We start from the raw sequence: 72,089 nt of genomic DNA on the forward strand, positions 1-72,089 counted from the left end.
AGCTACTACAGTGAGGAATGCCCTGTAAGTATGCTGATGACTCAACACGGCAGCTACTACAGTGAGGAATGCCCTGTAAGTATGCTGATGACTCAACACGGCAGCTACTACAGAGAGGAATGCCCTGTAAGTATGCTGATGACTCAACACGTCAGCTACTACAGTGAGGAATGCCCTGTAAGTATGCTGATGACTCAACACTCAACACGTCAGCTACTACAGTGAGGAATACCCTGTAAGTATGCTGATGACTCAACACTCAACACGGCAGCTACTACAGTGAGGAAGGCCCTGTAAGTATGCTGATGACTCAACACTATACACGTCAGCTACTACAGAGAGGAATGCCCTGTAGGTATGCTGATGACTCAACACGGCAGCTACTACAGTGAGGAATGCCCTGTAAGTATGCTGATGACTCAACACGGCAGCTACTACAGTGAGGAATGCCCTGTAAGTATGCTGATGACTCAACACTATACACGGCAGCTACTACAGTGAGGAATGCCCTGTAAGTATGCTGATGACTCAACACTATACACGGCAGCTACTACAGAGAGGAATGCCCTGTAAGTATGCTGATGACTCAACACGGCAGCTACTACAGAGAGGAATGCCCTGTAAGTATGCTGATGACTCAACACTATACACGGCAGCTACTACAGTGAGGAATGCCCTGTAAGTATGCTGATGACTCAACACGGCAGCTACTACAGTGAGGAATGCCCTGTAAGTATGCTGATGACTCAACACGTCAGCTACTACAGTGAGGAATGCCCTGTAAGTATGCTGATGACTCAACACGGCAGCTACTACAGAGAGGAATGCCCTGTAAGTATGCTGATGACTCAACACTATACACGTCAGCTACTACAGAGAGGAATGCCCTGTAAGTATGCTGATGACTCAACACGTCAGCTACTACAGTGAGGAATGCCCTGTAAGTATGCTGATGACTCAACACTATACACGGCAGCTACTACAGTGAGGAATGCCCTGTAAGTATGCTGATGACTCAACACGGCAGCTACTACAGTGAGGAATGCCCTGTAAGTATGCTGATGACTCAACACGGCAGCTACTACAGTGAGGAATGCCCTGTAAGTATGCTGATGACTCAACACGGCAGCTACTACAGTGAGGAATGCCCTGTAAGTATGCTGATGACTCAACACTATACACGTCAGCTACTACAGAGAGGAATGCCCTGTAAGTATGCTGATGACTCAACACGTCAGCTACTACAGAGAGGAATGCCCTGTAAGTATGCTGATGACTCAACACGGCAGCTACTACAGTGAGGAATGCCCTGTAAGTATGCTGATGACTCAACACTATACACGTCAGCTACTACAGAGAGGAATGCCCTGTAAGTATGCTGATGACTCAACACGGCAGCTACTACAGAGAGGAATGCCCTGTAAGTATGCTGATGACTCAACACGGCAGCTACTACAGTGAGGAATGCCCTGTAAGTATGCTGATGACTCAACACGGCAGCTACTACAGTGAGGAATGCCCTGTAAGTATGCTGATGACTCAACACTATACACGTCAGCTACTACAGAGAGGAATGCCCTGTAAGTATGCTGATGACTCAACACGTCAGCTACTACAGAGAGGAATGCCCTGTAAGTATGCTGATGACTCAACACGGCAGCTACTACAGTGAGGAATGCCCTGTAAGTATGCTGATGACTCAACACTATACACGTCAGCTACTACAGAGAGGAATGCCCTGTAAGTATGCTGATGACTCAACACGTCAGCTACTACAGAGAGTGAAATCACTGCAACACTTAACAAAGAGCTGTAGTCAGTTTCAGAATGGGTGACAAGAAATATTTCTGAAACTAAAAGCAATGTATTTTTGGGGGACAAATCATCACTAAACTCTAAATCTAAACTAAATATTGAAAATGAATCATGTGGAAATTGAGCAAGTTGAAGAGAGACTGAACTGCTTGGTGTAACCATAGATTGTAAAACTGTCACGGTCAAAACATAGTGATATGTTATTGACTTATAACAAGTCTAACCCTCCTGTTTCATGGGATTGTAAATGAAGGGTAATTGGGAATGTAATCGAGGTAATGAAGTAATGGCATGTTTGTATACTTTTTAAATGTGATTTCGCCAATGCGGACATACGTTGTGTTAAATAACTCAATATTGCTGTGGTATGAGAATTTCATGCTAAAATGGGGAAAGGTCTGTCCGCAATAAAGCACTGCTCTGTTTTCCTAACGGCCCTAGTTTTGTCTCAACCGGACTACTCCCCAGTCAGGTGCCACAGAGAGGTGTGAGAGGCTAATTACAGTATCCCAGAACAGGGCAACACGGCTGGCCCTTACATGTACACAGGGAGCTAACATTAATAATATGCATGTCAATCTCTCCTGGCTCACAGTAGAGGAGGAGATTGACTGTAGAGAACAGGGACAGCCAGAGGGGCTGGGGAGAGAACAGGGACAGCCAGAGGGGCTGGGGAGAGGACAGGGACAGCCAGAGGGGCTGGGGAGAGGACAGGGACAGCCAGAGGGGCTGGGGAGAGGACAGGGACAGCCAGAGGGGCTAGGGAGAGGACAGGGACACAGAGAGGGGCTGGGGAGAGAACAGGGACACCGAGAGGGGCTGGGGAGAGGACAGGGACAGCCAGAGGGGCTGGGGAGAGGACAGGGACAGCCAGAGGGGCTGGGGAGAGGACAGGGACAGCCAGGGGGGCTGGGGAGAGAACAGGGACAGCCAGAGGGGCTGGGGAGAGAACAGGGACACGCAGGGGGGCTGGGGAGAGGACAGGGACACCGAGAGGGGCTGGGGAGAGGACAGGGACAGCCAGAGGGGCTGGGGAGAGGACAGGGACAGCCAGAGGGGCTGGGGAGAGGACAGGGACAGCCAGGGGGGCTGGGGAGAGAACAGGGACAGCCAGAGGGGCTGGGGAGAGAACAGGGACACGCAGGGGGGCTGGGGAGAGGACAGGGACACCGAGAGGGGCTGGGGAGAGGACAGGGACAGCCAGAGGGGCTGGGGAGAGGACAGGGACACAGAGAGGGGCTGGGGAGAGGACAGGGACAGCCAGGGGGGCTGGGGAGAGAACAGGGACAGCCAGAGGGGCTGGGGAGAGGACAGGGACAGCCAGAGGGGCTGGGGAGAGGACAGGGACACAGAGAGGGGCTGGGGAGAGGACAGGGACAGCCAGGGGGGCTGGGGAGAGGACAGGGACACGCAGGGGGGCTGGGGAGAGAACAGGGACACATAGGGGGGCTGGGGAGAGGACAGGGACAGCCAGAGGGGCTGGGGAGAGGACAGGGACAGCCAGAGGGGCTGGGGAGAGGACAGGGACAGCCAGAGGGGCTGGGGAGAGAACAGGGATACCGAGAGGGGCTGGGGAGAGGACAGGGACAGCCAGAGGGGCTGGGGAGAGGACAGGGACAGCCAGGGGGGCTGGGAAGAGGACAGGGACACGCAGGGGGGCTGGGGAGAGGACAGGGACAGCCAGAGGGGCTGGGGAGAGAACAGGGACACCGACAGGGGCTGGGGAGAGGACAGGGACACGCAGGGGGGCTGGGGAGAGGACAGGGACAGCCAGAGGGGCTGGGGAGAGGACAGGGACAGCCAGGGGGGCTGGGGAGAGGACAGGGACAGCCAGAGGGGCTGGGGAGAGAACAGGGACACGCAGGGGGGCTGGGGAGAGGACAGGGACAGCCAGAGGGGCTGGGGAGAGGACAGGGACACGCAGGGGGGCTGGGGAGAGGACAGGGACACGCAGGGGGGCTGGGGAGAGGACAGGGACAGCCAGAGGGGCTGGGGAGAGGACAGGGACAGCCAGAGGGGCTGGGGAGAGGACAGGGACACGCAGGGGGGCTGGGGAGAGGACAGGGACACCCAGGGGGGCTGGGGAGAGGACAGGGACACGCAGGGGGGCTGGGGAGAGGACAGGGACAGCCAGGGGGGCTGGGGAGAGAACAGGGACAGCCAGAGGGGCTGGGGAGAGGACAGGGACACGCGGGGGGCTGGGGAGAGAACAGGGACAGCCAGAGGGGCTGGGGAGAGAACAGGGACAGCCAGAGGGGCTGGGGAGAGAACAGGGACACCGAGAGGGGCTGGGGAGAGAACAGGGACACCGAGAGGGGCTGGGGAGAGAACAGGGACACCGAGAGGGGCTGGGGAGAGAACAGGGACACCGAGAGGGGCTGGGGAGAGAACAGGGACACCGACAGGGGCTGGGGAGAGAATATTTATCTATTAATATTTAAAAAATGTTAACTGCTCAGTCGACCACTTTCCAAGTCAAATCTGCTCTCACTCAGTGTTGTATGGTCTGATAAAAAATACCCCCAGATAAAAAATACCCCAGTTTTCTGATGTTGTGGCTATTGTCATCAGCTCTAAGAAAAACACCTCCCCAAACTCAACAAGCGCAGAATAATGCCTGGGTGGAGGCGGTTGGGTCCACCTAAACTCATGTCATCCAAAATTGCAAGCTCTGATAGTTACAAAAAATGTGGAATACAAGTAGTCCGTTGTCTGCCCTACATACACAAACCAACAAGACGTGGGGATCTGAATGCATCTTAGAAATATAGAACCGTATACACACAGATACAATACTGTGAAATATCAACTCTGAATATTCATGATAGCTGTTCTATAGACAGCTTTCCATGTTAAATGTGCCCTCATTCAGTGCTGTACGGTCCTGCCTGACAAAATGCATCCAGTTACACCTTTTTTGATGTTGTGATCGGCTCTAAGGCAAGTGGGCTCAGACACTGAAAACTGTATGTTCTTCAGGTCAAAGGTTCCTCTCTGGATTGTACTGTATATATTCAGCTCCTACTCTTGCGATTACTTTAGGGCATGTGACAAATGTAAAAAAAAAAGTCCTTCAGGTTTAACCAGACTTTTTTTTTTTTCTCTCATTGAATCGTTTTTAATAACTTGAATTCAAAATTCAGATATGATCGGCTATGACCACTACAAAATTCAGATATGATCGCCTATGACCACTACAAAATTCAGATATGATCGCCTATGACCACTACAAAATTCAGATATGATCGCCTATGACCACTACAAAATTCAGATATGATCGCCTATGACCACTAGGGGACAATGCATTTCAATGTACCGCAGTCTTGACTACGTACCAGCTAGACGGCGCTCACCTTACTGCTGTCCCCGACCCACTCAGCAACAATGGGTTTCTCTGCTGTGTTCCTTTCCTCCATGTTCTCAGTACATGGGACTTCGAGTCCCACTTCTCATCAATGTGACGGGTCGTTGCAGTGATGTATGACAGCGTGTTCATAGACGTCCAACAATCTGTTGTTAACGCCACGTATGGTGTTTGAGAGATCGCGCTTTGTACTTGCAGAGCAATCATGCTACAATTTCTCCATCTGGGCCATCACAGTCTTTTTGACGTGGCGTCTTGTTGTCTTCTGGTTCTAAGATATGCCATCAGGGTATTGAAGCCGACATCCATCCGTTGACGCGTAACAACTGCAGTCAGCTCTGTGGCTTTTCTATTTTACCGGGCAAGCCAGTTAATAAAGGTCTTACTGACATCGGCTACGGAGAGCGTGATCACACAGTCGTCCTGAACAGCTGATGCTCTCATGCATACTTCAGTGTTGCTTGCCTCGAAGCGAGCATAGAAGTAATTTAGCTCGTATGGTAGGATCGTGTCACTGGGCAGCTCTCGTCTGTGCTTCCCTTTGTAGTCTGTAATAGTTTGCAAACCCTGCCACATCCGACGAGCGTCGGAGCCGTTGTAGTACGAGTCAATCTTAGTCCTGTATTGACGCTTTGCCTGTTTGATGGTTCGTCGGAGGGCATAGCAGGATTTCTTATAAGCTTCCGGGTTAGAGTCCCGCACCTTGAAAGCGTAGCTCTACCCTTTAGCTCAGTGCGAATGTTGCCTGTAATCCATGGCTTCTGGTTGGAGTATGTACGTACGGTCACTGTGGGGACGAAGTCATCGATGCACTTATTGATGTAGCCAGTGACTGAGGTGGTGTACTCCTCAATGCCATTAGATGAATCCCTGAACATGTTCCAGTCTGTGCTAACCAAAACAGTCCTGTAGTTTAGCATCTGCTTCATCTGACCACTTCTTTATTAGCTCGAGTCACTGGTACTTCCTGCTTTAGTTTTTGCTTGTAAGCAGGAATCAGGAGGATAGAATTAAACAGGTCAACATTCACAAGGTCGCAGGGCCAGATGGATAACCAGGACGTGTACTCCGAGCATGCGCGGACCAAATGGCATGTGTCTTCACTGACATTTTCAACCTGTCCCTGATTGAGTCTATAATACCTACATGTTTCAAGCAGACCACCATAGTCCCCGTGCCCAAGAACACTAAGGCATCCTGCCTAAATGACTACAGACCCGTAGCACTCACGTCTGTAGCCATGAAGTGCATTGAAAGGCTGGTAAATGGCTCATATCAACACCATCATGCCAGAAACCCTAGACCCACTCCAATTTGCATACCGCCCCAACAGATCCACAGATGATGCAATCTCTATTGCACTCCACACTGCCCTTTCCCACCTGGACAAAAATAACACCTATGTGAGAATGCTGTTCATTGACTACAGTTCAGCGTTCAACACCATAGTGCCCTCAAAGCTCATCACTAAGCTAAGGACCCTGGGACTAAACACCTCCCTCTGCTACTGGATCCTGGACTTCCTGATGGGCCGCCCCCAGGTGGTAAAGGTAGGTATCAACACATCCTCAACATGGGGGCCCCTCAGGGGTGCATGCTCAGTCTCCTCTTGTACTTCCTGTTCACTCATAACTGCACGGCCAGACAACACCATCATTAAGTTTGCCAATGACACAACAGACAACGATGAGACAATCTAAAGGGAGGAGGTCAGAGACCTGTCCGTGTGTTGCCAGGACAACAACCTCTCCCTCAACGTGATCGAGACAAAGGAGATGATTGTGGACTACAGGAAAAGGGAGCACGCCCCCATTCTCATCGACAGGGCTGTAGTGGAGCAGATTGGTGTCCACATCACCAACAAACTATCATGGTCCAAACACACCAAGACAGTCGTGAAGAGGGCACGACAAAACCTTTTCCCCCTCAGGAGACTAAAAAGATTTGGCATAGGTCCCCAGATCCACAAAACGTTCTACAGCTGCACCATCAAGAGCATCCTGACTGATTGCATCACCACCTGGTATGACAACTGCTCGGCCTCTGACTACAAGGCACTTCAGAGGGTTGTGCGTACAGCCCAGTACATCACTGGGGCCAAGCTTCCTGCCATTCAGGACCTCTATACCAGGCGGTGTCAGAGGAAGGCCCTAAAAATTGTCAGACTCCAGCCACCCTAGTCATAAAGTGTTCTCTCTGCTACCGCACAGCAAGCAGTACCGGAGTGCCAAGTCTAGGTCCAAGAGGCTTCTTAACAGCTTCTACCCCCAAGCCATAAGACCCCTGAATAGCTAATCAAATGGCTATGTTTACTTAATGTTTACTTATCTATTTTTTACTGAACACTTTGTAAACATTGTAAGTAAGCATTTCACTGTAAGGTCTACTACACCTGTTGTATTCAGCATTTCAATGTAAGGTCTACTACATCTGTTGTATTCAGCATTTACTGTGAGGTCTACTACACCTGTTGTATTCAGCATTTCACTGTGAGGTCTACTACACCTGTTGTATTCAGCATTTCACTGTGAGGTCTACTACACCTGTTGTAGTCAGCATTTCACTGTAAGGTCTACTACACCTGTTGTATTCAGCATTTCACTGTAAGGTCTACTACACCTGTTGTATTCAGCATTTCACTGTAAGGTCTACTACACCTGTTGTATTCAGCATTTCACTGTGAGGTCTACTACACCTGTTGTATTCAACATTTCACTGTGAGGTCTACTACACCTGTTGTAGTCAGCATTTCACTGTAAGGTCTACTACACCTGTTGTATTCAGCATTTCACTGTAAGGTCTACCTACACCTGTTGTATTCATCATTTCACTGTGAGGTCTACTACACCTGTTGTATTCAGCATTTCACTGTAAGGTCTACTACACCTGTTGTATTCAGCATTTCACTGTAAGGTCTACTACACCTGTTGTATTCAGCATTTCACTGTAAGGTCTACTACACCTGTTGTATTCAGCATTTCACTGTAAGGTCTACTACACCTGTTGTATTCAGCATTTCACTGTAAGGTCTACTACACCTGTTGTATTCAGCATTTCGCTGTGAGGTCTACTACACCTGTTGTATTCAGCATTTCACTGTAAGGTCTACACCTGTTGTATTCAGCATTTCACTGTAAGGTCTACTACACCTGTTGTATTCAACATTTCACTGTAAGGTCGTCTACACCTGTTGTATTCAGCATTTCACTGTAAGGTCTACTACACCTGTTGTATTCAACATTTCACTGTAAGGTCGTCTACACCTGTTGTATTCAGCATTTCACTGTAAGGTCTACTACACCTGTTGTATTCAGCATTTCACTGTAAGGTCTACTACACCTGTTGTATTCAGCATTTCACTGTGAGGTCTACTACACCTGTTGTATTCAGCATTTCACTGTAAGGTCTACTACACCTGTTGTATTCAGCATTTCACTGTAAGGTCTACTACACCTGTTGTATTCAGCATTTCACTGTAAGGTCTACTACACCTGTTGTATTCAGCATTTCACTGTAAGGTCTACTACACCTGTTATATTCAGCATTTCACTGTAAGGTCTACTACACCTGTTGTAGTCAGCATTTCACTGTAAGGTCTACTACACCTGTTGTAGTCAGCATTTCACTGTAAGGTCTACTACACCTGTTGTATTCAGCATTTCACTGTAAGGTCTACTACACCTGTTGTATTCAGCATTTCACTGTGAGGTCTACTACACCTGTTGTATTCAGCATTTCACTGTGAGGTCTACTACACCTGTTGTATTCAGCATTTCACTGTAAGGTCTACTACACCTGTTTTAGTCAGCATTTCACTGTAAGGTCTACTACACCTGTTGTATTCAGCATTTCACTGTAAGGTCTACTACACCTGTTGTATTCAGCATTTCACTGTAAGGTCTACTACACCTGTTGTATTCAGCATTTCACTGTGAGGTCTACTACACCTGTTGTATTCAGCATTTCAATGTAAGGTCTACTACATCTGTTGTATTCAGCATTTACTGTGAGGTCTACTACACCTGTTGTATTCAGCATTTCACTGTGAGGTCTACTACACCTGTTGTATTCAGCATTTCACTGTGAGGTCTACTACACCTGTTGTAGTCAGCATTTCACTGTAAGGTCTACTACACCTGTTGTATTCAGCATTTCACTGTGAGGTCTACTACACCTGTTGTATTCAGCATTTCACTGTGAGGTCTACTACACCTGTTGTAGTCAGCATTTCACTGTAAGGTCTACTACACCTGTTGTATTCAGCATTTCACTGTAAGGTCTACTACACCTGTTGTATTCAGCATTTCACTGTAAGGTCTACTACACCTGTTGTATTCAGCATTTCACTGTGAGGTCTACTACACCTGTTGTAGTCAGCATTTCACTGTAAGGTCTACTACACCTGTTGTATTCAGCATTTCACTGTAAGGTCTACCTACACCTGTTGTATTCATCATTTCACTGTGAGGTCTACTACACCTGTTGTATTCAGCATTTCACTGTAAGGTCTACTACACCTGTTGTATTCAGCATTTCACTGTAAGGTCTACTACACCTGTTGTATTCAGCATTTCACTCTAAGGTCTACTACACCTGTTGTATTCAGCATTTCACTGTAAGGTCTACTACACCTGTTGTATTCAGCATTTCACTGTAAGGTCTACTACACCTGTTGTATTCAGCATTTCACTGTAAGGTCTACTACACCTGTTGTATTCAGTATTTCACTGTGAGGTCTACTACACCTGTTGTATTCAGCATTTCGCTGTGAGGTCTACTACACCTGTTGTATTCAGCATTTCACTGTAAGGTCTACACCTGTTGTATTCAGCATTTCACTGTAAGGTCTACTACACCTGTTGTATTCAACATTTCACTGTAAGGTCGTCTACACCTGTTGTATTCAGCATTTCACTGTAAGGTCTACTACACCTGTTGTATTCAACATTTCACTGTAAGGTCGTCTACACCTGTTGTATTCAGCATTTCACTGTAAGGTCTACTACACCTGTTGTATTCAGCATTTCACTGTAAGGTCTACTACACCTGTTGTATTCAGCATTTCACTGTGAGGTCTACTACACCTGTTGTATTCAGCATTTCACTGTAAGGTCTACTACACCTGTTGTATTCAGCATTTCACTGTAAGGTCTACTACAGCTGTTGTATTCAGCATTTCACTGTAAGGTCTACTACACCTGTTGTATTCAGCATTTCACTGTAAGGTCTACTACACCTGTTATATTCAGCATTTCACTGTAAGGTCTACTACACCTGTTGTAGTCAGCATTTCACTGTAAGGTCTACTACACCTGTTGTAGTCAGCATTTCACTGTAAGGTCTACTACAGCTGTTGTATTCAGCATTTCACTGTAAGGTCTACTACACCTGTTGTATTCAGCATTTCACTGTGAGGTCTACTACACCTGTTGTATTCAGCATTTCACTGTGAGGTCTACTACACCTGTTGTATTCAGCATTTCACTGTGAGGTCTACTACACCTGTTGTATTCAGCATTTCACTGTAAGGTCTACTACACCTGTTTTAGTCAGCATTTCACTGTAAGGTCTACTACACCTGTTGTATTCAGCATTTCACTGTAAGGTCTACTACACCTGTTGTATTCAGCATTTCACTGTGAGGTCTACTACACCTGTTGTATTCAGCATTTCACTGTGAGGTCTACTACACCTGTTGTATTCAGCATTTCACTGTAAGGTCTACTACACCTGTTGTATTCAGCATTTCACTGTAAGGTCTACTACACCTGTTGTAGTCAGCATTTCACTGTAAGGTCTACTACACCTGTTGTATTCAGCATTTCACTGTAAGGTCTACTACACCTGTTGTATTCAGCATTTCACTGTGAGGTCTACTACACCTGTTGTATTCAGCATTTCACTGTGAGGTCTACTACACCTGTTGTATTTGGTGCATGTGACAAATAAGATTTGATTTGACTTATGGGTGGCTTAAGAGGGACTATTGATGGGCTATTGGTGTACTATTGGTAGACTATTGGTGGACTGTTGGTGGGCTATTGGTAGACTATTGGTGGGCTATTGGTAGACTATTGGTGGGCTATTGGTAGACTATTTGTGGGTTATTGGTGGACTATAGATAGACTATTGGTGGACTATTGGTGGGATATTGGTGGGCTATTGGTAGACTATTGGTAGGTTATTGGTAGACTATAGATAGACTATTGGTGGGCTATTGGTGGGCTATTGGTGGGTTATTGGTGGGTTATTGGTAGACTATTGGTGGGTTATTGGTGGGTTATTGGTGGGTTATTGGTGGGTTATTGGTGGGTTATTGGTAGACTATTGGTGGGTTATTGGTAGACTACTGGTAGACTATTGGTGGGTTATTGGTGGACTATAGATAGACTATTGGTGGACTATTGACAGACTATTGGTAGACTACTGGTAGACTATTGGTGGACTATTGACAGACTATTGGTGGACTATTGACAGACTATTGGTGGACTATTGGTGGGATATTGGTAGACTATTGGTGGGTTATTGGTAGACTATTGGTGGACTATTGGTGGGTTATTGGTAGACTATTGGTGGACTATTGGTGTGTTATTGGTGGGTTATTGGTAGACTATTGGTGGGTTATTGGTGGGTTATTGGTAGACTATTGGTGGGTTATTGGTAGACTATTGGTAGACTATTGGTGGACTATTGGTGGATTATTGGTGGACTATTGGTGGGATATTGGTGGGCTATAGGTGGACTATTGGTGGGCTATAGGTGGACTATTGGTGGACTATTGGTGGGCTATTGGTGGGCTATTGGTGGGCTATAGGTGGACTGTTGGTGGGCTATAGATAGACTATTGGTGGGATATTGGTGTGTTATTGGTGGACTATTGGTGGACTATTGGTGGGCTATTGGTGGACTGTTGGTGGGCTATAGATAGACTATTGGTGGGATATTGGTGGGCTATTGGTGGACTATTGGTGGACTATTGGTGGACTATTGGTGGACTATAGGTGGACTATTGGTGGACTATTGGTGGGCTATTGGTGGACTGTTGGTGGGCTATAGATAGACTATTGGTGGGATATTGGTGGACTATTGGTGGACTATTGGTGGGCTATTGGTGGGCTATAGGTGGACTGTTGGTGGGCTATAGATAGACTATTGGTGGGATATTGGTGTGTTATTGGTGGACTATTGGTGGACTATTGGTGGGCTATAGGTGGACTGTTGGTGGGCTATAGATAGACTATTGGTGGGATATTGGTGGGCTATTGGTGGACTATTGGTGGACTATTGGTGGACTATTGGTGGACTATAGGTGGACTATTGGTGGGCTATTGGTGGACTGTTGGTGGGCTATAGATAGACTATTGGTGGGATATTGGTGGACTATTGGTGGACTATTGGTGGACTATTGGTGGGCTATTGGTGGACTGTTGGTGGGCTATTGGTGGACTATTGGTGGGATATTGGTGGACTATTGGTGGACTATTGGTGGACTGTTGGTGGGCTATAGATAGACTATTGGTGGGCTATTGGTGGACTATAGATAGACTATTGGTGGGCTATTGGTGGGATATTGGTGGGCTATTGGTGGGCTATTGGTGGACTATTGGTGGACTATTGGTGGGCTATTGGTGGACTATTGGTGGACTATTGGTGGACTATAGGTGGACTATTGGTGGGATATTGGTGGACTATTGGTGGACTATTGGTGGACTGTTGGTGGGCTATAGATAGACTATTGGTGGGATATTGGTGGGATATTGGTGGGCTATTGGTGGGCTATTGGTGGACTATTGGTGGACTATTGGTGGACTGTTGGTGGACTGTTGGTGGGCTATAGATAGACTATTGGTGGGATATTGGTGGACTATTGGTGGGCTATTGGTGGGCTATAGATAGACTATTGGTGTGTTATTGGTGGGCTATTGGTGGACTATTGGTGGACTATAGGTGGACTGTTGGTGGGCTATAGATAGACTATTGGTGGGCTATTGGTGGGCTATTGGTGGACTATTGGTGGACTATTGGTGGACTATTGGTGGACTGTTGGTGGGCTATAGATAGACTATTGGTGGGATATTGGTGGACTATTGGTGGGCTATAGGTGGACTATTGGTGGACTATTGGTGGACTGTTGGTGGGCTATAGATAGACTATTGGTGGGCTATTGGTGGACTATAGATAGACTATTGGTGGGATATTGGTGGGCTATTGGTGGACTATTGGTGGGCTATTGGTGGACTATAGATAGACTATAGGTGGACTATTGGTGGGCTATTGGTGGGTTATTGGTGGGCTATTGGTGGGCTATTGGTGGGCTATTGGTGGGCTATTGATGGGCTATTGTTTGACTATATGAGCCAAAGCTAGAGGATGTTATACAATCAAATATAACATAAGTGACGAACTACAGGAACATGTGCCGGTCACTATAAAGACAACATAGAAACACACACAATAACATTTTGTTTTTATTATTCATTTAATATTTTGGTTGGAATTGAACACTTGCTAATACATACCATTGCACATTTCATATTTATAAATGTACATCACGGCAGATCAAATACACGCTTTTAATGACAGTCTGGTCTTGTGATTTGTGCATATTTGAGGTACACTAATGTTTTGGTCAAGTTTACATAACTTAAATTGTAAAGCTGAAGATATCAAATGATACCTCCGTTGTAAAATACACCGTTATGGACTGTAGTCGCCATAGAAATAGAATCAAATAGAACATGTTTCATACATGCCACATTCATACACATACTAATGCATTGACAGATGAGCAATAATACTAAATTATATTATTCTCTGTGAAGCACTTCATTCAACTAGACTCATAAAATTTGAAAAATAAAGAATACATTTCCAAAACCACTAAAGGCTATATTATGAAAATTGTCCTGTACAAAGAGTTTGTCTCTTCACCAGGGTTAGGGTCGATTCCATTTAAATTCCAGTCAATTCAGAAAGTAAATCAAATTACAATTTAAAAATGGTACTCATTGTAAAGCATTTTGAAGAGTATTGGAATATAAATGTCTGCGTACAATCTCTGAATGGACTGGAATTGAATCGACCCGGCTCTCTACTGCCCCAACGAGTGTCTCGAAACCAGTTCCATGCCATGATTCTGATTTTGGAGATGCACAAGTCCGTAACTTCTCAGTCACTGCATATGGAAAGGTGAATCCACTGCAGTCACTGCATATGGAAAGTTGAATCCACTGCAGTCACTGCATATGGAAAGTTGAATCCACTGCAGTCACTGCATATGGAAAGGTGAATCCACTGCAGTCACTGCATATGGAAAGGTGAATCACTGCAGTCACTGCATATGGAAAGCTGAATCCACTGCAGTCACTGCATATGGAAAGGTGAATCCACTGCAGTCACTGCATATGGAAAGGTGAATCCACTGCAGTCACTGCATATGAAAAGTTTAATCCACTGCAGTCACTGCATATGGAAAGGTGTGTCCACTGCAGTCACTGCATATGGAAAGGTGTGTCCACTGCAGTCACTGCATATGAAAAGGTGAATCCACTGCAGTCACTGCATATGGAAAGGTGTGTCCACTGCAGTCACTGCATATGAAAAGGTGAATCCACTGCAGTCACTGCATATGGAAAGGTGTGTCCACTGCAGTCACTGCATATGAAAAGGTGAATCCACTGCAGTCACTGCATATGGAAAGGTGTGTCCACTGCAGTCACTGCATATGGAAAGGTGAATCCACTGCAGTCACTGCATATGAAAAGTTTAATCCACTGCAGTCACTGCATATGGAAAGGTGTGTCCACTGCAGTCACTGCATATGGAAAGTTGAATCCACTGCAGTCACTGCATATGAACATATTGACATTTGACACATATTTAGAGGTGCATTTTTACTCAATAAGAAGGTACGTAATACGTGGTTGTTGATAATGTACATATGACGTATAAATACGAACAGTCAAAAAGTATCAAACTATCTACCGTTTTATGTATTGTTTTTGAAAACCCATCTCTGTGTTATAACTGTAAGGGCTCCCACACAGAGCTAACGGAGGAGTGCCTGGTTTTGTACAGCTTCACGCCTGCACCTCTACCACTCGGACGCACCTTCCCTATTGAAACGTGTGTCGAGTCGGCTTCGTCCTTTGACTCTGCATTGCTCAGTGTGAAAGGTTCCTAACGTCTCTGGGTACATACATTGTGTCGTGGGACTATTTGGTCTACTTGTCGGCCACCACCTCAGATATATCCTCGGGCCGGACCGACTTGACTGTTGACTCCATGTTGGTGATCCTCTGTTTGATCTTGCCCTGGCTGGATGTGAACTCAGCCATGATCTTGGCCAACTTGGACGTCATGATTTCCATATTACTCTCCAGCCTGAGGATCTTCTCCTCCATGTCCTTGGGGTCGGCACCTGCGTTAGCGATTTCCTCATCGATCATGTTGTCCTTCATCAACGTAGCCTTTCCCTTCTCTTCCAGGATCTTCTTGGCTTCGGGATACTCGGTGAGAGCCTCCATAAGGTCGTCTTTCGACAGGGCAAAGAGGTCAGAGTAACCCACGCTCCTGATGTTGGCCGTTCTCCTGTTGCCAGCCTTGGAACCCTTGATGCCTAGGATACTGATATCTCCGAAGTACGCTCCGTCGCTGAGCACACACCACTGTGTGACCCCGTCTTCCGCAACCACAGCTAGCTTCCCCTCCTTGATGATGTACATCTCTCTGCCGATGTCTCCCTTCTTACAGATGTAATCTCCTGGGGAGAACACCTGAGGCTGCAGCTTCATCACCAACTCAATAAGCAGCCCAGCCTCGCATTCCTGGAAGATTTTCACTTTCTTCAGGGTATCCAGATGGACGTCGATGGCGATCTCGGCCTTCAGCTTGTCCGGCAAGTTCTTCAGCACCTCCTTCTCATCGCAGGTCTTCTTCTCCGTCCAGAGGTAGTCGAACCACTTAATGACCCTGGCCTCCAGATCCTTGGAGACCTTACGGAACTGCATGTATTGCTTGATGGAGTCGATCTTAGCCTGGAAGTCCGCACGGTTTTTGTTCATGTTGGAGATCATGGCGCCAACATTACCGACAATGGTGGCGAAAATCAGCACGCCGATGAGGAAGTCGCCGACCACGAAGAGGTACTCAAAGTCCCTGACGGGGGGCGGGGTTTCTCCGATGGTGGTCAGGGTCAGAGTCGACCAATAGAGACAGTAGATGTACTTCCTGGAAAGGCGTCCGTGCTCAGGGTGACTGATGTTGGGGTACACCCAGGTGTCGGACCCGAACCCGATGGTCTTGGAGATGGCGAAGAAGATGCAGGCGTTCCAGTGGATGATGATCAGGATGTAAAGTACCAGGTTACTGATTCTGAAAACGTTGGGGAAGCTGGTTCTGGTTTCAGTGCGGTCGAAGTACTCAAAGAGGCGGTTCATCTTTGCGAGCCGGTTCAGTCGGAGCTCGGGATTGTTGATGCCCACTTTCAGAAAAAGCAGGTCTGTAGGAATCATTGAAATGACGTCCCATTTGAACTGTTCCGTTTGTCTGTATTTGTCCAGAAGCTTTTGTTTGTCTTTCACAAGCAGCCCTTGTTCCAAATAACCTGTTAAGATAATGAAGAGAAAATGTAATTAGCGATAATCAAAAAGAAATCAAATAATCGCAAAACAAAAGTTAATTCATTTTGACTGCATGGAAGTGTCTACTGCCTCTCTTGCTTTACAAATCACAAATGATCAAAGAAACCCCTACTTGCGTTGGTTCAAATCCACACCGGTCGTCACATCCTCGCCCGCCTTCACATCCCAGCCCAGCCCGTCTTCACATCCCAGCCCCACTCGCCTTCACATCCCAGCCCCACCTGCCTTCACATCCCACCCCCACCCATCTTCACATCCTCGCCCGCCTTCACATCCCAGCCCAGCCCATCTTCACATCCCAGCCCCACCTGCCTTCACATTCCAGCCCCACCCGTCTTCACATCCCAGCCCCACCCGCCTTCACATCCCAGCCCAGCCCATCTTCACATCCCAGCCCCACCCGCCTTCACATCCCAGCCCCACCCGCCTTCACATCCCAGCCCCACCCGCCTTCACATCCCAGCCCCACTCGCCTTCACATCCCAGCCCCACCTGCCTTCACATCCCACCACCACCCATCTTCACATCCTCACCCGCCTTCACATCCCAGCCCAGCCCGTCTTCACATCCCAGCCCCACCTGCCTTCACATCCCAGCCCCACCTGCCTTCACATCCCACCCCCACCCGTCTTCACATCCTCGCCCGCCTTCACATCCCAGCCCCACCTGCCTTCACATCCCAGCCCCACCCGTCTTCACATCCCAGCCCCACTCGCCTTCACATCCCAGCCCCACCTGCCTTCACATCCCAGCCCCACTCGTCTTCACATCCTCGCCCGCCTTCACATCCCAGCCCCACCCATCTTCACATCCCAGCCCCACCCGTCTTCACATCCCAGCCCCACCCATCTTCACATCCCAGCCCCACCCGTCTTCACATCCCAGCCCCACTCGCCTTCACATCCCAGCCCCACCTGCCTTCACATCCCAGCCCCACTCGTCTTCACATCCTCACCCGCCTCCACATCCCAGCCCCACCTGCCTTCACATCCTCACCCGCCTCCACATCCCAGCCCGACTCGTCTACACATCCCAGCCCGTCTTCACATCCCAGCCCGTCTTCACATCCCAGCCCGTCTTCACATCCCAGCCCCACTCGTCTTCACATCCCAGCCCCACTCGTCTTCACATCCCAGCCCCACTCGTCTTCACATCCCAGCCCCACTCGTCTTCACATCCCAGCCCGTCTTCACATCCCAGCCCGTCTTCACATCCCAGCCCGTCTTCACATCCCAGCCCGTCTTCACATCCCAGCCCGTCTTCACATCCCAGCCCGTCTTCACATCCCAGCCCGTCTTCACATCCCAGCCCCACTCGTCTTCACATCCCAGCCCCACTCGTCTTCACATCCCAGCCCCACTCGTCTTCACATCCCAGCCCCACTCGTCTTCACATCCCAGCCCCACTCGTCTTCACATCCCAGCCCCACTCGTCTTCACATCCCAGCCCCACCCGTCTTCACATCCCAGCCCCACCCGTCTTCACATCCCAGCCCCACCCGTCTTCACATCCCAGCCCCACTCGTCTTCACATCCCAGCCCCACTCGTCTTCACATCCCAGCCCCACTCGTCTTCACATCCCAGCCCCACTCGTCTTCACATCCCAGCCCCACCCGTCTTCACATCCCAGCCCCACTCGCCTTCACATCCCAGCCCCACCCGCCTTCACATCCCAGCCCCACCCGCCTTCACATCCCAGCCCGTCTTCACATCCCAGCCCGTCTTCACATCCCAGCCCCACTCGTCTTCACATCCCAGCCCCACCCGTCTTCACATCCCAGCCCGTCTTCACATCCCAGCCCCACTCGTCTTCACATCCCAGCCCCACCCGTCTTCACATCCCAGCCCGTCTTCACATCCCAGCCCCACTCGTCTTCACATCCCAGTCCCGCCCGTCTTCACATCCCAGCCCGTCTTCACATCCCAGCCCCACTCGTCTTCACATCCCAGCCCAGCCCGTCTTCACATCCCAGCCCCACTCGTCTTCACATCCCAGCCCCACTCGTCTTCACATCCCAGCCCCACTCGTCTTCACATCCCAGCCCCACTCGTCTTCACATCCCAGCCCCACTCGTCTTCACATCCTCGCCCCACCCGTCTTCACATCCCAGTCCCACCCGTCTTCACATCCCAGCCCAGTCCGTCTTCACATCCCAGCCCCACTCGTCTTCACATCCCAGCCCCACTCGTCTTCACATCCCAGCCCCACTCGTCTTCACATCCCAGCCCCACTCGTCTTCACATCCCAGCCCCACTCGTCTTCACATCCCAGCCCCACCCGTCTTCACATCCCAGCCCGTCTTCACATCCCAGCCCCACCCGTCTTCACATCCCAGCCCGTCTTCACACTACGTTCCCTCTATCCGTCTCCCTGCTCATCCCAGTCCCGCCCGTCTTCACATCCCAGCCCGTCTTCACACTACGTTCCCTCTATCCGTCTCCCTGCTCATCCCAGCCCCAGCCCCTCTTCACACTACGTTCCCTCTATCCGTCTCCCTGCTCATCCCAGCCCGTCTTCACACTACGTTCCCTCTATCCGTCTCCCTGCTCATCCCAGCCCGTCTTCACACTACGTTCCCTCTATCCGTCTCCCTGCTCATCCCAGCCCGTCTTCACACTACGTTCCCTCTATCCGTCTCCCTGCTCATCCCAGCCCGTCTTCACACTACGTTCCCTCTATCCGTCTCCCTGCTCATCCCAGCCCGTCTTCACACTACGTTCCCTCTATCCGTCTCCCTGCTCATCCCAGCCCGTCTTCACACTACGTTCCCTCTATCCGTCTCCCTGCTCATCCCAGCCCGTCTTCACACTACGTTCCCTCTATCCGTCTCCCTGCTCATCCCAGTCCCACTCGTCTTCACATCCCAGCCCGTCTTCACACTACGTTCCCTCTATCCGTCTCCCTGCTCATCCCAGCCCGTCTTCACACTACGTTCCCTCTATCCGTCTCCCTGCTCATCCCAGCCCGTCTTCACACTACGTTCCCTCTATCCGTCTCCCTGCTCATCCCAGCCCGTCTTCACACTACGTTCCCTCTATCCGTCTCCCTGCTCATCCCAGCCCGTCTTCACACTACGTTCCCTCTATCCGTCTCCCTGCTCATCCCAGCCCGTCTTCACACTACGTTCCCTCTATCCGTCTCCCTGCTCATCCCAGCCCGTCTTCACACTACGTTCCCTCTATCCGTCTCCCTGCTCATCCCAGCCCGTCTTCACACTACGTTCCCTCTATCCGTCTCCCTGCTCATCCCAGCCCGTCTTCACACTACGTTCCCTCTATCCGTCTCCCTGCTCATCCCAGCCCGTCTTCACACTACGTTCCCTCTATCCGTCTCCCTGCTCATCCCAGCCCGTCTTCACACTACGTTCCCTCTATCCGTCTCCCTGCTCATCCCAGCCCGTCTTCACACTACGTTCCCTCTATCCGTCTCCCTGCTCATCCCGGTCAAACTGGAAAAATACCTGGTGTGTGTTTTTAGAAGAAGCACCTCACCCGTTCTAGACCTGACGAATGTGTCTACGTAGTAGACTACGTCTGAGGAGTAGTCCAGGACAATCCACAGCAATGTGTAAGTGTTCTGGAGTTCGTTAAAACATGCCCTGTGGGACGACAGAACAAACGGTCAACAACAATATACGACAAACGTTCAACAATATACGACAAACGTTCAACAAACGTTCAACAAACGTTCAACAATATACGACAAACGTTCAACAAACGTTCAACAATATACGACAAACGTTCAACAAACGTTCAACAAACGTTCAACAATATACGACAAACGTTCAACAAACGTTCAACAAACGTTCAACAATATACGACAAACGTTCGAAAAACGTTAGACAAACGTTCGACAAACGTTCGACAATATACGACAAACGTTCGACAAACGTTCAACATTATACGACAAACGTTCAACAAACGTTCAACAACAAAAAATCAAACGAACTGTACTGTATGAGAACAAACCTGGTCACTAGCATCATCAGGTTGTAGAAACACGGCGCTGCAATGATGGTGAGCCACGTGTAGTATTTGTCTGTTGACGGGTCCATGATCCAAATCTCTTTCCTGAAACATGACCGCACGGTTTTCAATCAAATCAAATCAAATGTATTTATAAAGCCCTTCTTACATCAGCTGATATCTCAAAGTGCTGTACAGAAACCCAGCCTAAACCCCCAAACAGCAAGCAATGCAGGTGTAGAAGCACGGTGGCTAGGAAAAAACTCCCTAGAAAGGCCAAAACCTAGGAAGAAACCTAAAGAGGAACCAGGCTATGAGGGGTGGCCTCAATCACAAAGGGGTTAGTATTTCATTATAATCAAGTGACAAGATTGACCACCATCTTGCATATACAATAAATTATAACGGAACAACATTTGTTAATGTCTGTTCTGACATGGTACAATCAATGGCCACCATGTTGAATGTTCCCGGTGATGAAACTCGGGAAATGGTAAAACAAAGGCTACCCTTCTCTCCTGTGTGTGTTCTCACCGACGCCCACATAGTGTTACTATCCAATCAGAGCGGAGCTATTTTTTATGTTCGTGTAGCACGTTGTCAGGCGTGCCTTATCCTTCACATCTTGGGGCAGACGACCCATCAGACTACAGTCATACTTACGGTGGCTCCTCCTTCTTCTTCTCCTCCTTCTTAGGCTCTTCCTTCTTAGGCTCCTCCTTCTTAGGCTCCTCCTTCTTAGGCTCCTCCTTCTTAGGCTCTTCCTTCTTAGGCTCCTCCTCTTTCTCCTTCTCCTCCTCTTTCTTCTCATCTTCTTGCTCTTCCTGTTTTTTCTCCTCTTTCTTTATTTCGTCCTTGTCGTCTTTTTTGCTATGGATAATGGATGTTTATTTTTCATGTTGTTAATAAGGACTAAGGTGATCTATAGGTGACTTTCTAGGGTCTTTTTGGCAGACTATTGACAGACTATTGACGGACTATTGGTGGACTATTGACAGACTATTGACGGACTATTGGTGGACTATTGACAGACTATTGACGGACTATTGGTGGACTATTGACAGACTATTGACGGACTATTGGCGGACTATTGGCGGACTATTGGCGGACTATTGACGAACTATTGACGAACTATTGGTGGACTATTATACTACAATATGAGCCAAAGCTCGAGGAAAGGTTGCTACAGCAGGGTTACCCAAATCTCATTTTATTTGCTCCCCCCCCCCCAGGGGATTTCAGATCATTTTTATTTAAATTAATCATTTTGTTGTTGGACATGAAAGAATGTAAAATCACTAGGAAATCAGCTCAAAGTTATTTTAATTTAGAAAATCTGTTCCCATGTAGTCCCACGCATAAATGAAGCCATATGTGATCGTATCCCAATGTAATCAAGGTAGGAGATAATTCTGTTATCGTCAAATACTATATCTGATTGGGATTCTTGTGGTCAATTTGCAGTGTACTATATATTTATTTATAACTATGTTCTGGTTCCCCCGACCATCCTACTCAAGGAAAATCGGCATATGCCTGAATGTAATTGTGGACCCCTGTTCTACAGAAACAGTGACAGGTCTATCATATCCAGGCTGAAACAGTCCCAGAGTGTTTCAGAGGGCATTACCGTATGTGCCCTGTAGGTGGCAGCACCACTACTGTTTATGTTCACCATACAGTTCACTCCTCATGAGAATAACTTTATATTGACTTAAATAGAAAATGGTATAGTTCAACCATTCACTGAATGTTGAATAAGGAGTAGAAGAGGTTATACTTAATTTTAGATGTATCTTTTTGACATACAATATAACCAGTAGCCTAACCAGTATAATCAAGATCAGGATTGTCTATACAACTATTATGTCTATAGAACTATTACAGTACAAACAATGATAAAGTGTCTTCTCATTCTATAGTTGCAACTAAAATACAACTGGAGCAAAATACATACCAAGGCTGCTATTGACATAGCATATCTTTATTATCCATAGTCATACAAGCTTATCTATGTCTATAGAACTATTACAGAACCAGAGAGCAATAGGTACACCTATAGTATCTTTGCAACACTCAGGATTTACACCGATCACACCGAACTACAGGGCAAATGTCTACCACGGACGAACACAATCGACAGAGGATCTTACCGTCTACGGTCATACACGCTTCTATGGATCTACAACTATATACATACCAGGATTTACAGTGTACCAATAGGTTAAGACCTTCCAGTGTCCTCTATAAACTAGTATCGAGGGCTACGTTCTACTTCCTCTCTAAAGAGCTACATTCTACTTCCTCTCTAAAGAGCTACATTCTACTTCCTCTCTAAAGAGCTACATTCTACTTCCTCTCTAAAGAGCTACATTCTACCTCCTCTCTAAAGAGCTACATTCTACTTCCTCTCTAAAGAGCTACATTCTACTTCCTCTCTAAAGAGCTACATTCTACTTCCTCTCTAAAGAGCTACATTCTACTTCCTCTCTAAAGAGCTACATTCTACTTCCTCTCTAAAGAGTTACATTCTACTTCCTCTCTAAAGAGCTACATTCTACTTCCTCTCTAAAGAGCTACATTCTACTTCCTCTCTAAAGAGCTACATTCTACTTCCTCTCTAAAGAGCTACATTCTACTTCCTCTCTAAAGAGCTACGCTCCACTTACTCATCTGTGTTGTTGCAGTTGTTCATATTGTACATAGCCAGCGGCCATTGACTGACTTGGCTTGAGAGGGAAAAACAGGGACAGATTGGCAGTGTTAGTTAAATAATTACTCAAATTGAGCATAATGTCATCAAAATTGATAATTTTTATTCAAATTGAGCTTAATTTAATTCCAGTTTTCTCTGCTGATGTATGCGAATGCTGCTGAGTAATCTTAAGTTAAGATATTAAATCACAGGTCTATTCAAGGATATTCCAAGTTAGAGATTTTAGGTTTGTTTTCATTTAACCTTTTATACAGGTTAGACCCGCTGAGATCAGAAAATCTCTTTTAAAAGAAGAGAGACCTGTCCAATCTGTTTTTAGGGTTCACTCATCAAGACAGCTTTTTTTCGTTGAGTATAAAACTGCTAAATTCTGGTAACAGGTTTTCCATAAATCCCAGGTTGGGTTGGAAGATTCCCGGAATGAGGACAGAAGAAGCAGAAAATCTGTGAATCCTCCACAACAAAAAATAAAATCAGCATAATTTTGCAATCCTAGTTCACCGTCCCCATCTCCAGACTTACTTCCTCTTGCGGACTCTGTCGGGGTATCCCTGTGACCGTGCGTTGCTCTCTCTGCTGGAGACCTCTTTGAGCTCAGGGGTCCTGAAGCGTTCCAGGAAGGAGTTCGGTCTCTCCACCTCGCGGTGCATCCTGTGAGAGGCCCAGGTCCGCAGCATGAACAGGAAGTGAGAGAGCCTAGACGATCAGGTAAAACAACAACATAACACACACTGTGTCTACGCTGCCGCTGGCTACGTCCCAAATGTCTCCCTATGAAGCACTGCATGAACACGATTGACTGAATGATACGGTGAGAAGCAGAGACATTAAACCAGTAGATACGGATAGCACCCCATCCACGTATGGGGCGGCAGCGTAGCGGTTAGAGTGGAGGGGGGGCGGCAGCGTAGCGGTTAGAGTGGAGGGGCGGCAGCGTAGCGGTTAGAGTGGAGGGGGGGCGGCAGCGTAGCGGTTAGAGTGGAGGGGCGGCAGCGTAGCGGTTAGAGTGGAGGGGCGGCAGCGTAGCGGTTAGAGTGGAGGGGGGGCGGCAGCGTAGCGGTTAGAGTGGAGGGGCGGCAGCGTAGCGGTTAGAGTGGAGGGGCGGCAGCGTAGCGGTTAGAGTGGAGGGGCGGCAGCGTAGCGGTTAGAGTGGAGGGGCGGCAGCGTAGCGGTTAGAGTGGAGGGGCGGCAGCGTAGCGGTTAGAGTGGAGGGGCGGCAGCGTAGCGGTTAGAGTGGAGGGGGGGCAGCGTAGCGGTTAGAGTGGAGGGGCGGCAGCGTAGCGGTTAGAGTGGAGGGGGGGCGGCAGCGTAGCGGTTAGAGTGGAGGGGCGGCAGCGTAGCGGTTAGAGTGGAGGGGCGGCAGCGTAGCGGTTAGAGTGGAGGGGCGGCAGCGTAGCGGTTAGAGTGGAGGGGCGGCAGCGTAGCGGTTAGAGTGGAGGGGGGGCAGCGTAGCGGTTAGAGTGGAGGGGCGGCAGCGTAGCGGTTAGAGTGGAGGGGCGGCAGCGTAGCGGTTAGAGTGGAGGGGGGGCGGCAGCGTAGCGGTTAGAGTGGAGGGGCGGCAGCGTAGCGGTTAGAGTGGAGGGGCGGCAGCGTAGCGGTTAGAGTGGAGGGGCGGCAGCGTAGCGGTTAGAGTGGAGGGGCGGCAGCGTAGCGGTTAGAGTGGAGGGGCGGCAGCGTAGCGGTTAGAGTGGAGGGGGGGCAGCGTAGCGGTTAGAGTGGAGGGGGGGCAGCGTAGCGGTTAGAGTGGAGGGGCGGCAGCGTAGCGGTTAGAGTGGAGGGGCGGCAGCGTAGCGGTTAGAGTGGAGGGGGGGCGGCAGCGTAGCGGTTAGAGTGGAGGGGGGGCGGCAGCGTAGCGGTTAGAGTGGAGGGGCGGCAGCGTAGCGGTTAGAGTGGAGGGGCGGCAGCGTAGCGGTTAGAGTGGAGGGGGGGCGGCAGCGTAGCGGTTAGAGTGGAGGGGGGGCGGCAGCGTAGCGGTTAGAGTGGAGGGGGGGCAGCGTAGCGGTTAGAGTGGAGGGGCGGCAGCGTAGCGGTTAGAGTGGAGGGGGGGCGGCAGCGTAGCGGTTAGAGTGGAGGGGCGGCAGCGTAGCGGTTAGAGTGGAGGGGGGGCAGCGTAGCGGTTAGAGTGGAGGGGCGGCAGCGTAGCGGTTAGAGTGGAGGGGCGGCAGCGTAGCGGTTAGAGTGGAGGGGGGGCGGCAGCGTAGCGGTTAGAGTGGAGGAGGGGCAGCGTAGCGGTTAGAGTGGAGGGGCGGCAGCGTAGCGGTTAGAGTGGAGGGGGGGCGGCAGCGTAGCGGTTAGAGTGGAGGGGCGGCAGCGTAGCGGTTAGAGTGGAGGGGCGGCAGCGTAGCGGTTAGAGTGGAGGGGGGGCGGCAGCGTAGCGGTTAGAGTGGAGGAGGGGCAGCGTAGCGGTTAGAGTGGAGGGGCGGCAGCGTAGCGGTTAGAGTGGAGGGGGGGCGGCAGCGTAGCGGTTAGAGTGGAGGGGGGGCGGCAGCGTAGCGGTTAGAGTGGAGGGGCGGCAGCGTAGCGGTTAGAGTGGAGGGGCGGCAGCGTAGCGGTTAGAGTGGAGGGGGGGCGGCAGCGTAGCGGTTAGAGTGGAGGGGGGGCAGCGTAGCGGTTAGAGTGGAGGGGCGGCAGCGTAGCGGTTAGAGTGGAGGGGGGGCGGCAGCGTAGCGGTTTGAGTGGAGGGGGGGCGGCAGCGTAGCGGTTTGAGTGGAGGGGGGGCGGCAGCGTAGCGGTTAGAGTGGAGGGGCGGCAGCGTAGCGGTTAGAGTGGAGGGGCGGCAGCGTAGCGGTTAGAGTGGAGGGGGGGCAGCGTAGCGGTTAGAGTGGAGGGGCGGCAGCGTAGCGGTTAGAGTGGAGGGGGGGCGGCAGCGTAGCGGTTAGAGTGGAGGGGCGGCAGCGTAACGGTTAGAGTGGAGGGGGGGCGGCAGCGTAGCGGTTAGAGTGGAGGGGGGGCGGCAGCGTAGCGGTTAGAGTGGAGGGGGGGCGGCAGCGTAGCGGTTAGAGTGGAGGGGGGGCGGCAGCGTAGCGGTTAGAGTGGAGGGGGGGCGGCAGCGTAGCGGTTAGAGTGGAGGGGGGGCGGCAGCGTAGCGGTTAGAGTGGAGGGGGGGCGGCAGCGTAGCGGTTAGAGTGGAGGGGGGGCGGCAGCGTAGCGGTTAGAGTGGAGGGGCGGCAGCGTAGCGGTTAGAGTGGAGGGGGGGCGGCAGCGTAGCGGTTAGAGTGGAGGGGCGGCAGCGTAGCGGTTAGAGTGGAGGGGCGGCAGCGTAGCGGTTAGAGTGGAGGGGGGGCGGCAGCGTAGCGGTTAGAGTGGAGGGGGGGCGGCAGCGTAGCGGTTAGAGTGGAGGGGGGGCAGCGTAGCGGTTAGAGTGGAGGGGCGGCAGCGTAGCGGTTAGAGTGGAGGGGGGGCAGCGTAGCGGTTAGAGTGGAGGGGGGGCAGCGTAGCGTTTAGAGTGGAGGGGCGGCAGCGTAGCGGTTAGAGTGGAGGGGCGGCAGCGTAGCGGTTAGAGTGGAGGGGGGGCAGCGTAGCGGTTAGAGTGGAGGGGCGGCAGCGTAGCGGTTAGAGTGGAGGGGGGGCAGCGTAGCGGTTAGAGTGGAGGGGGGGCGGCAGCGTAGCGGTTAGAGTGGAGGGGCGGCAGCGTAGCGGTTAGAGTGGAGGGGCGGCAGCGTAGCGGTTAGAGTGGAGGGGCGGCAGCGTAGCGGTTAGAGTGGAGGGGGGGCGGCAGCGTAGCGGTTAGAGTGGAGGGGCGGCAGCGTAGCGGTTAGAGTGGAGGGGGGGCAGCGTAGCGGTTAGAGTGGAGGGGCGGCGGCAGCGTAGCGGTTAGAGTGGAGGGGCGGCGGCAGCGTAGCGGTTAGAGTGGAGGGGCGGCAGCGTAGCGGTTAGAGTGGAGGGGGGGCAGCGTAGCGGTTAGAGTGGAGGGGCGGCAGCGTAGCGGTTAGAGTGGAGGGGGGGCAGCGTAGCGGTTAGAGTGGAGGGGGGGCAGCGTAGCGGTTAGAGTGGAGGGGCGGCAGCGTAGCGGTTAGAGTGGAGGGGGGGCGGCAGCGTAGCGGTTAGAGTGGAGGGGGGGCGGCAGCGTAGCGGTTAGAGTGGAGGGGCGGCAGCGTAGCGGTTAGAGTGGAGGGGCGGCAGCGTAGCGGTTAGAGTGGAGGGGGGGCGGCAGCGTAGCGGTTAGAGTGGAGGGGGGGGCGGCAGCGTAGCGGTTAGAGTGGAGGGGCGGCAGCGTAGCCTAGCGGTTAGAGTGGAGGGGGGGCGGCAGCGTAGCGGTTAGAGTGGAGGGGGGGCAGCGTAGCGGTTAGAGTGGAGGGGCGGCAGCGTAGCGGTTAGAGTGGAGGGGCGGCAGCGTAGCGGTTAGAGTGGAGGGGCGGCAGCGTAGCGGTTAGAGTGGAGGGGCGGCAGCGTAGCGGTTAGAGTGGAGGGGCGGCAGCGTAGCGGTTAGAGTGGAGGGGCGGCAGCGTAGCGGTTAGAGTGGAGGGGGGGCGGCAGCGTAGCGGTTAGAGTGGAGGGGGGGCGGCAGCGTAGCGGTTAGAGTGGAGGGGGGGCGGCAGCGTAGCCTAGCGGTTAGAGTGGAGGGGGGGCGGCAGCGTAGCCTAGCGGTTAGAGTGGAGGGGCGGCAGCGTAGCCTAGCGGTTAGAGCGGAGGGGCGGCAGCGTAGCCTAGCGGTTAGAGCGGAGGGGCGGCAGCGTAGCCTAGCGGTTAGAGCGGAGGGGCGGCAGCGTAGCCTAGCGGTTAGAGCGGAGGGGCGGCAGCGTAGCCTAGCGGTTAGAGCAGAGGGGCGGCAGCGTAGCCTAGCGGTTAGAGCGGAGGGGCGGCAGCGTAGCCTAGCGGTTAGAGTGGAGGGGCGGCAGCGTAGCCTAGCGGTTAGAGTGGAGGGGCGGCAGATGAGCCTAGCGGGTAGAGCGTTGGACTAGTAACCGAAAGGTTGGTGGATCAAATCCCTGAGCTGACAAGTTAAAAATGTGTCGTTCTGCCCCTGAGCAAGGCAAATTTTACTAGGCAAGTTAAATAAAGGTCCCTAGGTCGTCATTGAAAATAAGAATTTTTTCTTAACTGACTTGCCTAGTTAAATAAAGGTAAAATGTTAACATTTTAAAGAATCCTCTGGAAAACTCCTGGTGGCTCATGAAGCCAGAAGTATTTCAATAGGAAAGGTGCTATATTGCTGAATGGGACTGAATTGCATAAGAAAATCACAAAGGATCATGGTGAAACTAGCAAAGGATCATGGTCGGTGTAGTCGTTTTCATCCTGCCTGAGTCTAACAGGCCTGTGATTGGTCTGTGTCAGAAGATGGTCCTGTGTGACGACAAATGTAGTAGTCAGAATGGCTCACCATTTCATTAAATATCTCCATTGGTCAAGAATTCACCGTGGGGATCGAACTCGATCATAATAAACCACATTTAGAGCCTAAAACAGATCGTAATTTACATATGCTTTCTAGGGCAGACCAGGGCTTTTGGCACCGCTAGGTTGCTATGCAATAGCAGACCAGGGCTTTTGGCACCGCTAGGTTGCTATGCAATAGCAGACCAGGGCTTTTGGCACCGCTAGGTTGCTATGCAATAACAGACCAGGGCTTTTGGCACCGCTAGGTTGCTATGCAATAGCAGACCAGGGCTTTTGGCACCGCTAGGTTGCTATGCAATAGCAGAACAGGGCTTTTGGCACCGCTAGGTTGCTATGCAATAGCAGAACAGGGCTTTTGGCACCGCTAGGTTGCTATGCAATAGCAGACCAGGGCTTTTGGCACCGCTAGGTTGCTATGCAATAGCAGACCAGGGCTTTTGGCACCGCTAGGTTGCTATGCAATAGCAGACCAGGGCTTTTCGCACCGCTAGGTTGCTATGCAATAGCAGACCAGGGCTTTTGGCACCGCTAGGTTGCTATGCAATAGCAGAACAGGGCTTTTGGCACCGCTAGGTTGCTATGCAATAGCAGACCAGGGCTTTTCGCACCGCTAGGTTGCTATGCAATAGCAGAACAGGGCTTTTGGCACCGCTAGGTTGCTATGCAATAGCACAACAGGGCTTTTGGCACCGCTAGGTTGCTATGCAATAGCAGAACAGGGCTTTTGGCACCGCTAGGTTGCTATGCAATAGCAGACCAGCAGGGCTCATGACCACACTAGTGAGAGGGTGCGACACTGCGAGGTGGGGGTACCTGGCCAGGGCTCCTGACCCTGTGAAGGAATCTCTGTGAGACTCTGGCTGTCTGCTGGTTAACACGGACACTGAACCCTGAATCTCTGACGAGGTGTCATCACACTCTGAGTTGGACCTTAAAGAAATAGGAGATGGAGAGTGGTCGTTAGAGAGAGAACATGACAGCAGTGACATACAGTATGGGTACTGTTGACCAGAGGACACAACAGTAGTACGCTATATAGGGAATGGGGTGCCATTTGGGATTGCTACTGTAGGGAAGAGTGGGGTAAGTTGAACCAAAAGGGGTAAGTTGAACCACCCCTGTTTCTAAGACACAAAATGAATCATTTGACCAAATATGTAGGACGAGGTCATCACGAGGGGGGGGACTGCTTTTCACCAAGTCAAAATGTATTTATTGTGTTAGAGATTTCATTATGCTTTTCTCTAAACCAAAGTAGATACTTTTTTTAAATTTGTTCTATACATCAGTTGGGGTCTCTATCCGCTTTAATATGAGGTCTTATACCTAGCATGAAAGGGCATTATTGTCGCTCTGTGTGACCTAATATAGATGTTTGTTTTGAGGAAAGTTGAGCCAATTGAAGTGTTTTCTTCCCGGGCGTAATTCAAGGCGTTATCGCTGGGATATGAGGTCATAACAGGGCCTGTGTTAAAAGTGTTTCAAAACAGTGTTTGGGAAATAAAGATAGACATGATTTTAAAATGTAGTGGTAATATTTCCTTCAGTACAGAAATGTGTAGGATTTACCCCAAACCCGGGTAAGTTGTGCCAAGAGACCACTTTTTTTGGGGGGGGGACAAGCTGGGGGGGGACAAAAGTGTAATGTTGACATGAATTCTGATTATTATTTCTAGGGATACACATTATCCTGAAATTTATGTAGATATCTTTGTTAGAAAGATTTCTGTATTTCCCTTTATGGAGTGATGCTGGAGGCCAAAAACATTGCTCAATTTACCCCAGTCTCCCCTACACGTACAGTACACTGTCCACGTGTCTCAATCCACAAGGTAGACAGCAGGCAGCTGTTTTTGGATTGAGACGCGGCCTAAATGCACCACGGAGCTCAACCTAAACGTTTTTGATTCAGTACGTCCAAAATGGCACCCTATTCCCCAGAATCCTTTGGGCCTTGATCAGAAGTAGAGAACTATAATAGGGACTAGCGTGCCATTTAGTAAGGCTCATTGGCTCTCAAGCGTTCTGTAGCGACCTCTGACCTGGGGGTTCCGTTCTCAATGGAGTCCAGATTGTCATTTGGCGTGCAGAGAGATGGCCGTTGCCGCGTCGTTGCCGGGTAGGACTGGTCTGTGCAGATCTTCGCCATGTTGACTCCTAAGGTTCTGCTGGCCAGGGGCCTCCAGCCATCCAACGAAGACACTGTAGAGGTCAAGGGGTCATAGACCACAATCAATCAATGACATGTATTTTATGAAGCCCTTTTAACATCAGCAGTTGTGTCACAAAGTGTTTTACAGATACCCAGCCTAAAACCACACAGTGCTTTACAGATACCCAGCCTAAAACCACACAGTGCTTTACAGATACCCAGCCTAAAACCACACAGTGCTTTACAGATACCCAGCCTAAAACCACACAGTGCTTTACAGATACCCAGCCTAAAACCACACAGTGTTTTACAGATACCCAGCCTAAAACCACACAGTGCTTTACAGATACCCAGCCTAAAACCACACAGTGCTTTACAGATACCCAGCCTAAAACCACACAGTGCTTTACAGATACCCAGCCTAAAACCACAAAGAGCTTTACAGATACCCAGTCTAAAACCACACAGTGCTTTACAGATACCCAGTCTAAAACCACACAGTGCTTTACAGATACCCAGTCTAAAACCACACAGTGTTTTACAGATACCCAGCCTAAAACCACAAAGAGCTTTACAGATACCCAGCCTAAAACCACACAGTGCTTTACAGATACCCAGCCTAAAACCACAAAGAGCTTTACAGATACCCAGTCTAAAACCACACAGTGCTTTACAGATACCCAGCCTAAAACCACACAGTGCTTTACAGATACCCAGCCTAAAACCACACAGTGCTTTACAGATACCCAGCCTAAAACCACACAGTGCTTTACAGATACCCAGCCTAAAACCACAAAGTGCTTTACAGATACCCAGCCTAAAACCACACAGTGCTTTACAGATACCCAGCCTAAAACCACACAGTGCTTTACAGATACCCAGCCTAAAACCACAAAGAGCTTTACAGATACCCAGCCTAAAACCACACCGTGTTTTACAGATACCCAGCCTAAAACCACACCGTGTTTTACAGATACCCAGCCTAAAACCACAAAGTGTTTTACAGATACCCAGCCTAAAACCACAAAGTGCTTTACAGATACCCAGCCTAAAACCACAAAGAGCTTTACAGATACCCAGCCTAAAACCACAAAGAGCAAGCAGAAGCACGGTGGCTAGGGAAAAACTCCCTAGAAGGCAGGAACCTAGGAAGAAACCTAGAGAGGAACCAAACTCTGAGAGGTGGTCAGTCCTTTTCCGGCTGTGCCGGGTGGAGATTTCAAGAGGCCAGCCAATCAATGATCAGTTCACAGGTAAAAAACCTGCTCGGACATGACAAAACGTGTACCCTGCATCTATTTTTTTTTTTAAATAACTGGGTGTGTGGACAGCTAGAAAATAGGCCTTTGTCTTATATCTGTGTATGGTTCCAATTCATTCTCATCAGTCTTTCAATGGTCTTTCCTTTACATTTTTTACATTACATGAGTCATTTAGCAGCTCTTATCCAGAGCAATTTACACTGGGTGCATACAGCTGAGTCGTGAAATGAAACATTTAGAAAAGTTAGACTACAGTATGTCTGACTATAACTGCTAGTCGTAATGAAACGCAGGTCTGTACGGTTGTGACGGTGTGTAATCACCGCCTGGTACATCCAATCACATGACATTAGGATTCTCTCCATCGTTCAATCAGACGCTAGGCTGTAGATGTGATAAACACCTGTGAGATTGGAGATGACAGATTAGAGGAGGCTCAGTATCTGTCCCATGTGGCGCACTCTTACCTTCATAGTGCATTACTTATGACCAGAGTCCAGCATAGGACTCTACCCATAGGGAAACCCATAGGACTCTACCTATAGGGAAAACCATAGGACTCTACCCATAGGGAAACTCATAGGGAAACCCATAGGACTCTACCCATAGGACTCTACCCATAGGACTCTACCCATAGGACTCTACCCATAGGGAAACTCATAGGGAAACTCATAGGACTCTACCCATAGGACTCTACCCATAGGACTCTACCCATAGGACTCTACCCATAGGACTCTACCCACAGGGAAACTCATAGGACTCTACCCATAGGACTCTACCCATTGGACTCTACCCACAGGGAAACGCATAGGACTCTACCCATAGGACTCTACCCATAGGACTCTACCCACAGGGAAACGCATAGGACTCTACCCATAGGACTCCACCCATAGGACTCCACCCATAGGAATCTACCCACAGGGAAACTCATAGGACTCTACCCATAGGACTCTACCCATAGGACTCTACCCATAGGACTCTACCCATAGGGAAACTCATAGGGAAACCCATAGGACTCTACCCATAGGACTCTACCCATAGGACTCTACCCATAGGGAAACCAATAGGTTTCTACCCACAGGGCTTCTACCCACAGGGCTTCTACCCACAGGGTTTCTACCCACAGGGCTTCTACCCACAGGGTTTCTACCCACAGGGTTTCTACCCACAGGGCTTCTACCCATAGGGCTCTACCCACAGGGTTTCTACCCACAGGGTTTCTACCCACAGGGTTTCTACCCACAGGGCTCTACCCACAGGGTTTCTACCCACAGGGTTTCTACCCACAGGGTTTCTACCCACAGGGTTTCTACCCATAGGGCTTCTACCCACAGGGCTTCTACCCACAGGGCTCTACCCACAGGGTTTCTACCCACAGGGTTTCTACCCATAGGGCTCTACCCACAGGGTTTCTACCCATAGGGCTCTACCCACAGGGTTTCTACCCATAGGGCTCTACCCACAGGGTTTCTACCCATAGGGCTCTACCCACAGGGTTTCTACCCATAGGGCTCTACCCACAGGGTTTCTACCCATAGGGCTCTACCCACAGGGTTTCTACCCATAGGGCTCTACCCACAGGGTTTCTACCCATAGGGCTCTACCCACAGGGTTTCTACCCATAGGGCTCTACCCACAGGGTTTCTACCCATAGGGCTCTACCCACAGGGTTTCTACCCATAGGGCTCTACCCACAGGGTTTCTACCCATAGGGCTCTACCCACAGGGTTTCTACCCATAGGGCTCTACCCACAGGGTTTCTACCCATAGGGCTCTACCCACAGGGTTTCTACCCATAGGGCTCTACCCACAGGGTTTCTACCCACAGGGTTTCTACCCACAGGGTTTCTACCCACAGGGTTTCTACCCATAGGGCTCTACCCACAGGGTTTCTACCCATAGGGCTCTACCCACAGGGTTTCTACCCATAGGGCTCTACCCACAGGGTTTCTACCCATAGGGCTCTACCCACAGGGTTTCTACCCATAGGGCTCTACCCACAGGGTTTCTACCCATAGGGCTCTACCCACAGGGTTTCTACCCATAGGGCTCTACCCACAGGGTTTCTACCCATAGGGCTCTACCCACAGGGTTTCTACCCATAGGGCTCTACCCACAGGGTTTCTACCCATAGGGCTCTACCCACAGGGCTCTACCCACAGGGCCCTGTTGTTGTCATGACGAGGGTTATTCTCGCTGTTGTTGTCATGACGAGGGTTATACTGGCTGTTGTTGTCATAACGAGGGTTATTCTGGCTGACTGAAAAACAATTTTCAAAGTTGACAATCAAGGCAGGCGAGCGATCTGAGAGTGGAGCGGGACTTCAGGAGGCTCCTAAAAATACATCCTGATTAAGTCTTAAACACTAAACAGGATCAGTGTCCTGGCCCTCTGAAAGATCACCTGCCACAGCTTTAAAAGAACCATGCCCTATAGGTAGGCCCTGTAGCTGGGCCCTGTAGCTACCTGTGGCTGGGCCCTGTAGCTACCTGTGGCTAGACCCTGTAGCTGGGCCCTGTGGCTAGGCCCTGTGGCTGGGCCCTGTAGCTGGGACCTGTAGCTACCTGTGGCTACGCCCTGTAGCTGGGCCCTGTAGCTACCTGTGGCTAGACCCTGTAGCTGGGCTCTGTAGCTGGGCCCTGTAGCTGGGCCCTGTGGCTACCTGTGGCTAGGCCCTGTAGCTGGGCCCTGTAGCTGGGCCCTGTAGCTACCTGTGGCTAGGCCCTGTAGCTGGGCCCTGTAGCTACCTGTGGCTAGACCCTGTAGCTGGGCCCTGTAGCTGGGCCCTGTATCTACCTGTGGCTAGGCCCTGTAGCTGGGCCCTGTAGCTACCTGTGGCTAGACCCTGTAGCTGGGCTCTGTAGCTGGGCCCTGTAGCTGGGCCCTGTGGCTACCTGTGGCTAGGCCCTGTAGCTGGGCCCTGTAGCTACCTGTGGCTAGACCCTGTAGCTGGGCCCTGTAGCTGGGCCCTGTGGCTACCTGTGGCTAGACCCTGTAGCTGGGCCCTGTAGCTACCTGTGGCTAGGCCCTGTAGCTGGGCCCTGTAGCTACCTGTGGCTAGACCCTGTATCTGGGCCCTGTAGCTGGGCCCTGTGGCTAGGCCCTGTAGCTGGGCCCTGTAGCTGGGCCCTGTAGCTGGGCCCTGTAGCTACCTGTGGCTAGGCCCTGTAGCTGGGCCCTGTAGCTACCTGTGGCTAGACCCTGTAGCTGGGCTCTGTAGCTGGGCCCTGTAGCTGGGCCCTGTGGCTACCTGTGGCTAGGCCCTGTAGCTGGGCCCTGTAGCTACCTGTGGCTAGGCCCTGTAGCTGGGCCCTGTAGCTACCTGTGGCTAGACCCTGTAGCTGGGCCCTGTAGCTGGGCCCTGTAGCTACCTGTGGCTAGGCCCTGTAGCTGGGCCCTGTAGCTACCTGTGGCTAGACCCTGTAGCTGGGCTCTGTAGCTGGGCCCTGTAGCTGGGCCCTGTGGCTACCTGTGGCTAGGCCCTGTAGCTGGGCCCTGTAGCTACCTGTGGCTAGACCCTGTAGCTGGGCCCTGTAGCTGGGCCCTGTGGCTACCTGTGGCTAGGCCCTGTAGCTGGGCCCTGTGGCTACCTGTGGCTAGGCCCTGTAGCTGGGCCCTGTAGCTGGGCCCTATAGGTAGGCCTTGTAGCTGGGCCCTGTAGCTACCTGTGGTTAGGCCCTGTAGCTGGGCCCTGTAGCTGGGCCCTGTAGCTACCTGTGGCTAGGCCCTGTAGCTGGGCTCTGTAGCTGGGCCCTGTAGCTACCTGTGGCTAGGCCCTGTAGCTGGGCCCTGTAGCTGGGCCCTGTGGCTGGGCCCTGTAGCTGGGCCCTGTGGCTACCTGTGGCTAGGCCCTGTAGCTGGGCCCTGTAGCTGGGCCCTGTGGCTACCTGTGGTTAGGCCCTGTAGCTAGGCCTTGTAGCTAGGCCCTGTGGCTAGGCTTTGTAGCTAGGCCCTGTAGCTAGGCCCTGTGGCTAGGCCCTGTGGCTAGGCCCTGTGTTTTATCAGGTCTACAGGTCCATAAAAATAGAACCATTCTAGGTCTGTGGTCACGTATAGACTATGTGAAGGACCTCATTTTAAGGATCTCTAGTATGGGTGAGTAAGGTATGTAAAGATTTTTTTTTGTTAAATGGCGATTTCGAGGAACAGTTCATTAGACATTGTCTTCTGGGAAGAGATTAGCGTACTTAGCCTGTCCTTGCAAAGGACACTTAGTAATGTATCCAAAAAGCACTGGCTGAGACGGAGCTTTTCTGTCTAGATACAGGACATTCTGACTGCTGCTCCTGGTGGTGTTACATATTGAGAATACACCGGTGGTGTTACATATTGAGAATACACCGGTGGTGTTACATATTGAGAATACACCGGTGGTGTTACATATTGAGAATACACCGGTGGTGTTACATATTGAGAATACACCGGTGGTGTTACATATTGAGAATACACCGGTGGTGTTACATATTGAGAATACACCGGTGGTGTTACATATTGAGAATACACCGGTGGTGTTACATATTGAGAATACACCGGTGGTGTTACATATTGAGAATACACCGGTGGTGTTACATATTGAGAATACACCGGTGGTGTTACATATTGAGAATACACCGGTGGTGTTACATATTGAGAATACACCGGTGGTGTTACATATTGAGAATACACCGGTGGTGTTACATATTGAGAATACACCGGTGGTGTTACATATTGAGAATACACCACACTGGTGGTTTCATGATACCGTCATTGAACTGCATAATAACTACATAATTCTGCTCTTATTAAAAGCGTTAAGGTAGCTGAATGGAGAACCTTGGATCAAAGGTAGCTGAATGGAGAACCTTGGATCAAAGGTAGCTGAATGGAGAACCATGGATCAAAGGTAGCTGAATGGAGAACCTTGGATCAAATGTAGCTGAATGGAGAACCTTGGATCAAAGGTAGCTGAATGGAGAACCATGGATCAAATGTAGCTGAATGGAGAACCTTGGATCAAATGGTGCTGAATGGAGAACCGTGGATCAAAGGTAGCTGAATGGAGAACCATGGATCAAATGGTGTTGAATGGAGAACCATAGATCAAATGTAGCTGAATGGAGAACCATGGATCAAATGGTGCTGAATGGAGAACCATGGATCAAATGGTGCTGAATGGAGAACCGTGGATCAAATGTAGCTGAATGGAGAACCATGGATCAAATGTAGCTGAATGGAGAACCTTGGATCAAATGTAGCTGAATGGAGAACCTTAAATTAAAATAAAGTGACAGGCCGTATAAAGTAAAACAACATTAAAAGAAAAGAGAACAATCAGAATACTGATTTACATTAATCAAATTGTGAATATCCAAGTCCCTGAATAGAAAGTGATCAACTGTTCATTAATACGGGATAAAGGTTTAATGTTGAAATTATAATTAATGTTTTTTTATTTTATGACCTGTGGTGTAGACAGAAAGTCAGAGACCACTGACCTGTGGTGTGGACAGAGAGTCAAAGACCACTGACCTGTGGTGTAGACAGAGAGTGAGAGACTATTGACCTGTGGTGTAGACAGAGAGTCAGACAACTGACCTGTGGTGTAGACAGAGAGTCAGAGACTACTGACCTGTGGTGTAGATAGAGAGTCAGAGACCACTGGCCTGTGGTGTAGACAGAGAGTGAGAGACTACTGACCTGTGGTGTAGACAGAGTCAGAGACCACTGGCCTGTGGTGTAGACAGAGAGTCAGAGACTACTGACCTGTGGTGTAGATAGAGAGTCAGAGACCACTGGCCTGTGGTGTAGACAGAGAGTGAGAGACTACTGACCTGTGGTGTAGACAGAGTCAGAGACCACTGGCCTGTGGTGTAGACAGAGAGTCAGAGACCACTGACCTGTGGTGTGGACAGAGAGTGAGAGACTACTGACCTGTGGTGTAGACAGAGAGTCAGACAACTGACCTGTGGTGTAGACAGAGAGTCAGAGACTACTGACCTGTGGTGTAGACAGAGAGTCAGAGACCACTGGCCTGTGGTGTAGACAGAGAGTGAGAGACTACTGACCTGTGGTGTAGACAGAGTCAGAGACCACTGGCCTGTGGTGTAGACAGAGAGTCAGAGACTACTGACCTGTGGTGTAGATAGAGAGTCAGAGACCACTGGCCTGTGGTGTAGACAGAGAGTGAGAGACTACTGACCTGTGGTGTAGACAGAGAGTCAGAGACCACTGACCTGTGGTGTGGACAGAGAGTGAGAGACTACTGACCTGTGGTGTAGACAGAGAGTCAGAGACCACTGACCTGTGGTGTGGACAGAGAGTTAGAGACCACTGACCTGTGGTGTAGACAGAGAGTCAGAGACCACTGACCTGTGGTGTAGACAGAGAGTCAGACAACTGACCTGTGGTGTAGACAGAGAGTCAGACAACTGACCTGTGGTGTAGACAGAGAGTCAGAGACCATTTTCCTGTGGTGTGGACAGAGAGTCAGACAACTGACCTGTGGTGTAGACAGAGAGTCAGAGACTACTGACCCCTGGTATGGACAGAGAGTCAGAGACCATTTTCCTGTGGTGTGGACAGAGAGTCAGACAACTGACCTGTGGTGTAGACAGAGAGTCAGAGACTACTGACCCCTGGTATGGACAGAGAGTCAGAGACTACTGACCTGTGGTGTAGACAGAAAGTCAGAGGCTACTGACCTGTGGTGTGGACAGAGAGTCAGAGACTACTGACCTGTGGTGTAGACAGAGAGTCAGAGACTACTGACCCCTGGTGTGGACAGAGAGTCAGAGACTACTGACCTGTGGTGTGGACAGAGAGTCAGAGACCACTGACCTGTGGTGTAGACAGAGAGTCAGAGACCACTGACCTGTGGTGTAGACAGAGAGTCAGAGACCACTGACCTGTGGTGTAGACAGAGAGTCAGAGACTACTGACCTGTGGTGTGGACAGAGAGTCAGAGACTACTGACCTGTGGTGTGGACAGAGAGTCAGAGACCACAGACCTGTGGTGTGGACAGAGAGTCAGAGACTACTGACCTGTGGTATGGACAGAGAGTCAGAGACCACAGACCTGTGGTGTAGACAGAAAGTCAGAGGCTACTGACCTGTGGTGTGGACAGAGAGTCAGAGACTACTGACCTGTGGTGTAGACAGAGAGTCAGAGACCACTGACCTGTGGTGTGGACAGAGAGTCAGAGACCACTGACCTGTGGTGTAGACAGAGAGTCAGAGACCACTGACCTGTGGTGTAGACAGAGAGTCAGAGACTACTGACCTGTGGTGTAGACAGAGAGTCAGAGACTACTGACCTGTGGTGTAGACAGAGAGTCAGAGACTACTGACCTGTGGTGTGGACAGAGAGTCAGAGACTACTGACCTGTGGTGTAGACAGAGAGTCAGAGACCACTGACCTGTGGTGTGGATAGTAAAACATGTAAAAGAAGAGACCATTGTGTTTATTTCCCTGTGAATTTACATTTCACCGAAAGAATGTCCTCTTTTCAAGTAAATCGTCAGAAAGTTATGAACTGTTCGTTCAAAGTGTTGTAAAATTGAAAATATTCCCAATTATTGATAGCAGTCAATGGTAGCCTACGCTAATAATAGCATGGTTATGAATAGAGTCAGAGACCACAGACCTGTGGTGTGGACAGAGAGTCAGAGACCATGGTTAGGTTGGTTTTGACCTCTCGTGGCTAATATTTGATTCCATGTTTATTTATTGACTATAATTTGTACAGTGGCTAAGAGAGTTTACGTTTTTGATTGTCTTTCTCAATTCAAAACTGATTTTTTTTTTTAAAGTCATTCAACTTGTAAATGTCAACGTCACTGAAATAACTTCCTGTTTTAAAGTCAAAGTCACGAAAAAGTCACGAAAATGAATGCTATGATCAAAAATATCTAGTCCTACATGGTGATGTCTGTATATAAGCGATAGTATAGGTAGATCATAATTAATTTACTGAGATCAACATTTCTGTTGACCTCAAGTGACACGGTCTTTTGCATGTTTATCAGGGTTCGGGGGTATTTTCCATTTAAATTCAGAACGTAAACCCATTTCCAAATCCTTTATTTTCCTCATTGAAAAACATTGGAGAGAAATAGAATTTCAGTTTACTTCTAGATTTGATTGGAATTGAAATATAATTGACCTCAACCCTGATGTTTATTTATTTATCGTGATGAAGTGATCTGATCTGTGAAGACCACTGCTGTTAACACGTGTACCTACGGATTAGAGATAGATAATACCATGGCTTTAAACTCTGCTCAAGCACATCCCAGTTAGGTAAGCTCTGAATATACATATATACGCATATAGCAGTACTATCGGTCTAATTACATCTCAGCATCTTCAAATAGCCTGTAACATAATTACAGTCCCTAAAGTATCTCTATGATAGTCAATTAACGTTATCAAACACTAATAAGTATATAGTTACAGACGTTCAAACAGCATCTAGACTGTCCTGTGTCGTCGGATAAAACAGCTCACCTGAAAGTAGCCTGGTCCTCTCCTCACGCTGTGTTGCACATAATTCCTCTCAAATTGACATTGGATAATTCCATTTTTCAGAAATAATTGTAATCCTACGTCGTTTGGTCGTTAGTTGTTGTTCTTTGAGGAAAAAAAATCATAATCCCAATTGTAATCCAAATAGTAGAGAATTTATTGAGTGACTTTCAGAGAAGCCTTTCTGTGGTACATTCAGCATCACGGACAGCGCGCTAATAGGAGATCACTGCGCGGTCTGGTAGGGCGGAGCCTCTTGGTGCTCCAATTCATCAATATTCAACAGGCAAAGACTCTGGCTTTTTTTTTATGGTAGGGGCGGAGCCTCTTGGTGCTCCAATTCATCAATATTCAACAGGCAAAGAATCTGCCTTTTTTTAATGGTAGGGGAGGAGCCTCTTGGTGCTCCAATTCATCAATATTCAACAGGCAAAGAATCTGGCTTTTTTTTTAAATCAAAGATGCTGTCATATAATTACAATACTAGAATGGACATGAACGTGATTTAATTGGATCTCTATGGATGCTCTGCTATTAATGTATCATTTATTAAGTCATAAAAAAGGTTCAACATTTAAAAAAAGGTTGATTCCGATTTGTATTTTCCTCTCAGGTAATTAGTAGAAATAAGTCGACAAAAACAATGCACCCAGATTCAACAGAATAATAATTTTATTTCCAAATCATTACATAATTTCATTAGTGAGCGTTCTTGGCCCGAAAGCTTCATGTAAATGTCCAAATGTAATGCAAGGAGTAAAACATTAAGCTTCGCACTGTTCCTCAAGAAACAAAATTAACGTTTTTTTCTAATTATTATTATTATTATTTATTTTTCATTTATTTTCAATTTAAGAGTCTTAAATTAAGTATATGTGTTATTATTGGTACCGGTTTAAATGCGGAAGACACATTTCAGTAGAATGCATTCAGTTGTACTGACTAGGTATCCCCTTTTCCCTTTACAACTGACTAGGTATCCCCCTTTACAACTGACTAGGTATCCCCCTTTACAACTGACTAGGTATCCCCCCTTTACAACTGACTAGGTATCCCCCTTTCCCTTTCCAACTGACTAGGTATCCCCCCTTTCCAACTGACTAGGTATCCCCCTTTCCAACTGACTAGGTATCCCCCTTTCCAACTGACTAGGTATCCCCCTTTCCAACTGACTAGGTATCCCCCTTTCCAACTGACTAGGTATCCCCCTTTCCAACTGACTAGGTATCCCCCTTTACAACTGACTAGGTATCCCCCCTTTCCCTTTACAACTGACTAGGTATCCCCCTTTACAACTGACTAGGTATCCCCCTTTACAACTGACTAGGTACCCCCCTTTACAACTGACTAGGTATCCCCCTTTACAACTGACTAGGTACCCCCCTTTACAACTGACTAGGTATCCCCCTTTACAACTGACTAGGTACCCCCCTTTACAACTGACTAGGTATCCCCCTTTACAACTGACTAGGTATCCCCCTTTCCAACTGACTAGGTATCCCCCTTTCCAACTGACTAGGTATCCCCCCTTTCCAACTGACTAGGTATCCCCCCTTTCCAACTGACTAGGTATCCCCCTTTCCAACTGACTAGGTATCCCCCTTTCCAACTGACTAGGTATCCCCCTTTCCAACTGACTAGGTATCCCCCTTTACAACTGACTAGGTATCCCCCTTTCCAACTGACTAGGTATCCCCCTTTCCAACTGACTAGGTATCCCCCTTTCCAACTGACTAGGTATCCCCCTCTCCAACTGACTAGGTATCCCCCTTTACAACTGACTAGGTATCCCCCTTTCCAACTGACTAGGTATCCCCCTTTCCAACTGACTAGGTATCCCCCTTTCCAACTGACTAGGTATCCCCCTTTCCAACTGACTAGGTATCCCCCTTTACAACTGACTAGGTATCCCCCTTTCCAACTGACTAGGTATCCCCCTTTCCAACTGACTAGGTATCCCCCTTTACAACTGACTAGGTACCCCCCTTTACAACTGACTAGGTATCCCCCTTTACTACTGACTAGGTATCCCCTTTTCCCTTTCCAACTGACTAGGTATCCCCCCTTTCCCTTTACAACTGACTAGATATCCCCCTTTCCCTTTACAACTGACTAGGTATCCCCCTTTCCCTTTCCAACTGACTAGGTATCCCCCTTTCCCTTTCCAACTGACTAGATATCCCCCTTTCCCTTTCCAACTGACTAGGTATCCCCCTTTCCCTTTCCAACTGACTAGGTATCCCCCTTTCCCTTTACAACTGACTAGGTATCCCCCTTTCCCTTTCCAACTGACTAGGTATCCCCCTTTCCCTTTCCAACTGACTAGGTATCCCCCTTTCCCTTTCCAACTGACTAGGTATCCCCCTTTCCCTTTCCAACTGACTAGGTATCCCCCTTTCCCTTTCCAACTGACTAGATATCCCCCTTTCCCTTTACAACTGACTAGGTATCCCCCTTTCCCTTTCCAACTGACTAGGTATCCCCCTTTCCCTTTCCAACTGACTAGGTATCCCCCTTTCCCTTTCCAACTGACTAGGTATCCCCCTTTCCCTTTCCAACTGACTAGGTATCCCCCTTTCCAACTGACTAGGTATCCCCCTTTACAACTGACTAGGTATCCCCCCCTTTCCAACTGACTAGGTATCCCCCTTTCCAACTGACTAGGTATCCCCCTTTCCAACTGACTAGGTATCCCCCTTTCCAACTGACTAGGTATCCCCCCTTTCCAACTGACTAGGTATCCCCCTTTCCAACTGACTAGGTATCCCCCCCTTTCCAACTGACTAGGTATCCCCCTTTCCCTTTCCAACTGACTAGGTATCCCCCCTTTCCAACTGACTAGGTACCCCCCTTTACAACTGACTAGGTATCCCCCTTTACAACTGACTAGGTATCCCCCTTTACAACTGACTAGGTATCCCCCTTTACAACTGACTAGGTATCCCCCTTTACAACTGACTAGGTATCCCCCTTTACAACTGACTAGGTATCCCCCTTTCCAACTGACTAGGTATCCCCCTTTACAACTGACTAGGTATCCCCCTTTCCAACTGACTAGGTATCCCCCTTTACAACTGACTAGGTATCCCCTTTTCCCTTTACAACTGACTAGGTATCCCCCTTTCCAACTGACTAGGTATCCCCCTTTCCAACTGACTAGGTATCCCCCTTTCCAACTGACTAGGTATCCCCCTTTCCAACTGACTAGGTATCCCCCTTTCCAACTGACTAGGTATCCCCCTTTCCAACTGACTAGGTATCCCCCCTTTCCAACTGACTAGGTATCCCCCTTTACAACTGACTAGGTATCCCCTTTTCCCTTTACAACTGACTAGGTATCCCCCTTTACAACTGACTAGGTATCCCCCTTTACAACTGACTAGGTATCCCCCTTTACAACTGACTAGGTATCCCCCTTAACAACTGACTAGGTATCCCCCTTTCCAACTGACTAGGTATCCCCCTTTCCCTTTACAACTGACTAGGTATCCCCCTTTACAACTGACTAGGTATCCCCCTTAACAACTGACTAGGTATCCCCCTTTACAACTGACTAGGTATCCCCCTTTCCAACTGACTAGGTATCCCCCTTTCCCTTTACAACTGACTAGGTATCCCCCCCTTTCCCTTTCCAACTGACTAGGTATCCCCCTTTCCAACTGACTAGGTATCCCCCTTTACAACTGACTAGGTATCCCCCTTTACAACTGACTAGGTATCCCCCTTTACAACTGACTAGGTATCCCCCTTTCCAACTGACTAGGTATCCCCCTTTCCCTTTACAACTGACTAGGTATCCCCCCCTTTCCCTTTCCAACTGACTAGGTATCCCCCTTTCCAACTGACTAGGTATCCCCCTTTACAACTGACTAGGTATCCCCCTTTACAACTGACTAGGTATCTCCCTTTCCCTTTACAACTGACTAGGTATCCCCCTTTCCAACTGACTAGGTATCCCCCTTTCCAACTGACTAGGTATCTCCCTTTCCCTTTACAACTGACTAGGTATCCCCCTTTCCAACTGACTAGGTATCCCCCTTTCCAACTGACTAGGTATCCCCCTTTCCAACTGACTAGGTATCCCCCTTTCCCTTTACAACTGACTAGGTATCCCCCCCTTTCCCTTTCCAACTGACTAGGTATCCCCCTTTCCCTTTACAACTGACTAGGTATCCCCCTTTCCCTTTCCAACTGACTAGGTATCCCCCTTTCCCTTTCCAACTGACTAGGTATCCCCCTTTCCCTTTCCAACTGACTAGGTATCCCCCTTTCCAACTGACTAGGTATCCCCCTTTCCAACTGACTAGGTATCCCCCTTCCCCTTTACAACTGACTAGGTATCCCCCCTTTCCCTTTCCAACTGACTAGGTATCCCCCTTTCCCTTTCCAACTGACTAGGTATCCCCCTTTCCCTTTCCAACTGACTAGATATCCCCCTTTCCCTTTACAACTGACTAGGTATCCCCCTTTCCAACTGACTAGGTATCCCCCTTTCCAACTGACTAGGTATCCCCCTTTCCAACTGACTAGGTATCCCCCTTTCCAACTGACTAGGTATCCCCCTTTCCAACTGACTAGGTATCCCCCTTTACAACTGACTAGGTATCCCCCTTTCCCTTTCCAACTGACTAGGTATCCCCCTTTCCCTTTCCAACTGACTAGGTATCCCCCTTTCCCTTTCCAACTGACTAGGTATCCCCCTTTCCAACTGACTAGGTATCCCCCTTTACAACTGACTAGGTATCCCCCTTTCCAACTGACTAGGTATCCCCCTTTCCAACTGACTAGGTATCCCCCTTTACAACTGACTAGGTATCCCCCTTTACAACTGACTAGGTATCCCCCTTTACAACTGACTAGGTATCCCCCTTTACAACTGACTAGGTATCCCCCTTTCCAACTGACTAGGTATCCCCCTTTCCCTTTACAACTGACTAGGTATCCCCCTTTACAACTGACTAGGTATCCCCCTTTCCAACTGACTAGGTATCCCCCTTTCCAACTGACTAGGTATCCCCCCCTTTCCAACTGACTAGGTATCCCCCTTTCCAACTGACTAGGTATCCCCCTTTCCAACTGACTAGGTATCCCCCTTTCCAACTGACTAGGTATCCCCCCTTTCCAACTGACTAGGTATCCCCCTTTCCAACTGACTAGGTATCCCCCCCTTTCCAACTGACTAGGTATCCCCCTTTCCCTTTACAACTGACTAGGTATCCCCCCTTTACAACTGACTAGGTACCCCCCTTTACAACTGACTAGGTATCCCCCTTTACAACTGACTAGGTATCCCCCTTTACAACTGACTAGGTATCCCCCTTTACAACTGACTAGGTATCCCCCTTTACAACTGACTAGGTATCCCCCTTTACAACTGACTAGGTATCCCCCTTTCCAACTGACTAGGTATCCCCCTTTACAACTGACTAGGTATCCCCCTTTCCAACTGACTAGGTATCCCCCTTTACAACTGACTAGGTATCCCCTTTTCCCTTTACAACTGACTAGGTATCCCCCTTTCCAACTGACTAGGTATCCCCCTTTCCAACTGACTAGGTATCCCCCTTTCCAACTGACTAGGTATCCCCCTTTCCAACTGACTAGGTATCCCCCTTTCCAACTGACTAGGTATCCCCCTTTCCAACTGACTAGGTATCCCCCCTTTCCAACTGACTAGGTATCCCCCTTTACAACTGACTAGGTATCCCCTTTTCCCTTTACAACTGACTAGGTATCCCCCTTTACAACTGACTAGGTATCCCCCTTTACAACTGACTAGGTATCCCCCTTTACAACTGACTAGGTATCCCCCTTAACAACTGACTAGGTATCCCCCTTTCCAACTGACTAGGTATCCCCCTTTCCCTTTACAACTGACTAGGTATCCCCCTTTACAACTGACTAGGTATCCCCCTTAACAACTGACTAGGTATCCCCCTTTACAACTGACTAGGTATCCCCCTTTACAACTGACTAGGTATCCCCCTTTACAACTGACTAGGTATCTCCCTTTCCCTTTACAACTGACTAGGTATCCCCCTTTCCAACTGACTAGGTATCCCCCTTTCCCTTTACAACTGACTAGGTATCCCCCCCTTTCCCTTTCCAACTGACTAGGTATCCCCCTTTCCAACTGACTAGGTATCCCCCTTTACAACTGACTAGGTATCCCCCTTTACAACTGACTAGGTATCTCCCTTTCCCTTTACAACTGACTAGGTATCCCCCTTTCCAACTGACTAGGTATCCCCCTTTCCAACTGACTAGGTATCTCCCTTTCCCTTTACAACTGACTAGGTATCCCCCTTTCCAACTGACTAGGTATCCCCCTTTCCAACTGACTAGGTATCCCCCTTTCCAACTGACTAGGTATCCCCCTTTCCCTTTACAACTGACTAGGTATCCCCCCCTTTCCCTTTCCAACTGACTAGGTATCCCCCTTTCCCTTTACAACTGACTAGGTATCCCCCTTTCCCTTTCCAACTGACTAGGTATCCCCCTTTCCCTTTCCAACTGACTAGGTATCCCCCTTTCCCTTTCCAACTGACTAGGTATCCCCCTTTCCCTTTCCAACTGACTAGGTATCCCCCTTTCCCTTTCCAACTGACTAGGTATCCCCCTTTCCCTTTCCAACTGACTAGGTATCCCCCTTTCCCTGTACAACTGACTAGATATCCCCCTTTCCCTTTCCAACTGACTAGGTATCCCCCCTTTCCCTTTCCAACTGACTAGGTATCCCCCTTTCCAACTGACTAGGTATCCCCCTTTCCCTTTCCAACTGACTAGGTATTCCCCTTTCCCTTTACAACTGACTAGGTATCCCCCTTTCCCTTTCCAACTGACTAGGTATCCCCCTTTCCCTTTCCAACTGACTAGGTACCCCCCTTTCCCTTTCCAACTGACTAGGTATCCCCCTTTCCCTTTCCAACTGACTAGGTATCCCCCTTTCCCTTTCCAACTGACTAGGTATTCCCCTTTCCCTTTACAACTGACTAGGTATCCCCCTTTCCCTTTCCAACTGACTAGGTATCCCCCTTTCCCTTTCCAACTGACTAGGTACCCCCCTTTCCCTTTCCAACTGACTAGGTACCCCCCTTTCCCTTTCCAACTGACTAGGTATCCCCCTTTCCCTTTCCAACTGACTAGGTATCCCCCTTTCCCTTTCCAACTGACTAGGTATCCCCCTTTCCCTGTACAACTGACTAGATATCCCCCTTTCCCTTTCCAACTGACTAGGTATCCCCCTTTCCCTTTACAACTGACTAGGTATCCCCCTTTCCCTGTACAACTGACTAGATATCCCCCTTTCCCTTTCCAACTGACTAGGTATCCCCCCCTTTCCAACTGACTAGATATCCCCCTTTCCCTTTCCAACTGACTAGGTATCCCCCTTTCCCTTTCCAACTGACTAGGTATCCCCCTTTCCCTTTACAACTGACTAGGTATCCCCCTTTCCCTTTCCAACTGACTAGGTATCCCCCTTTCCCTTTCCAACTGACTAGGTATCCCCCTTTCCCTTTACAACTGACTAGGTATCCCCCCCTTTCCCTTTCCAACTGACTAGGTATCCCCCCCTTTCCCTTTCCAACTGACTAGGTATCCCCCTTTCCAACTGACTAGGTATCCCCCCCTTTCCCTTTCCAACTGACTAGGTATCCCCCTTTCCAACTGACTAGGTATCCCCCCCTTTCCCTTTCCAACTGACTAGGTATCCCCCTTTCCAACTGACTAGGTATCCCCCCCTTTCCCTTTCCAACTGACTAGGTATCCCCCTTTCCAACTGACTAGGTATCCCCCTTTCCCTTTACTACTGACTAGGTATCCCCCTTTCCCTTTCCAACTGACTAGGTATCCCCCTTTCCCTTTCCAACTGACTAGGTATCCCCCTTTCCCTTTACAACTGACTAGATATCCCCTTTTCCCTTTACAACTGACTAGGTATCCCCCTTTCCAACTGACTAGGTATCCCCCTTTCCCTTTCCAACTGACTAGGTATCCCCCCTTTCCCTTTCCAACTGACTAGATATCCCCCTTTCCCTTTCCAACTGACTAGGTATCCCCCCTTTCCCTTTACAACTGACTAGGTATCCCCCTTTCCCTTTCCAACTGACTAGGTATCCCCCCTTTCCCTTTACAACTGACTAGGTATCCCCCTTTCCCTTTCCAACTGACTAGGTATCCCCCCTTTCCCTTTACAACTGACTAGGTATCCCCCCTTTCCCTTTCCAACTGACTAGGTATCCCCCTTTCCCTTTACTACTGACTAGGTATCCCCCTTTCCCTTTCCAACTGACTAGGTATCCCCCCTTTCCCTTTACAACTGACTAGGTATCCCCCTTTCCCTTTACAACTGACTAGGTATCCCCCTTTCCCTTTACAACTGACTAGGTATCCCCCTTTCCCTTTACAACTGACTAGGTATCCCCCTTTCCCTTTCCAACTGACTAGGTATCCCCCCCTTTCCAACTGACTAGGTATCCCCCCCTTTCCCTTTACAACTGACTAGGTATCCCCCTTTCCCTTTACAACTGACTAGGTATCCCCCCCTTTCCAACTGACTAGGTATCCCCCCCTTTCCAACTGACTAGGTATCCCCCCCTTTCCAACTGACTAGGTATCCCCCCCTTTCCCTTTACAACTGACTAGGTATCCCCCTTTCCCTTTACAACTGACTAGGTATCCCCCCCTTTCCAACTGACTAGGTATCCCCCCCTTTCCAACTGACTAGGTATCCCCCCCTTTCCAACTGACTAGGTATCCCCCCCTTTCCCTTTACAACTGACTAGGTATCCCCCTTTCCCTTTACAACTGACTAGGTATCCCCCCCTTTCCAACTGACTAGGTATCCCCCCCTTTCCAACTGACTAGGTATCCCCCCCTTTCCCTATACAACTGACTAGGTATCCCCCTTTCCCTTTACAACTGACTAGGTATCCCCCTTTCCCTTTCCAACTGACTAGGTATCCCCCCCTTTCCAACTGACTAGGTATCCCCCCCTTTCCCTTTACAACTGACTAGGTATCCCCCTTTCCCTTTACAACTGACTAGGTATCCCCCTTTCCCTTTACAACTGACTAGGTATCCCCCTTTCCCTTTCCAACTGACTAGGTATCCCCCCCTTTCCCTTTACAACTGACTAGGTATCCCCCTTTCCCTTTACAACTGACTAGGTATCCCCCTTTCCCTTTACAACTGACTAGGTATCCCCCTTTCCCTTTACAACTGACTAGGTATCCCCCTTTCCAACTGACTAGGTATCCCCCTTTCCCTTTACAACTGACTAGGTATCCCCCTTTACAACTGACTAGGTATCCCCCCCTTTCCCTTTACAACTGACTAGGTATCCCCCTTTCCCTTTACAACTGACTAGGTATCCCCCTTTCCCTTTACAACTGACTAGATATCCCCCTTTACAACTGACTAGGTATCCCCCTTTCCAACTGACTAGGTATCCCCCTTTACAACTGACTAGGTATCCCCCTTTCCAACTGACTAGGTATCCCCCTTTCCCTTTACAACTGACTAGGTATCCCCCTTTACAGCTGACTAGGTATCCCCCCTTTACAACTGACTAGGTATCCCCCTTTACAGCTGACTAGGTATCCCCCTTTCCCTTTACAACTGACTAGATATCCCCCTTTCCAACTGACTAGGTATCCCCCTTTACAACTGACTAGGTACCCCCCTTTCCAACTGACTAGGTATCCCCCTTTCCCTTTCCAACTGACTAGGTATCCCCCTTTCCCTTTCCAACTGACTAGGTATCCCCCTTTCCCTTTACAACTGACTAGGTATCCCCCTTTCCCTTTCCAACTGACTAGGTATCCCCCTTTCCCTTTACAACTGACTAGGTATCCCCCTTTCCAACTGACTAGGTATCCCCCTTTCCCTTTACAACTGACTAGGTATCCCCCTTTCCCTTTACAACTGACTAGGTATCCCCCTTTCCCTTTCCAACTGACTAGGTATCCCCCTTTCCCTTTCCAACTGACTAGGTATCCCCCTTTCCCTTTACAACTGACTAGGTATCCCCCTTTCCCTTTCCAACTGACTAGGTATCCCCCTTTCCCTTTACAACTGACTAGGTATCCCCCTTTCCAACTGACTAGGTATCCCCCTTTCCCTTTCCAACTGACTAGGTATCCCCCTTTCCCTTTACAACTGACTAGGTATCCCCCTTTCCAACTGACTAGGTATCCCCCTTTCCCTTTCCAACTGACTAGGTATCCCCCCTTTCCCTTTACAACTGACTAGGTATCCCCCTTTACAACTGACTAGGTATCCCCCTTTACAACTGACTAGGTTTCCCCCTTTACAACTGACTAGGTATCCCCCTTTACAACTGACTTGGTGTAACTGTTCCCTCTACTCATCCCTCTACTCATGGTGTGTCCCTCTACTTGGTGTGTCCCTCTACTCATGGTGTGTGAATGTTCTCTAATACGCCAAGCATAGGATGTATTCTGATCTTTTCGATTTGGTTGCCATGCTCACATGGTGTTCATGGCAACCTATAAATGTTGGTGTATATCAAGGGAAAACAGTCTGTACATGGGTTTGATGGTGAACATACAGCGCATTCGTAAATTATTCAGACCGCTTTACTTTTTCCACATTTTGTTAAGTTAAATCCTTATTCTAAAATGTATGTATTTTTATTTTTTTTCCCTTATCAATCTACACTCAATACCCCATAATCACAAAGTGAAAACTGGTTTTTAGAAGTTTTTTCTAATGTATTACAAATAAAAAACTAGAAATACCATATTTACATAAGTATTCAGACCCTTTGCTATGAGACTTGAAATTGAGTTCAGGTGCATCCTGTTTCCATTGATCATCATTGAAATGTTTCTACAACTTGATTGGAGTCCACCTGGGGTAAATTCAATTGATTGGACATGATTTGGAAAGGCACAAACCTGTCTATATAAGGTCCCACAGTTGACAGTACATGTCAGACCAAAAACCAAGTCATGAGATCGAAGGAATTGTCCGTAGAGCTCAGAGACAGGATTGTTCTGTTTTTGCTTTGTCATTATGGGTTATTGTGTGAAGATTAATGAGGGGAAAAAAATAAATGTCATAAATTTTAGGATAAGGCTGCAACGTGACAAAAAGTGAAGGGGTCTGAATACTTTCCGAATGGGTCTGACATTCTGATGAGCTACTGGCTCAATCCTGAAGAACTGGTATCAGAGGAGAAGGCAAGCTTCTCTAGTACTGGTATCAGAGGAGAAGGCAAGCTTCTCTAGTACTGGTATCAGAGGAGAAGGCAAGCTTATCTAGTACTGGTATCAGAGGAGAAGGCAAGCTTCTCTAGTACTGGTATCAGAGGAGAAGGCAAGCTTCTCTAGTACTGGTATCAGAGGGGAATACAAGCTTCTCTAGTACTGGTATCAGAGGGGAATACAAGCTTCTCTAGTACTGGTATCAGAGGATTAGGCAAGCTTCTCTAGTACTGGTATCAGAGGAGAAGGCAAGCTTCTCTAGTACTGGTATCAGAGGAGAAGGCAAGCTTCTATAGTACTGGTATCAGAGGAGAAGGCAAGTTTCTCTAGTACTGGTATCAGAGGAGAAGGCAAGTTTCTCTAGTACTGGTATCAGAGGAGAAGGCAAGCTTCTCTAGTACTGGTATCAGAGGAGAATACAAGCTTCTCTAGTACTGGTATCAGAGGAGAAGACAATCTTCTCTAGTACTGGTATCAGAGGGGAATACAAGCTTCTCTAGTACTGGTATCAGAGGAGAATACAAGCTTCTCTAGTACTGGTATCAGAGGAGAAGGCAAGCTTCTCTAGTACTGGTATCAGAGGACAAGGCAAGCTTCTCTAGTACTGGTATCAGAGGGGAAGACAAGCTTCTCTAGTACTGGTATCAGAGGAGAAGACAAGCTTCTCTAGTACTGGTATCAGAGGGAAAGACAAGCTTCTCTAGTACTGGTATCAGAGGACAAGGCAAGCTTCTCTAGTACTGGTATCAGAGGACAAGGCAAGCTTCTCTAGTACTGGTATCAGAGGAGAAGACAAGCTTCTCTAGTACTGGTATCAGAGGGGAAGACAAGCTTCTCTAGTACTGGTATCAGAGGAGAAGACAAGCTTCTCTAGTACTGGTATCAGAGGACAAGACAAGCTTCTCTAGTACTGGTATCAGAGGAGAAGACAAGCTTCTCTAGTACTGGTATCAGAGGAGAAGACAAGCTTCTCTAGTACTGGTATCAGAGGAGAAGGCAAGCTTCTCTAGTACTGGTATCAGAGGAGAAGACAAGCCTCTCTAGTACTGGTATCAGAGGACAAGACAAGCTTCTCTAGTACTGGTATCAGAGGACAAGACAAGCTTCTCTAGTTCTGGTATCAGAGGAGAAGGCAAGCTTCTCTAGTTCCTCTTCTATTTCATACTCCTCCTCTTCTTGGTAGGCCTCCTCTTCCTCTTCCTCCTTCTTCTATTCTGTTGTTATTCTGTTCCAGATGCCTCAGAAGAAATGTACAATAGTGGGGGGGGGGGGGGGAATCACACTACAAAGTACACTGGGGGGAGGGAATCACACTACAAAGTACACTGGGGGGAGGGAATCACACTACAAAGTACACTGGGGGGAAAATCACACTACAAAGTACACTTGGGGGAAAATCACACTACAAAGTACACTGGGGGAATCACCCTACAAAGTACACTGGGGGAATCACACTACAAAGTACACTGGGGGAATCACACTACAAAGTACACTGGGGGAATCACACTACAAAGTACACTGGGGGGGAATCACACTACAAAGTGCACCGGGGGGATATACACTACAAAGTACACTGAGGAGAATCACACTTGCAAAGTACACTGGGGGGGAATCACACTACAAAGTACACTGGGGGGGAAATCACACTACAAAGTACACTGGGGGGAAATCACACTACAAAGTACACTGGGGGGAAATCACACTACAAAGTACACTGGGGGGAATCACACTACAAAGTACACTGGGGGAATCACACTACAAAGTACACTGGGGGAATCACACTACAAAGTACACTGGAGGAATCACACTACAAAGTACACTGGGGGAATCACACTACAAAGTACACTGGGGGAATCACACTACAAAGTACACTGGGGGGAATCACACTACAAAGTACACTGGGGGAATCACACTACAAAGTACACTGGGGGAATCACACTACAAAGTACACTGGGGGAATCACACTACAAAGTACACTGGGGGAATCACACTACAAAGTACACTGGGAAAATCACACTACACAGTACACTGGGGGTGGAGGGAATCACACTTCAAAGTACACTGGGGGTGGAGGGAATCACACTACAAAGTACACTGGGGGTGGAGGGAATCACACTACAAAGTACACTGGGGGTGGAGGGAATCACACTACAAAGTACACTGGGGGTGGAGGGAATCACACTACACAGTACACTGGGGGTGGAGGGAATCACACTACAAAGTACACTGGGGGTGGAGGGAATCACACTACAAAGTACACTGGGGGAATCACACTACAAAGTACACTGGGGGAATCACACTACAAAGTACACTGGGGGAATCACACTACAAAGTACACTGGGGGAATCACACTACAAAGTACACTGGGGGGAATCACACTACAAAGTACACTGGGGGAATCACACTACAAAGTACACTGGGGGAATCACACTACAAAGTACACTGGGGGAATCACACTACAAAGTACACTGGGGGAATCACACTACAAAGTACACTGGGAAAATCACACTACAAAGTACACTGGGGGTGGAGGGAATCACACTACACAGTACACTGGGGGTGGAGGGAATCACACTACACAGTACACTGGGGGTGGAGGGAATCACACTACACAGTACACTGGGGAAACAGTGACGAAGGAGGTGATGCCAAGCCATGCAGGTGGTAGGATTAGTTGGTAGTTGACTCGTTGCCGTCCTAACCTGACCCTCTGAAATCTGTTTGTCTGTCCCTCTCCAGTGTCATGTCACCTGACAGAAGTTTATTCTACAAGGTTCATATACGTTGGTACGTCTGAGGGAGCGTCCCCTAGTATCAAGAAAATAGATTAATTTTGGGACAGTGGGCATTTGCCTCAGAAATGTGAGCATTTGACTTGACCTAGTAACTGTCCTTCAAATCAAATCAAGTTTATTTTATATAGCCCTTCGTACATCAGCTGATATCTCAAAGTGCTGTACAGAAACCCAGCCTAAAACCACAAACAGCAAGCAATGCAGGTGTAGAAGCACGGTGGCTAGGAAAAAACTCCCTAGAAAGGCCAAAACCTAGGAAGAAACCTAGAGAGGAACCAGGCTCTGAGGGGTGGCCAGTCCTCTTCTGGCTGTGCCGGGTGGAGATTATAACAGAACATGGCCAAGATGTTCAAATGTTCATAAATGATCAGCATGGTCAAATAATAATAATCACAGTAGTTGTCGAGGGTGCAACAGGCCAGCACCTCAGGAGTAAATGTCAGTTGGCTTTTCATAGCCGAGCATTCAGAGTATCTCTACCGCTCCTGTTGTCTCTAGAGAGTTGAAAACAGCAGGTCTGGGACAAGGTAGCAGGTCTGGGACAGGTAGGAGGTCTGGGACAGGTAGCAGGTCTGGGACAGGTAGCATGTCCGGTGAACAGGTCAGGATTCCATAGCCGCAGGCAGAACAGTTGAAACTGGAACAGAAGTTCCTTCTGTAAGATAGATTAGAAAGAATACCATTTTGGGGTAATTTAAAGGAGAATGCCTCCCAAAATCCCCTCCTGTAAAGTAACTTAACCACCCACACATGGTGGCAAGTGGTGCCTGCTTGGGTACACTTCACCAGCATGGTTACCACAGCATTCTGCAGCGATACGCCACCCCAACTGGTTTGGGCTTAGTGGGACTATCATTTGTTTTTCAACAAGACAATGACCTAACACACCTCCAGGCTGTGTAAGGGCTATTTGACCAAGAAGAGAGATGGAGTGCTGCATGGAGAGAGCTGGCTGCATAGAGAGAACTGGCTGCTGGAGAGAGCTGGCTGCATGGAGAGAGCTGGCTGCATGGAGAGAGCTGGCTGCATGGAGAGAGCTGGCTGCATGGAGAGAGCTGGCTGCATGGAGAGAGCTGGCTGCATGGAGAGAGCTGGCTGCATGGAGAGAGCTGGCTGCATGGAGAGAGCTGGCTGATGGAGAGAGCTGACCGCTGGAGAGAGCTGGCTGCATGGAGAGAGCTGGCTGCATGGAGAGAGCTGGCTGCATGGAGAGAGCTGGCTGCATGGAGAGAGCTGGCTGCTGGAGAGAGCTGGCTGCATGGAGAGAGCTGGCTGCATGGAGAGAGCTGGCTGCATGGAGAGAGCTGGCTGCATGGAGAGAGCTGGCTGCATGGAGAGAGCTGGCTGCATAGAGAGAGCTGGCCGCTGGAGAGAGCTGGCTGCATGGAGAGAGCTGGCTGATGGAGAGAGCTGGCTGCATGGAGAGAGCTGGCTGCATGGAGAGAGCTGGCTGCATGGAGAGAGCTGGCTGCATGGAGAGAGCTGGCTGCATGGAGAGAGCTGGCTGCATGGAGAGAGCTGGCTGCATGGAGAGAGCTGGCTGCATGGAGAGAGCTGGCTGCTGGAGAGAGCTGGCTGCATAGAGAGAGCTGGCCGCTGGAGAGAGCTGGCTGCATGGAGAGAGCTGGCTGCATGGAGAGAGCTGGCTGATGGAGAGAGCTGGCTGCATGGAGAGAGCTGGCTGCATGGAGAGAGCTGGCTGCATGGAGAGAGCTGGCTGCATGGAGAGAGCTGGCTGCTGGAGAGAGCTGGCTGCATGGAGAGAGCTGGCTGCATGGAGAGAGCTGGCTGCATGGAGAGAGCTGGCTGCATGGAGAGAGCTGGCTGCTGGAGAGAGCTGGCTGATGGAGAGAGCTGGCTGCTGGAGAGAGCTGGCTGCTGGAGAGAGCTGGCTGCATGGAGAGAACTGGCTGCATGGAGAGAGCTGGCTGCTGGAGAGAGCTGGCTGCATGGAGAGAGCTGGCTGATGGAGAGAGCTGGCTGATGGAGAGAGCTGGCTGCTGGAGAGAGCTGGCTGCATGGAGAGAGCTGGCTGCTGGAGAGAGCTGGCTGCTGGAGAGAGCTGGCTGCATGGAGAGAGCTGGCTGATGGAGAGAGCTGGCTGCATGGAGAGAGCTGGCTGCATGGCGAGAGCTTACTGCATGGCGAGAGCTGGCTGCAAGGAGAGAGCTGGCTGCTGGAGAGAGCTGGCTGCTGGAGAGAGCTGGCTGCATGGAGAGAGCTGGCTGCTGGAGAGAGCTGGCTGCATCAGAGTGCTGCTGGAGAGAGCTGGCTGCATGGCGAGAGCTGGCTGCATGGAGAGAGCTGGCTGCTGGAGAGAGCTGGCTGCTGGAGAGAGCTGGCTGCATCAGAGTGCTGATAGAGAGAGCTGGCTGCTGGAGAGAGCTGGCTGCTGGAGAGAGCTGGCTGCATGGCGAGAGCTGGCTGCATGGAGAGAGCTGGCTGCTGGAGAGAGCTGGCTGCTGGAGAGAGCTGGCTGCATCAGAGTGCTGATAGAGAGAGCTGGCTGCTGGAGAGAGCTGGCTGCTGGAGAGAGCTGGCTGATGGAGAGAGCTGGCTGATGGAGAGAGCTGGCTGCTGGAGAGAGCTGGCTGATGGAGAGAGCTGGCTGATGGAGAGAGCTGGCTGCTGGAGAGAGCTGGCTGCTGGAGAGAGCTGGCTGCTGGAGAGAGCTGGCTGCTGGAGAGAGCTGGCTGATGGAGAGAGCTGGCTGATGGAGAGAGCTGGCTGCTGGAGAGAGCTGGCTGATGGAGAGAGCTGGCTGATGGAGAGAGCTGGCTGCTGGAGAGAGCTGGCTGCTGGAGAGAGCTGGCTGATGGAGAGAGCTGGCTGCTGGAGAGAGCTGGCTGATGGAGAGAGCTGGCTGATGGAGAGAGCTGGCTGCATGGAGAGAGCTGGCTGCATGGAGAGAGCTGGCTGATGGAGAGAGCTGGCTGATGGAGAGAGCTGGCTGATGGAGAGAGCTGGCTGCTGGAGAGAGCTGGCTGCTGGAGAGAGCTGGCTGCTGGAGAGAGCTGGCTGCTGGAGAGAGAGGTCATGAGCAGATGAGCTTCTGTGTTTTTCAGCATGTTTTTACAAAAATATAGATTTAGCGTTAGATAAACTTGTGTTGTTCTTCTGTGTCAGGGACACATACAGGATGATACCATCCACAGCATAACCTTCACTCCAGATCAAAACTACAAACCCACAACCTAAACTACCTGGAAGGATTAATACACCATCCAACCTGGAACTGAGACAGACCAGACAGACCAGATTCAACGTCAATTAGTACTGAGGTGTGAAGTGAGACGTGTCAAAGCCTTTGAGCCCAGCAAATGGCAGGCTACCCCACCCAAATCCAAAGAAGCCACCTCCTACTGTTCAGAGACAATCCCCCCACCACACTCCCCTCTCTCTCCCTGGCCTGTCCCTCCCTGTCTAGTACAGGTACCCCCACCACACAGTCAGTGACTCTGACTTTACAATGGCTAGCCCCAAGTCGTTATATATTTTTTCTTGTGCATTTTGCTATTTTCCTCGTGACTCCTGCGTGCTTTATTGACTATGAACTTTCTTGTTTACCCAACTGTGAGACAGACTGTTTGTTCCCACACGCATGACTCTGACTCTCTATTTGTTACACAGACTTTTGACCACCCATCCTTTTCTAACCACCTCTCGCCGGCTTTATATTCATGTTAGCTGATGAAATTGCTATACAATATGATCTTGTTGCCATCTGATGCACATTCAAATGTCATAAATCACCACTGCAGAGCTCTCCCTGTCCTCTGCCGTGCCCTGATTGTATTACTGTTGATGATATCTGGAAATGTGCATGTACACCCTGGCCCATCTCCTGTTGCGAGCCCCAATTATGACTTGTGCTCTGATATCTGCTTCACTGATTTCAGCTCTCGTAAAAGCCTGGGTTTTCTGAACGTTTGAACACTAGAAGTTTATTACCTAAAATGGATCAATTGAAAGTGTGTGTTCACAGCTCCAATCCAGATGTGTTGGTCATTACTGAGACGTGGTTAAGGAAGAGTGTTTTGAATACTGATGTTAACCTTTCTGGTTCTAACCTTTTTCGGCAAGACAGGTCTTCCAAAGGTGGTGGAGTGGCAATCTTTACCAAGGAACACCGTCAGTGCTCGATTGTCTCCACCAAGTCTGTCCCCAAACAATTTGATTTGCTGGTTTTAAGCATTAAACTTTCAAATAGCTCTTTGTTGCTTGGTGCTATCGTCCTCCATCAGCACCAGCATGTACCCTACCTGCCTTAAGCTCTCTACTGGACCCTTACACTAAGTCTGAATATGTCCTGCCAGGTGACCTAAGCTGGGACATACTTAAACCACCTGACCAAGTCCTAAAGCAATGGGATTCCCTAAATATTTCTCAGACTATTACCAATCCCACAAGGTATGACACACTCTACTCAGCAAATTGGATGTAGTCTATCACAGTGCCATTTGTTTTATTGTCAACGTCGTGTGTATAGGTGGCAGGGAAGTCAGACGCAGGAGAGTAAACGAAGTGTATATGGAGACTTTTAATAAACGTCCATGAAATGCTCCAAACACGAGTAATATACATATATCAAAATAAAATGGGTACGAGGACCCGTCGCACACCTATACACTAATAAAACAACACTTGACATACAACAATCTCTGACAAACACATGAAGGGAAACAGAGGGTTAAATACACAACAGGTAATGAACGGGATTGACAACAGGTGTGTGGAAAGACAAGACAAAACCAATGGAAAATGAAAAATGGATCGATGATGGCTAGAAGACCGGTGAAGTCGACCGCCGAACACCGCCCGGACAAGGAGAGGCAACGACTTCGGCAGAAGTCGTGACATTTATCACCAAAGCCTCATATACTACCCACCACTGCGACCTGTATGCTCTCGTTGGCAGGCCCTCGCTTCATAGCCGTCGCAAAACCCACTGGCTCCAGGTCATCTACAAGTCTTTGCTAGGTAAAGCCTCTCCTTATCTCAGCTCACTGGTCACCATAGCAGCACCCACCCGTAGCACGCGCTCCAGCAGGTATATCTCACTGGTCATCCCCAAAGCCAACTCCTCCTTTGACCGCCTTTCCTTCCAGTTCTCTGCTGCCAATGACTGGAACGAATTGCAAAAATCACTGAAGCTGGAGTCTTATATCTCCCTCACTAACTTTAAGCATCTGTCACGTTCGTCGTAAGAATTATCGGACCAAGGTACAGCGTGCTATAGTTTCCACATGTTTAATGACTGAAACGCACAAAAACAATAAAGAATGAATGAAACGACAATAGCGTGCTCACAGGCATCTACACATAAACAAGATCCCACGAACACAGGTGGGAAAAATAACTACTTAAATATAATCCCCATTTAGAGACAACGATTACCAGCTGCCTCTAATTGGGAACCATACAAAACAACAACATAGAAAAATAAACTAGAACACAACATAGACATAGATATACTAGATCACCCCCAGTCAAGCCCTGACCTACTCTACCATAGAGAAACAATGGCTCTCTATGGTCAGGGCATGACAGCATCAGCTGTCAGAGCAGCTCACAGATCATTGCACCTGTACATAGCCCATCTGTAAATAGCCCACCCAACTACCTCATTCCCATATTGTTATTTATTTTTTGCTCCTTTGCCTTCCAGTATCCCTACTTGCACATTCATCTTCTGCACATCTATCACTCCAGTGTTAAATTGCTAAATTGTAATTATTTCACCACTATGGCCTATTTATTGCCTTACCTCCCTAATCTCACTACATTTGCAAACACTGTATATAGATTTTTCCATTGCGTTATTGACTGTACGTTTGTTTATCCCACATGTAACTCTGTGTTGTTTGTTTCACAATGCTTTGCTTTATCTTGGCCAGGTCACAGTTGTAAATGAGAATGTGTTCTTAACTGACTTGCATGGTTAAATTAAGGTAAAAAAAAAAAAAAAAGGATGACCTGGCCTCCACAATCACCCGACCTCAACCCAATTAAGATGGTTAGGGACGAGTTGGACCGCAGAGTGAAGCAAAAGTAGCCAACAAGTGCTCAGCATATGTGGGAACTCCTTCAAGACTGTTGGAAAAACATTCCAGATGAAGCTGGTTGAGAGAACACCAAGAGTTTGCAAAGCTGTCATCAAGGCAAAGGGTGGCTACTTTGAACAATCTAAAATATATTTTCATTTGTTTAACACTTTTTTGGTTAGCACATGATTCCATATGTGTTATTTCATAGTTTTGATGACTTCACTATTATTCTACAATGTAGAAAATAGTACAAATAAAGAAAAAACCTTGAATGAGTAGGTGTGTCCAAACGTTTGACTGGTACTGTATGTGTTTTAAAGTAATAAATAGTGAAGTATTTGGTCCCCTATTCAAAGCATGAAATGACTACATGTCACGTTCGCTGGAATAATTATCGGACCAAGGCGCAGCTGAGTTCCACATAATTTATTAGAAAGTGAAACTTAACAAAACAATAAACTAACAACGAAACGTGACTACAGAGGTGCTGCGTGCACTAACTCAAAACACAAAATTCAATATCCCACAAAACACAGGTGGAAAAAAGGCTACCTAAATATGATCCCCAATTAGAGACAACGATTACCAGCTGCCTCTAATTGGGAACCATATCAAGCACACCAACATAGAAATATGAAAACTAGAACCCCCCTAGTCACGCCCTGATCTACTACACCATAGAGAAACAATGGCTCGCTATGGTCAGGGCGTGACACTACGTCAAGCTTGTGACTACAGATTTGTTGGATGCATTTGCTGTTTGTTTTGGTTGTGTTTCAGATTAATTCAGGATGATCCGTTGTCATGGTAGCGTCCACATGAATGTGGAAGTGTTTAGAAACATCTTGTGTTCTTATTTACAATAAAAGGGACTCCAAAATGACACAGTACATTATTTACCATGAATTTCTATTGGGCACAAAATGATCTGAAACACAACCAAAACAAACAGAAAATGCTTCCAACAAATTTGTTGAGAGAGTCATAAGCTTGATGTATGTAATCATTCCATGCTATGAATATGGGACCAAATACTTCACTTTTACTACTTTAATACACATGTGTGAATTTGTCCCAATACTTTTGGTTCCCTAAAATGGGGGCACTTTGTACAAAAAGTGCTGTAATTTCTAAACGGTTCTCAAAATACCCTCAAATTAAAGCTGATAGTCTGCACTTTAATGTCACAGTCATTGTTTGGATGTTAAATCAAAATGTTGGAGTATAGAGCCAAAAGAAGAAACCACACTACACTGTACATAACTGAGTACTGGACATCTCTAGACCTCGGGCTCTATTCAATCCACATCACGGAAGTTCAGCTTTACAGCGTGATTGGATTTAAAGGTAATGTTCCCTCTTTAGCGGAGACTGCATTCACAGTAAACACTGTTTATGTCAGCTCAATCAGAAATTACCTTTACATTTCTATAGCTGAGTCTGTAACGCTTCAGCTTTATAGATGGACTACAGCCCCTCTACTGTAACATCAAAACATGCACTCTGTCAATAGGGTTATCTGTATTCTCTGTAAACTCTCAACATTCCTGTAACTATCGCAACAGTTCTGGGTTGGCAACCTGATATTTGATGAACCAGCGATCCAGGTGATTAGGACACAGGACACACGGCCTGTTACACAAAGTAACACCTGACCTGACATAAGCCAAGCGCCCCCAGTTAGCTGAGCGAGACCTGAGAAATCCCTGGCCAATCTGCAGATAGAGATAGAGCCGGCCACCGTTAATCCCAGATTAGACCTGAGCACCATCTGAGCCTCCTAATGCTGCTGCTTGGCCACAGGCACTTAGATGGGCGTACCCCTTTGTGAAGCTAACCTCATAGAGATAGACTAGAGAGCTCTTCTATCTTCAAAATGGCTGCTTCTGTGACCCTTCCACATAGATTTACATAGAACGTTTAGAATATATTACAACATATTACACATTGTATAGGCTCTCTGTGTGCTTTCCCTAACCTATTGGAAGTTGACTACTTCGAAATGGTGAAAGCCCTCAATGACGATTAGCCCTGCCCATGCTATAACAGGTTTTGGGCCAAGCGAGTCCTCTATCCATCTCTATGAGTAACCTCAGGTAGGCTATCATAGTGGTCTGTCATGCGTAGACTTAGCAGAAGAGCAAACAGACTTTACAAAAGAGACAGAAATAAAGTTAATGTAAACAACCAGACCAGAATAGAGCCCTGGGTTGCCAGATGGAGCGGTTTCTACTGTAGTGAGTGTATTGGGTTGCCAGATGGAGCGGTTTCTACTGTAGTGAGTGTATTGGGTTGCCAGATGGGGCAGTTTCTACTGTAGTGAGTGTATTGGGTTGCCAGATGGAGCAGTTTCTACTGTAGTGAGTGTATTGGGTTGCCAGATGGAGCGGTTTCTACTGTAGTGAGTGTATTGGGTTGCCAGATGGAGCGGTTTCTACTGTATTGGGTTGCCAGATGGAGCGGTTTCTACTGTAGTGAGTGTATTGGGTTGCCAGATGGAGCGGTTTCTACTGTAGTGAGTGTATTGGGTTGCCAGATGGAGCAGTTTCTACTGTAGTGAGTGTATTGGGTTTCCAGATGGAGCGGTTTCGACAGGTCTACTGTAGTGAGTGTATTGGGTTGCCAGATGGAGCGGTTTCTACTGTAGTGAGTGTATTGGGGGTTGCCTGGCTGTAGAAGAAGTGCTTACCACTTACTTCCCTAGCCTAAGTACGGAGAAAGTTATAAGGACAGGGATTCCAACCTGATTGGTCATTAGGCTGTCTCCAGTCATACAGCTAATACTAATGTACATTAGTTAGTAAGAAATAACATGGCATTAATTAAGGTTCTCATTTGAAGGAAAAAAGGGCATCACAGCATTAAGAGTATTGACATCAACTTTTGTTCTGTCAATATGTTTCTGGGATTTCATGAATTTGACCCTGACCTTGATCTTTTAACCCCCCGACCATCTGTCAGTAGACTTGTCTTTTAACCCCCTGACCATCTGTCATTAGACTTGTCTTTTAACCCCCGACCATCTGCCATTAGACTTGTCTTTTAACCCCCGACCATCTGCCATTAGACTTGTCTTTTAACCCCTGACCATCTGTCATTAGACTTGTCTTTTAACCCCCGACCATCTGTCAGTAGACTTGTCTTTTAACCCCCGACCATCTGTCAGTAGACTTGTCTTTTAACCCCCGACCATCTGTCAGTAGACTTGTCTTTTAACCCCCTCACCATCTGTCAGTAGACTTGTCTTTTAACCCCCTGGCCATCTGCCAGTAGACTTGTCTTTCAACCCCAGACCATCTGCCAGTAGACTTGTCTTTTAACCCCCGACCATCTGTCAGTAGACTTGTCTTTAAACCCCCTGACCATCTGCCATTAGACTTGTCTTTTAACCCCTGACCATCTGCCATTAGACTTGTCTTTTAACCCCCGACCATCTGCCATTAGACTTGTCTTTTAACCCCCTGACCATCTGCCAGTAGACTTGTCTTTTAACCCCCTCACCATCTGCCAGTAGACTTGTCTTTTAACCCCCTCACCATCTGTCAGTAGACTTGTCTTTTAGCCCCCGACCATCTGTCAGTAGACTTGTCTTTTAACCCCCTCACCATCTGTCAGTAGACTTGTCTTTTAGCCCCCGACCATCTGTCAGTAGACTTGTCTTTTAACCCCCTCACCATCTGTCAGTAGACTTGTCTTTTAACCCCCTCACCATCTGTCAGTAGACTTGTCTTTTAAGCCCCGGCCATCTGTCAGTAGACTTGTCTTTTAACCCCTGACCATCTGCCAGTAGACTTGTCTTTTAACCCCCAACCATCTGTTAAAGGTTTAAGGGGTCTTAAAATTCAAAAATATTCTTGGTAACCTTCTTATAGCTTATTAACCCCCCGTAATACACTACATAAACATAATACACTACATAAACACTACATAAACACAATACACTACATAATACACTACATAATACACTACATAAACACAATACACTACATAATACACTACATAAACATAATACACTACATAAACACAATACACTACATAATACACTACATAAACATAATACACTACATAAACACTACATAATACACTACATAAACACAATACACTACATAATACACTACATAAACATAATACACTACATAATACACTACATAATACACTACATAAACATAATACACTACATAATACACTACACAATACACTACATAATACACTACATAAACATAATACACTACATAATACACTACATAAACATAATACACTACATAAACACAATACACTACATAATACACTACATAATACACTACATAATACACTACATAAACATAATACACTACATAAACACTACATAAACATAATACACTACATAATACACTACATAATACACTACATAATACACTACATAATACACTACATAATACACTACATAAACACAATACACTACATAATACACTACATAAACATAATACACTACATAATACACTACATAAACACAATACACTACATAAACACAATACACTACATAAACACAATACACTACATAAACATAATACACTACATAATACACTACATAAACACAATACACTACATAAACACAATACACTACATAATACACTACATAATACACTACATAAACATAATACACTACACAATACACTACATAAACACAATACACTACATAAACACAATACACTACATAATACGCTACATATACATAATACACTACATAATACACTACATAAATACAATACACAACATAATACACAACATAATACACTACGTAAACACAATACACTACATAATACACTACATAATACACTACATAAACATAATACACTACATAATACACTACATAAACATAATACACTACATAAACACAATACACTACATAATACACTACATAAACACAATACACTACATAATACACTACATAAACACAATACACTACATAATACACTACATAAACACAATACACTACATAAAAACTACATAAACACATTACACTACATAATACACTACATAATATACTACATAAACACAATACACTACATAAACACATTACACTACATAATACACTACATAATACACTACATAAACACATTACACTACATAATACACTACACAATACACTACATAAACACAATACACTACATAATACACTACATAATATACTACATAAACACAATACACTACATAAACACATTACACTACATAATACACTACATAATACACTACATAAACACAATACACTACAAAAACACAATACACTACATAATACACTACATAAACACAATGCACTACATAATACACTACATAATACATAATACACTGCATAATACACTACATAAATATAATACACTACATAAACACTACATAAACATAATACACTACATAATACACTACATAATACACTACATAAACACAATACACTACATAATACACTACATAATACACTACATAAACATAATACACTACATAAACACTACATAAACATAATACACTACATAATACACTACATAATACACTACATAATACACTACATAAACACAATACACTACATAATACACTACATAATACACTACATAAACATAATACACTACATAGTACACTACATAAACACAATACACTACATAAACACATTACACTACATAATACACTACATAATACACTACATAAACACAATACACTACAAAAACACAATACACTACATAATACACTACATAAACACAATACACTACATAATACACTACATAATACACTACATAAACATAATACACTACATAAACACAATACACTACATAATACACTACATAATACACTACATATACATAATACACTACATAATACACTACATAAACACAATACACTACAAAAACACAATACACTACATAATACACTACATAAACACAATGCACTACATAATACACTACATAATACATAATACACTGCATAATACACTACATAAATATAATACACTACATAAACACTACATAAACATAATACACTACATAATACACTACATAAACATAATACACAACATAAACACTACATAAACATAATACACTACATAATACACTACATAATACACTACATAAACACAATACACTACATAATACACTACATAATACACTACATAAACATAATACACTACATAAACATAATACACTACATAATACACTACATAAACACAATACACTACATAATACACTACATAATACACTACATATACATAATACACTACATAATACACTACATAAACACAATACACTACATAAACACAATACACTACATAATACGCTACATATACATAATACACTACATAATACACTACATAAATGCAATACACAACATAATACACTACATAGTACACTACATAAACATAATACAATACATAATACACTACATAAACATAATACACTACATAAACACAATACACTACATAATACACTACATAAACACAATACACTACATAAAAACTACATAAACACATTACACTACATAATACACTACATAATATACTACATAAACACAATACACTACATAAACACATTACACTACATAATACACTACATAATACACTACATAAACACATTACACTACATAATACACTACATAATACATAATACACTGCATAATACACTACATAAACACATTACACTACATAATACACTACACAATACACTACATAAACACAATACACTACATAATACACTACATAAACACATTACACTACATAATACACTACACAATACACTACATAAACATAATACACTACATAATACACTACATAAACACAATACACTACATAAACACATTACACTACATAATACACTACATAATACACTACATAAACACAATACACTACATAAACACAATACACTACATAATACACTACATAAACACAATACACTACATAATACACTACATAATACATAATACACTACATAATACACTACATAAACATAATACACTACATAATACACTACATAAACACAATACACTACATAATACACTACATAAACACAATACACTACATAATACACTACATAATACACTACATAATACACTACATAATACACTACAAAATAGCTCACTCACGTGCACTTTCACCATACTGTGAAGTTCATAATAATTGATTTCATCTGTAGCCTAATAAACAGCATGGTTTCCTGAGTCGCAGTAGGAGGACCACACCCCATATCATTGCCTGACTCCAAAATGATATGATGATTATCATATCAATAGTTGCTCATGAAGGGGATTTCACTTCAATTTCTCACATAATCAATTTTACCATGACAAAACAGATCCCACCATGTCGAACGAACAAATTGTCTGTAGGCATCTATGAAAGTGTATTGTCATATCCTGTTTCCGTCAGCGAAGGTCGTGACTTTTTTCATGCATTAGGTAATTCATCCAAATGAAGTGTGTGTGTGTCACACCCTGATTGGTTTCGCCTGTCTTTGTGCTTGTCTCCACCCCCCCTCCAGGTGTCACTCATCTTCCCCATTATCCCCTGTGTATTTATACATGTGTTCTCTGTTTGTCTGTTGTCAGTTCATCTTGTCTTGTCAGAGTGCTTTCCCGTCTTCCTGTTTCTCAAGTTCTGTTTCCTAGTTTTCCCGGTTCTGACTATTCTGCCTGGCCTGATCACAAACCCCTGCCTGTCCTTGACCTGCCCTTTGCCTGCCCCGTGTTTACAATAAATCATCTGAGAACTGTACCATCCGCCTCCTGTGTCTGCATCTGGGTCATATCCTGAGGTGTGTGTGCGTGTGTGTGTGTGTGTGTGTGCGTGTGTGCGTGTGTGCGTGTGTGCGTGTGCGCGTGCGTGTGTGTGTGTGTGTACCTATAATAGAGACTCTTGTGATACACTGCTTGCTTCTCTACACTGATTACACAGCTGAGGAGTGATTTGGATTTACAACCTCTACACCAATATAAAGCTTTCAATGTCAGCCAAGGAGAGCAGAATAATCATTACACTGTCCACTCTGCTCGGTCTGTCCATTCTGCTCGGTCTGTCCACTCTGTCCTCTCTGTCCTCTCTGTCCACTCTGCTCGGTCTGTCCTCTCTGTCCACTCTGCTCGGTCTGTCCACTCTGCTCGGTCTGTCCACTCTGCTCGGTCTGTCCACTCTGTCCACTCTTCCCTCTCTGTCCTCTCTGTCCACTCTGTCCACTCTGTCCTCTCTGTCCACTCTGTCCTCTCTGTCCACTCTGCTCGGTCTGTCCACTCTGCTCGGTCTGTCCACTCTGCTCGGTCTGCCCACTCTGTCCACTCTTCCCTCTCTGTCCTCTCTGTCCACTCTGTCCTCTCTGTCCACTCTGCTCGGTCTGTCCACTCTGCTCGGTCTGCCCACTCTGTCCACTCTTCCCTCTCTGTCCTCTCTGTCCACTCTGTTCCTCTCTGCCCACTCTGTTCCTCTCTGTCCTCTCTGTCCTCTCTGTCCTCTCTGTTCCTCTCTGTCCTCTCTGTTCCTCTCTGTCCTCTCTGTTCCTCTCTGTCCTCTCTGTCCTCTCTGTCCTCTCTGTTCCTCTCTGTCCTCTCTGTCCTCTCTGTCCTCTCTGTCCCCTCTGCCCACTCTGTTCCTCTCTGTCCTCTCTGTTCCTCTCTGTCCTCTCTGTCCTCTCTGTCCTCTCTGTCCCCTCTGCCCACTCTGTTCCTCTCTGTCCTCTCTGTCCTCTCTGTCCTCTCTGTCCTCTCTGTCCTCTCTGTCCTCTCTGTCCCCTCTGCCCACTCTGTTCCTCTCTGTCCTCTCTGTCCTCTCTGTCCTCTCTGTCCTCTCTGTTCCTCTCTGTCCTCTCTGTCCTCTCTGTCCTCTCTGTCCCCTCTGCCCACTCTGTTCCTCTCTGTCCTCTCTGTCCTCTCTGTTCCTCTCTGTCCTCTCTGTCCTCTCTATCCTCTCTGTTCCTCTCTGTCCTCTCTGTCCTCTCTGTCCCCTCTGCCCACTCTGTTCCTCTCTGTCCTCTCTGTCCACTCTGCCTGCTCTGCCCAGCAGTCTATAACCAACTTTCCAGCCAACCTTTTTATGCAAATACGTAAAGTACATCAGACAAAAAAAAATGTCATGGCAGGCCTGATGGAAACAGAAGACTTTCCAAATGTCAACAAAACAAAATACGGTGAGATATGTATGTGGAAATGCTTTTATGTGCAAATATTGATATAATAATATAATAATAATATATAATATTATAATTGATATAATAATATATATAATAATATATATAATAATATATGTAATAATATAATTGATATAATAATAACCATCATATAGAATTTAACTTGGAGTCATGGTGTGTGATCCTCCCCCTACGAGTCGGGAAACTATGCAGTTTATTAAACTACAGATGATTTTTTTTATTTAAAAAAAAAAATCAAATCACATGTTATTGGTCACATACACATGGTTAGCAGATGTTATTGGTCACATGGTTAGCAGATGTTATTGGTCACATGGTTAGCAGATGTTATTGGTCACATACACATGGTTAGCAGATGTTATTGGTCACATGGTTAGCAGATGTTATTGGTCACATGGTTAGCAGATGTTATTGGTCACATGGTTAGCAGATGTTATTGGTCACATGGTTAGCAGATGTTATTGGTCACATGGTTAGCAGATGTTATTGGTCACATGGTTAGCAGCTGTTAATGGTCACATACACATGGTTAGCAGATGTTATTGGTCACATGGTTAGCAGATGTTATTGGTCACATACACATGGTTAGCAGATGTTATTGGTCACATACACATGGTTAGCAGATGTTATTGGTCACATGGTTAGCAGATGTTATTGGTCACATGGTTAGCAGATGTTATTGGTCACATGGTTAGCAGATGTTATTGGTCACATGGTTAGCAGATGTTATTGGTCACATGGTTAGCAGCTGTTAATGGTCACATACACATGGTTAGCAGATGTTATTGGTCACATGGTTAGCAGATGTTATTGGTCACATGGTTAGCAGATGTTATTGGTCACATACACATGGTTAGCAGATGTTATTGGTCACATACACATGGTTAGCAGATGTTATTGGTCACATGGTTAGCAGATGTTATTGGTCACATGGTTAGCAGATGTTAATGGTCACATACACATGGTTAGCAGATGTTATTGGTCACATGGTTAGCAGATGTTATTGGTCACATGGTTAGCAGATGTTATTGGTCACATGGTTAGCAGCTGTTAATGGTCACATACACATGGTTAGCAGATGTTATTGGTCACATGGTTAGCAGATGTTAATGGTCACATACACATGGTTAGCAGATGTTATTGGTCACATGGTTAGCAGATGTTATTGGTCACATGGTTAGCAGATGTTATTGGTCACATACACATGGTTAGCAGATGTTATTGGTCACATGGTTAGCAGATGTTATTGGTCACATGGTTAGCAGCTGTTAATGGTCACATACACATGGTTAGCAGATGTTATTGGTCACATACACATGGTTAGCAGATGTTAATGGTCACATACACATGGTTAGCAGATGTTAATGGTCACATACACATGGTTAGCAGATGTTATTGGTCACATACACATGGTTAGCAGATGTTATTGGTCAAATACACATGGTTAGCAGATGTTAATGGTCACATACACATGGTTAGCAGCTGTTAATGCGAGTGTAGCGAAATGCTTGTGCTTCTAGTTCCCAACAGTGCAGTAATATCTAACATGTATTCTAACAATTCCCCAACAACTACCTAATACACACACATCTAAAGGGATGGAATAAGAATATATACATATAAATATATGGATGAGCATACAATGATATAAAATACAACATATGAGAAGAGTAATGTGAGATACGTAAACATTTTTAAAGTGACTAGTGATCCATTTATTAGTGGCCAATGATTTCAAGTATGTGTATGTAGGCAGTAGCCTCTCTGTGTTAGTGATTGCTATTTAACAGTTTTATGGCCTTGAGATAGAAGCTGTTTTTCAGTCTCTCGGTCCCAGCTTTGATGCACCTGTACTGACCTCGCCTTCTGGATGATAGCGGGGTGAACAGGCAGTGGCTCGGATGGTTGTTGTCCTTGATGATCTTTTTGGCCTTCCTGTGCCATCAGGTGGTGTAGGTGTCATGTAGGGCAGGTAAGTTTGCCCCTGGTAATGTGTTGGTCAGACCTCACCACCCTCTGGAGAGCCCTGTGGTTGTGGGCGGTGCAAATGCCGTACCAGGCTTCTCCACTGCTGTCCCGTCGATGTGGATATGTGGAGCTCCCTCTGCT

General features: G+C 47.5%; 1 protein-coding gene across 2 annotated transcripts; it reads right to left on the reverse strand.

Moving 5' to 3' along the window:
• Positions 1-13,639: 13,639 nt before the first annotated feature.
• LOC129867609 (cyclic nucleotide-gated channel cone photoreceptor subunit alpha-like) lies at positions 13,640-40,987 on the reverse strand. 2 transcript variants are annotated; one of them, XM_055941121.1, is made up of 8 exons: positions 40,744-40,987; positions 30,886-31,045; positions 29,657-29,773; positions 24,026-24,154; positions 21,451-21,657; positions 20,791-20,892; positions 20,314-20,420; positions 13,640-16,784 (listed from the first exon to the last, which is right to left on the reverse strand). In XM_055941121.1, exons 2-8 carry the CDS (start codon positions 30,990-30,992, stop codon positions 15,403-15,405), a joined length of 2,151 nt encoding a protein of 716 aa, XP_055797096.1. In that variant the 5' UTR covers positions 30,993-31,045; positions 40,744-40,987; the 3' UTR covers positions 13,640-15,402. The 2 variants fall into 2 exon arrangements, with proteins under 2 accessions (XP_055797096.1, XP_055797095.1); XM_055941120.1 differs by having other exon boundaries at positions 24,026-24,199.
• Between the last annotated feature and the right edge of the window lie 31,102 nt (positions 40,988-72,089).

Source organism: Salvelinus fontinalis, chromosome 12 (assembly GCF_029448725.1).
Source record: "Salvelinus fontinalis isolate EN_2023a chromosome 12, ASM2944872v1, whole genome shotgun sequence".
NCBI lineage: Eukaryota > Metazoa > Chordata > Actinopteri > Salmoniformes > Salmonidae > Salvelinus > Salvelinus fontinalis.

Coding starts and splice junctions, on each gene's coding strand:
- LOC129867609 (XM_055941120.1), bottom strand. CDS start 30,992: ATGGCGAAGATCTGCACAGACCAGTCCTACCCGGCAACGACGCGGCAA. Junction 24,200..29,656: donor GGGTCAGGAGCCCTGGCCAG/GTACCCCCACCT, acceptor CTGATCGTCTAG/GCTCTCTCACTTCCTGTTCA. Junction 20,893..21,450: donor AAGAAGAAGGAGGAGCCACC/GTAAGTATGACT, acceptor GTCATGTTTCAG/GAAAGAGATTTGGATCATGG.